This window comes from Lithobates pipiens, unplaced genomic scaffold, assembly GCF_037356315.1.
Source record: "Lithobates pipiens isolate NorthernLeopardFrog02 unplaced genomic scaffold, aLitPip1_a1.2 Scaffold_28, whole genome shotgun sequence".
Taxonomy (NCBI): Eukaryota; Metazoa; Chordata; class Amphibia; order Anura; family Ranidae; genus Lithobates; species Lithobates pipiens.
In genome coordinates, this window is record NW_027507789.1 from 201,190,252 (window position 1) to 201,241,663 (window position 51,412).

Consider the following 51,412-nt stretch of genomic DNA (forward strand, 5'->3'; position numbering starts at 1 on the left):
TAAATGTATTACAAAAATATACTTCCTATTCCGTTTCCTTATATAACCCCATCCCCCCCCCCCCCGATCCCTCACCCCCTCCCTCCCCTCTCTCTCTCCCGCTCCCCCCCTCACCTCCCCTCGGATCCACTCATTCTGAGATATTCCCTTGTTTTCTTGAACTCCAACCATTTTCCCCATTTACTATAATAAGTTTCCACTTGGTCCCCTCTTCTAAATATTGATACCTCCATTGATCTTAACCACTCTATTTTACCTAACCATTCCCTCGTAGATGAGGGTTCGGCAGTACCCCATCTCTTTGGGATCAGGCTTTTTGCGGCAATCAATAAGTGAGGAATCAATGAGTTTTTGTATTCCCCTAATGTTTTGTCAGTATCATGGAACAGACATGTCCACGGATCCTTCTTTACCTGTTCCCCTGTTATCCGGAAGATGTTTTCTATTATTTTCTCCCCAATATGGATGCATGCACCCATACATTAAAAGTAAAACTATAGGTAAAATTATTTTTCCCATTTTGAACAGAGTAAGGGCCGGTTCACACTGGGGGCGATGCGAGGCGACACGACTTGCCTCGCCGCGACCTGACAAGTCGCCCCCGTTCTGTACAATGGAACCGTTCTGAGAGGAGCGACTCGAGTCGCTCCGACTCAGAAAAAAGGTTCCTGTACTACTTTTGGGCGACCTCGGGGCGACTTGCATTGACTTCTATACAGAAGTCATTTGCAAGTCGCCGCTGAGGTCGCGGCAGGTCGCGGCGAGGCAAGTCGATGTCGCCTCGCATCGCCCCCTGTGTGAACCGGCCCTAAGGGAGGATTATTTTTTCCATGTGTAAAATTATATATTAAAGGCAAATAAACAAATAACAAAATAATAACAAACGTCGTGCTAAAAGCGGAGTTCCACCCAAAAGTGGAACATCCGCTTATCTGCCCCCCCCCCCCCCCCTTGCCACATTTGGCACCGTTCAGGGGGAGGGGGGAACGTGTACCTGTTTTTGACAGGTACCCTTCCCCACTTCTGGGAGACCATGTTGCAGCACCATCCCTCTGAAGTTTGGCCTCCTCCTCCCTCCACCACCAGGCCAGTTAGAAAGCGCAGCGCACTTCGTTTCCCTCACTATGAATGGCGGCGGCAGCACCCGAGAGCCGATCCAAAAAGCGTCTGGGGTGCCGACATAGCGGGATCCCTGGAAAGGTAAGTGTCCTAATGTTAAAAGTCTTCAGTGTTTGTGGCTGCTTTTCATTTTTTCGTGGGGGGGCCGAACTCCTCTTTAACTGCTCTGTGCAGTGGTTTTGCACAGAGCAGCCCTGATCCTCCTCTTCACTAGTGCTCTTGGTTCCACCCTCCTGCCAAGTGCAAACAACTTGCTGTGGGGGCAACAAAGCGGGGGTTTCTCCAGAGCCTGTGCTCTGTGTATCCATTCAGACAGAGAGCCCCAGCTCAACCCTGCCCCTCTCTTCTCAGTGGTTCACTGGCTGTGATTGTCAGCTATGGGCTCCTGCTGCTGTCTCAGCCAATGAGGCAGGAAAGTCCTCAGTGGGCTGAGGCTCTCATGCACATTGCTGGATCGAGAGGGGGCTCAGGTAAGTATGGGGGCGGGGGGGCTGCTACCTTCACTTCCTGTCCCATAGCTAAAACAGGAAGTGAGAGGGAATCCCTGCAAATGAATGGAATCTATTGGAACCCTCAGAACTAGTGTCCTCTTTGGAAGATTCCTGGTCTATTACTGCTCTGGGGGCAACTCAAAATTTGGGATTTTTACTTTTGATGATAATGGTAAACAGGACAAATAGAGAGGGTGGATCTCCCACATGGGGCACAAATAGCAATAAAAAGTGACAGGGGTTCTAATCACTCTCCACTCTATCCAAAACCATAAAAGTTTTGCTTTTAGTTTTAATTTACAGCGGTATTAAACCCATAAAAAAGCATTTATTATATTGCAGGTCAGCAATTCTCAGATGTGGTGGCTGCACTAGCTTCCTTTTTTTAGGCTTTATTCTATTTTCATCTGGTGATCCAGCAAGTATGTCTGTTTTTTCAAAAGCACAAGCTCTCCAGCAGAATGTATAAGTTTTTGTGAATGAGACAAATCACTTAAAGCAGGGGTCCGCGTTTTTTTTTTTTTTTAAAAGCCAGCAGCTACAAATACTGCAGCTGCTGACTTTTAAAATAGTGACACTTACCTGTCCAGCGCGCCCGCGATGTCGGCACCCGAAGCCGATCTCTCGATCGTCTCTCGGGTGCTGCCGCCGCCATCTTGGGTATGGGAATCAGGAAGTGGAGCCTTTCGGCTTCATTTCCCGGTTCCCTACTGCGCAATGCGCGAGTCGCGCTGCACAATAAGGATGGACCCGCTGCCTCTGGGATCTGTGTGTTTCCCAGCAGGCAGCAGGGGACTTTCAGAAAGGGGCGTAATCTACGCCCCTTTCCGCAGAGAGCCATCCGGGAAGTGGGGGCAGATACCTGTACTGTACAGGTACCTGCACCCCCCTCCCCCCTGAAAGGTGCCAATTGTGGCGCCGGAGGGGGGGAGGATTCCAATGAGCGGAAGGTCCACTTTAGGGTGGACCTCCGCTTTAACACTGGCAGGGTGATAAAATTGATTATTCATGGCAAAACTTTATCCAAAAAGGAAAAACAAAAAAAAAACGGTTTGCGGTTAACTTTATAAAGTGTGAGCTGGAGTGTGGCTTCAATTTGTGATTGTATCTAAATCCCCCCGGACTGACAATGCTGCTTTCTCTGCTCATTCCTCTGTGTCTCACTATTAGTAGACGTGTGTTACTGGCCACACCACCAGGTGAAAAAACCCATAGAAAAAAAAAAAGAATGCAGCCACCCCATCTAATGATTGGTAATGTTTTTGGGTTTAATACTGCTTTAGGGGCTCATTTGCACATGGTTTGGGGGGGGGGGGGGGGGTTTGAAGCACAGTAAAACCATGGCTGAACCACAAGGTTTTATGGGCCTTTCCCCCCAACCTTGTGTGTGAATGAGCCCCTAAAGTGGTATTAAATCCAAAAAATGTATTATATTGCAGCTTACCAATCATCAACCACTCCTCCCTTTAGCTGCAAAGGTAGTGGCCGGGGGTGCACACTAGGAATGGGCTCGGGCGTGTTCAGGATCCCACATGCCCCAGCCCACCAGCAAACCAACACGGCACACGGATAATCATAGGCACTGAAACATGTCCTGATCTGTGCAGCTGTGAACCGGGAAATGTCTCATTGCCTGCGATTAGCGGTGTGCAGTGTCGGCTTCCTGGTGGGATCCCGAACACGACTGATCTCATCTCTAGCATACACATACCACAGCAGCAACTTTAGCCCATTACGCTTTTGGTGGGCGTAGGATGAGGACATCGCGGGCACCCTGGACAGATTAAATGTCTTATTTTAAAAGTCAGCAGCTGCAGTATTTGTATTTGTTGACTTAAAAAAAAAAATTTCAGGTGGAACTCCGCTTTAAATAGTTTATTTTTTATTTTTTTTATTACATTTATTTTAATAAAATGCTTTTAGAGTAAAAATCTAAAGATAGTTTTCTTTTTAAGATACATTAATAATTTAGTTTATTCAGCATGAAATGCAGCTTAGTTATGTAGCATGAGGCTGTATATTCTGCAATATTTACATATTTGGTAAACTCATTCAACAAATCCAAGCTCCGCAAGCTGAGATATCATGTACTGCATTGATGCATTCAAACAATTTCACAGTAACCAGGAGATAAAACAAAGTTCAGGAATATTCCTTTATCTCATTGTTTTGCAAACCTATGTACACTACAAACTGTTTGATTGAATCGATTCTGATATCGTCGTTTTACTAACCCGACAGCTTATTATTCTAAATAGGAAACCTTCATTTTGTTTGCAAATATTAAAGATTCTAACTACCAGCAAGAATAAGTCCTTACATTTAAAGAGCACCTGTCATTTCAGACCCATCATGACAGCGCCTGTTAGTGGACGTCCACTCACCTGCTGCCGCCACGTCCCACACCTTGTTGTGTCACCGCCGCATCACCAGCCGCCCCATTAAAGTGAATGGGACCGTCGGTGAGTCAACAGCGGGTCCGAGGAGGAGCCGCTGCAGGATAAAAATGGCAGTTGCTCTTTAAAAACGACTATTTAAATCGAGTTGATTTAAATTGAGCCTTTTTACTAGTGATTTAAATCAACTTGAATTAAATCAAATCCACCCTAAACTAAAACCATCATTTCAAAAAACATAAATAAAAATAAAATTACATTGCTAGTATGCTGGGAATGTAGCGGTCACATTGGCTGTGCTCTTAACCAAACCATCGAACGGCTGGTTGTCATAAACAATCGCATGTGCGGTCACCATGGTGACTGCAGATCAAACAGAGGCTAAGATGGCAGCCTCCTTGGCTGAAAACAACAGGAAGGTTTAGTTCCGCTTTCATTCACGGAAGCAGCCAATCGGTGCCATTTTCTAGTTCAAAACAGAGCGGAGAAAGACAAGTTTTCCCAGCCAAAACATCTTTATTTTTCCATATGCAAGCAAAGTCTTTTAGTCTGCGATGTATAGATGGAGAAATATACACGCCTATCACAATCAGTCCCGCTATCTCTTTAATCCCGAGGGTCTCCAGGGCTCCTCTCGTACTTTGGGCTTCCGGACGGCCTGTGGATTGAACTGCGAGTTGTACCGTCTCTTTCGGTCGTCCATTTCCTCCTCTGGAGCAGAAGGGTTTTTCTTCCCGGACAACAACGCATCGGCCCGCGCCTTCTCCGCCGCTTCCCTCTTAAGGCGTTCCTGCCGCAGCTGCTCTATGGACGGTTTTGCCTCCTTCTCCTCTTTTGTTTTTTTGTGCTTTTTCGTTTTTTTCTCGGAGCGTTTCCTTTTCTCCCCGGTCTTTTTGTGGAGGTATTTCTCCATTTCACACAGCGGGTCAAGCTTTCCTTTCAGCTTCTCATCCTTGGTCGAGTCCTCACCATCTTTAGATCGGGTCGGGGCCTCCTGGTACCAGGGTGGGCGGGTTTGGGCCTCTGACGCGCTTTGCCCCAGGTAGGTCAGGATGCCCAGGGCTTTCTCTTGCCGCTCCTTTTCTTTTTGTTTCTCCTCTTCGTACTCCTTGTTTCCTCTGTTGGTCCCTTTGCCGCCTTCCTCCACATCCTGGAAGAAGTTGACGTGAGCCGGCTCTCCGCTCGCCACAACCGCGTCGCTGCACGAGGGACCCGCCAACGACTGCCTGGCCTTCTTACGCAGGAAGTCTGTCCTGGCCTCTTGTTCCGCGAGCTCCGCTCTCTTCCTGCGCTTGCGCTCCTCCTCCGCGGCCTCCGCTTCATCCTTCCGCACTCGCGCAACGTTGTCCTTATTGCGCACGTGCCAGCTTTTCTTGGGCAGAATATTCATATTTTCTTTTTTAGAGCAAGGGATAGGCTTGTTTTTCAAAGCAAGCAATAGCGCTGGTTTTTAGAGGCACTTCCTAACACACCTCCAAGCCGATATCTGCACTACGGCAGCCTAGATGGCTCCCACGCGGGACGTTACAAGCCTGTACAATGCTTGGAGTTTATGTCTCCAAAAAAGCAACGCTTTGGCTGCACGTCGGCGGCCATTTTCCTGGAGACCGAACGCCGTAGACTTACACGAGCCCGGCTCCGGCAAGATGGCTCCGGTATTGAGGACACTTATGCATGCTGTGTGAAGGAGGAAATGTAGAGCATGAGAACTACTGGAAGGTGAGCTGTGGGGAACGACTGGTGTGTGTTAGTTTATATACATGGTGACAGACTGGAGATTGAAGTTCTTTCGTTTCGTGGTGGTCTGGCTGGGACTGTTAGTTCCACAGCAGCTGAACAATGTTGAGATACTTCCCCGTGAGGTACCATAGACCGGACAGCATAGCCAACAGATCCCAACTGTCCCTGATTTCGAGGGACTGCCCCTCATTCAGAACAAAGTCCCTCTGCCCTCCTCATTTTGGTCTGATCTATAGAGTTGTATATAAAATGCACTATTTATCTGACAAAAAGTGTTTCCCAGTGCTAAACCTTTCTTCTGATCTCCAAATTGCTGCATTTGTAAATTCCAAAAGCCAATATAACCACTTAAAGCAGTGTTCCACCCAAAAGTGGAAGGTCAACTTATCAGTCTCTCTCCTCCATATCTGGTGCCACATTTACCACCTTTTGCCGCAGTGAGGTCCGTCAGAAGTTCGGCCCCTCTTTCCCCACCGCCGGGCCATTCAGAAAGTGCATGCACAGTAGGGAATCGACTGTGAAGCCGCAAGCCTTCACGGCTGGTTTCCCTTACAACAGGGGTAGGCAACCTTAAGGGTCCTTTCACACGGGGCGGATCAGTGCTGATCCACCCCCGTGGATATCCGCTTGCTCAGCGGGGATCGCCGGAGCGATTTCCGCTGAGCAGGAAGATGACAGGTCTGTCTCTGCACGCTGCGCAGGGACGGACCTGTCACAGCGCGCGCTCTCCCCTATGGGAGATCGGGTGGTGACGGACTGCAGTGTCCGTCGTCACCCAATCCGATCCGATGACGGATGGAAAAATAGCTTTTTCCTCCGTCACACTTTTTCAGGTCGGATGTCAGCGGACTTGTCACAGCTGACATTCGACGCTCCATAGAGCTCTATGGAGCATCCGTTCAGGTCCGCCTGAAAAACTGACAGGCGGACCTGAATGGATCGTCCTTGTGAAAGGAGCCTAAAGAGGCGGAGATGTGCCTGAACAACATGGGAGAAGTCAAAGATCGCCGGGCACAGTGTTGCCCAGTGTCGCTTCTAACACCAGATTTGAACTTCTAATTGCTGTACTACCATGTCGCAATTGTGTGCATTGCACGGCAATCCTAGGTTTAACCACTTGTCGATCAGCCGCCGTCATTATACGGGGCGGCAGGTCTGCTCTCTGTACGGCGGCTCTCATAGTTGCAGGCGGGCGCAAGACGCTGCACGCTGCGGGAGCATGCCCGTGGGTCAGGCGGACTTGATGTCCGCTGGTGACCCGCGATTGCCTAGTACAGAGGCAGAACGGGGATCTGCCAGTGTAAACAAGCGGATCCCCATTCTGACAAGAAACATGAGGGATCTTCTGTTCCCAGTAAGGATGAGCTCAGACGTGTTCGTAAACTGCACGTGCAGAGCCCGCCAGGAAGCCGTCACTGCACGTCTCTGCAGCCGTGGATTGGGAAAATCTCTCACTGCTTGTAATAAGCACTGTGCAGTGACGACCTGAGCCCATCCTTAGTTCCCAATTATCGGGAACAGTGATCTCTATCATGTCCCTGTCAGCCCATCCCCCCTACAGTTAGAACACACCCAGGGATCACAGTTAACCCCTTGTTCGTTCCCTAGTGTTAACCCCTTCCTTGCCAGTTTCATTTTTACATTGATCAGTGCATTTTTATAACACTGATCAATTAAATAATGTCACTGGTCCCCAAAGAGTGTCATTTGGGGGTCAGATTTGTCCACCACAATGTCGCAGTCCTGCTAAAAATAGCAGATTGCCGCCATTACTAGTAAAATCAATAAAGAAAATATAAAAGTCCCTAAATCTATCCCGTAGTTTGTAGACGCAATAAATTTTGCGCAAACCAATCAATATACGCCTATTGCGATTTTTTTTTTATTTTTTTTTTACCAAAAATATGTAGAATATATATCGGCCTAAACTGATGAATAAATGTGTTTTTTTTTTTTATCTTTTTTTGGATATGTATTATAGTAAAAAGTTAAAAAAGTTTTTTTTTTTTTTTCTAAATTTACACTTTTTGTTTGTTCATAGCGAAAAAATAAAAACTGTGAAGGTGATCAAATGCCACCAAAGAAAGCTCTATTTGTGGGGAAAAAAAGGATGTCAGTTTTGTTTTACAAGCAAACAAAAAAAAAAAGTAGTTTTACATTGACTCCCTCTAAGGCCGTTAGGCGGATATGACGTCAGACGACACTACGGTCCTCCAAGAGCATAGAGTTGAGTGGGGGCCATCGCTCCAGGGGATCGGCTTGTTTCCCCCTTTACCAACGGCTCCGGTAAGCTGGGAAGCGACCTGCTGTATATAAAACTGACCCTGTGGCGAATCCACCCGCAGTGCGAACTGTCAAATGGTGCAGTGATCAGATCGCATAGGTGTTAACACCCATGCAATCCAATTCCAGTGCGGACCAAAAAAAGGTGGCTAAGTTTGCATGGCACAGACATCGCATGTGATCTACACAGCAATGACATCGCACAAGTGTGAACCCAGCTTGAACCTGTTATAGACCACCCCACGCACATGTAATGCAGCAGGGCGGCTGCTCTGTGCAGAATCACGTAGAGGAATGTGACTGCACTTCCAGGTCTGGGACGCGCACACATGCCACCGGCATCCCCCTCCTGTTGTGATTAGGCACAGCAGGACTTAATCAGCAGACTCGATGTCCCAGCCGATCAATTGAGGAACAGGCAGAACGGCGATCTGTCTATGTAAACAAGGCAGATCGCCGTTCTGTGACAAGGGAAGGCATTGATCTTCTGTTTCTGCTAAGCAAGAACATAGATCTCTGTCTGCGCATAGTACAAGCACCCCCCACGCACTTAGGAAGCACCCCTTAAGAACACATCTAACCCTTTGATCGCCCCTGATGTTAACCCCTTCCCAGCCAGTGTCGTTAGTACAGTGACAGTGTATATTTTTAGCACTGATCACTGTATTGGTGTCACTGGTCCCCAAAAACTGTCAGGTGTTTCCGATTTGTCCTCCGCAATATTGCAGTCCCGCTATAAGTCGCTGATGGCCGCCATTACTAGTAAAAAATAAATAATTCCAAAAATATATCCCATAGCTTTTAGACGCTATAACTTTTGTGCAAACCAATCGATATACACTTATTGGGATTTTGTTACCAAAAATCTGTAGCAAAATACATATTGGCCTAAATTGATGAAGAAATAAGATTTTTTTCTATTTTTTTTTATTGGATATGTATTATAGCAGAAAGTAAAACATATTTACAAAATTTTCACTCTTTTTTTGTTTATAGCGCAAAAAATAAAAACACTCACAGGTGATCAAATACCACCAAAAGAAATCTCTATTTGTGGGGGGAAAAAAGGACATCAATTTTATTTGGGTGTAGCGTCGCACGACTGCGCAATTGTGAGTTAAAATAACTCAGAGCCGTATCGCAAAACATGGCCTGGTCATGAGGGGGGGGGGGGGGGGGGGAGTAAACCTTCTGGAGCTATGAACCCTGGCCCTAGAATTATTGCTTTTACTCCGATGTGTGCAGCAATATCTTACATGTGTCGTTCAAGGAAAGTTGACGTTTGTGTGCGTGGTACCAATTTCTTTTGGGGGGGGGGGGGGTTTAAAGTGCTTGGGTGTAACCTTTTTTTTTCCTACTAAAACGTAATTTATGTCACATAGGGGGGCAAAACGTCCCCCATGTGACATAAACTCTTTATGACAGGTTATCTTTGATGAGATATGAAGGGTATTTTAGGGGTCACAGAAAGCAGGTAATAGTTGGGTGGGAGGAACGTCTTAAAAACAAAAGACCACCCTAGGTTACACCCACATATAATGCTGGGCCTCCACGATTGAATGAGCTGAAATCCAATGAATGAAAAGGACAGTCAGGCTGGGGAGGAAAGGGCTGGATTTCCTCCAGCTTAGAAATGAGGCTGGCTCGTTACCTGGCTAGAGGAAGCTCACAGTGTGCAGTGAAATCAGAGTGTGCCATTTCAGTACAGGAGGGGAGGCTGTACTACTGTGCAAGACTGAGGTGACGGCTTTAAACTAGCAGCAACTAGTAATCTTCAGCACTATTTGAATTCTATTGAAACCCCGCTATCAGCGTGATTCTTTTTTCTTTTTACAGGTAGGGATGTTGGCAGTGCAGCTATTGTCTCGTCTTCGTGCCTTGTCCGACCAGGTTCGATGGTGTCAAGCTGTCATTTGCCAAGGTATTCATTTTCCATCCTCATTGCCGGCCCAGCTTGTGTCGCATCACCGCCCCCTGTCCACTGACATCCCACTATATGCCAAGAAAGAAATCTACACCAAGAGGAAGAGAGACATAAGTGAGAAGAAGCTGGTAAGGAACTCCAGAGAATTGTCATCTTTCTCTTATTTCTCTATATAATCACACTAAAAACTGACATAAAAATAGAGGTAGTCCTTCCTAACAGGTGTCATTGTTCTCTAAACTCCAAGTATCAGTGTGTTATTGCTCTAGGAAACCAATGGACAGCATATCGTTATTCTGGGATTCCAAGGGACCACATACTAGTATTATGGGATCCTTACCAGCTGCATTTCAGTATTTTGGGATTTCAAGGGACAACACACCAGTATTTTGGAATTTCAAGGGGCAGAATACCGTTATTTCAGGATCCCAAGGGACACAATACTATTGTTCTGGAATCCCAAGAGACCACATACCAGTATATTGCCATTGCAAGGGGCAGCATAGCATTATTTTGGGATCCCAAGGGACAGCATATGTTTTTTTCTGGGATCTAAAGGGACAACATACTATTATTTTGGGATCCCAAGAGACAACATAATATTATTTTGAGATCCCAAGGGACAGCGCACCATTATTTTGGGTTCCCAAGGGCCAGCGCACCATTATTTTGGGTTCCCAAGGGACAGCGCGCCATTATTTTGGGTTCCCAAGGGACAGCGCGCCATTATTTTGGGTTCCCAAGGGACAGCGCGCCATTATTTTGGATTACCAAGGGACAGCGCGCCATTATTTTGGGTTCCCAAGGGACAGCGCGCCATTGTTTTGGGTTCCCAAGGGACAGTGTACCATTATTTTGGGATCCCAAAGGACAGCATAGCATTATTTTGGGATCCCAAGGTACAGCATATCATCATTCTGGCATCCCAAGGGACAGCATACTTTTATTCTGGGTTTCCCAAGAGACCACATACCCGTATTCTGGCAATGTAAGGGGAAGCATACCATTATTCTGGCATCCCAACCATTATTTGGGGATTTCAAGGGACATTATAAGATCATTTTGGAATCCCAAGGGACAGCATACTGTTATTCTGGCATCCCAAGGGATAGTATACCACTATTTTGGGATCTCAAGGAAGAGCATACCATTATTCTGGAATCCCAAGAAACCACAAACCAGTATTCTGGCATTGCAAGGGGCAGCTCACCATTATGTTGTCATGGTAAGGGGCAGCGTACCATTATTTTGGTATCCCGAAGGACAGCATACCATTATTCTGGGATTCCAACAGGTCAGTTTATCATTTTTCTGCTGCCCAGTTCAGTGTAAGGGCTCTCTGTCAAAGTACACATATCTTACAGAAGACGCAGTATTTTCACATTGCACCTATAAATTGACATAACACACCCAGGGTACCCCCAGTGAAACTGCAGTAGAAAATTGGCCATAAATTGCAACTACTGAAAATTCACAGTTGGCCTAAAAATAAAAGAAGTATTTTCCTGCCCTTTTTGTTTTATTTATTTATTTATTTTTTAACAAGAAATTTTTTTTTTTTTTTTTTTTAGACGCGTTACTTTGTTGATCACCGTAGAGTTAAAGTAGTGGCAGGAGCTGGTGGAGACGGAGCCTGCTGTTTTCACAGTGAGCCTCGGAAGGAATTTGGAGGACCAGATGGAGGGGATGGAGGAAATGGAGGACACGTGATAATTAAAGGTGATTTGCTTTCTGGTGGAAAAAAAGAAGAGGGAGCACAAGCCTTGTGCATTCATTACTGTAAAAAAACTTTTTATTGAAGAAATAAAACAATTATGTATCACAAACAGCACATGGTATAAAGCTCATCAATATCCACAATGACCTTCACACTCTGGTCCACTGTGCCAATACTAGCGTAGGGAAGACACTTCCAGTGCTGACGCGTTTCAAGGTTAGGAACCCTGTTCAGAGCCAAACAAGAAGAGGGTTCCTTCCCTCAAAACGCATCACCCATTGTCTTCCCTACCTTGGGGTTTGGCGAAGTGGACCAGAGTGGGCAGGTCACTGTGGATATTGATGAGCTTTATATTGCTTGCTGTTTGTGAGTACATAATTTATTTTATTTCTTCAATAAAAAAAGTTTTTTTTTTTTTTTTTAGATAATGGGCAAGGATTATGCGTCCTTTGTTTTTTTGTTTCTCCAGTGTTTTCTTTAGGCTTCCCCAGTCCTCAGGGGGCTGCAAAGTCTTGCCTAGCTGTAAGATGTCAAAGATCTAAGGTCCTCCACTACTGGAACATTCGCCTTTAGTGCAGGACATTGTACATTTATTTAATTTGCTTTCTAGTGATTGGATGCTGTCATGGGAACAGGTGTCTCCATTGTAAGACTTCTCTTCTATTCCTGTAAGCCTGACAGTGGTTCTAACACCTCATCGCTGTCTCCAAACAGTCCAAATGATTTGCCCTTAGTTATGCTCTTAAAACCTCTGTATAAGATAGAGGCCAACCACAATCTGTTGCATTAGTGCACGGTGCTTTAGGTGCCTTCTAACCTGCTCTTGCATACAAAATGGCAATACATTTGAAAGTGAATATATAGTAGTTTGATATATTCTTCCTTTTCTTTCTATATTGATTATGGTCAACTTCTTACAACTCTACTTCCTCCTCTGCTCTTGCTTTCTCTGTTGGGGTCCCCCAAGGTTCTGTTCTTGGACCGCTCCTATTTTCAATCTACACTTCCTCCCTGGGTCCACTGATAGCCTCCCATGGCTTCCAATACCACCTTTACACTGACGACACCCAAATCTATTTCTCTACCCCTCAGCTCACTCCCTCTGTCTCCTTACGGATCACTAATTTACTATCAGATATATCAGTCTGGATGTCACACCACTTCCTCAAACTCAATCTATCCAAAACCAAACTTGTAATTTTTCCTCCCCCATATGCCCCTTCCCCTGATCTCACTGTCCAAATTGATGGCACAACCATAAGCCCATCCCCAGATGCCAAGGTTCTAGGTGTAGTCCTGGACTTTGACCTCTCCTTCAAGCAACACATCCAATCACTGTCCAAATCCTGCCGCCTCAACCTCCGCAACATCTCCAAAATACGCCCCTTTCTAACCAATGGCACAACAAAGCTCTTAATTCACTCGCTGGTCATCTCCCGCCTTGACTACTGCAACTTCCTTCTCATTGGCTTACCTCTACATAGTCTATCACCTCTTCAATCCATCATGAATGCTGCTGCCAGACTCATCCACCTTACCAATCGCTCTGTCTCTGCTACTCCTCTCTGTCAATCCCTCCACTGGCTTCCGCTCAGCCAAAGAATTAAATTCAAAATACTAACAACTACGTACAAAGCCATCCACAACTCTGCCCCCAGCTACATCACTAGCTTAGTCTCTAAATACCAACCCACTTGTTCTCTTCGTTCCTCTCAAGACCTCCTGCTCTCTAGCTCCCTCATCACCTCCTCCCATACTCGCCTCCAGGACTTTTCCAAAGCCTCTCCAATCCTATGGAATGCCCTACCCCAATCTGTCCGCCTATCTCCTACTTTATTAGCTTTTAGGCGATCCCTGAAAACCCTTCTCTTCAGAAAAGCCTACCCTACCCACACCTAACAACTGTATTTTCATTTTCTCCATCAGCTCATCCCCCCACAGTTATTACCTTTTTGTTTCAACTTGACCCTCCCTTCTAGATTGTAAGCTCCAACGAGCAGGGCCCTCTGATGCCTCCTGTATTGATTTGTATTGTAAGTGTACTGTCTGTCCTCATGTTGTAAAGCGCTGTGCAAACTGTTGGCGCTATATAAATCCTGAATAATAATAATGGTCAGAATAAAAAAAAAAAAAAACATAAAAAAAAAAAAAAAACATAAAAAAAAAAAATGAAATGTAGCTTATTGATTTTTAGCTTTCTGCTTTCTAAATAGAGTTTATAAGGGTAAAAAATAAAGTATAATAAAACTGACCCAAAAGCAATATAGTCCCCCTTTAATCCCAAGCATAGTACACTATGAGGGGAATTGATCAAAACTAGAGCATAAAATGTGGAGCAGTTGTGCATGGCAACCAATCAGCTTCTGTCTTTCATTTTAAAAAGCTTAAAGTGGAACTAAACCCTCCTATCCTTTGCAGCTTTCATGGTGCTGCTCATGTGATCAGTTCTGACACCAGCCATTTCATGGTTTGACAGTTTGGTTGAGAGCACAACCAAAGTGACAGCATTCCCGGCATGCTGGAAATGTAACTGTTTTATGAACTGTTAAATCTATAGGTTTATTTTCACTTGAACAAGCTGAAAAAATAAAGCTGATGGTTGTCGTGCACAGCCGCTCCACATTTTGTATGCTCCAGTTTTACTAAATTCCCCCCTGAATCTTTTAGGTCTTCATCCCCTGGGGAGTCATTGACAAGTGATATGTTTTCTTTATTTTTAGTCTACTGTGTTTTAAATATTGGCATATATGGGAAACATTGTGATTTATTAACCTGTGAAATAGTTTTCAGGATTGTCTCTATAATGTCTCTGGATTATGTTTACTTCCTAGTGGATCCCTGTGTGAAGTCTTTGGCCTCCATTGTTCCTCAATACCGGGGTAATGATGGACGGCCAGGGCGCAGCAAGAACTGCTATGGAAAAGGTGGAGAAGATATCTTTATTAAGGTAGGTATCCAGTAGCCTGATGCAGTTTTTCAGGGTAATATTGCTGGTGCAAGAAGAAATAGACACCATCAGTCCCCTGGACCTACTATCTCTACTACTAGATCACTGGGCCTACTATCTCTACTAGATCACTGGGCCTACTATCTCTACTAGATCACTGGGCCTACTAGCTCAAAAGAAAAGGTTTAGGGAAATTACATTCAGGCAGAGATGGCCAATCAGTGGCTATATCTTTACTATATCTTTGGCTATATCTTTACTCTGACCCTCCCCATCAGCTGAGATAACATGACCAGTGCCTTGGCATTTGGTCATGTGGCTGCCTGGCAAGGGAGAATTTAGCAGCATTTTCTGCAAGAGAAGTATTATGGTGCATCTTGTAACATCTGTTATGGTAATAACAAAATAATACATTTCCTGGAAACTATATACTATAGATTAGAAGGTTTTCAGGAAGCTTAAGACCCCTTTCATACCGAAGGCAGTTTTCAGGCATTTTATCGCTAAAAATAGCACCTGTGAAGTACCTGAAAACTGCCTCCCAAATGTGAAAGCCCGAGTGATTTCACACTGGGGTGGTGTGTTTGCAGGACGGGAAAAAAAGTCCTGCAAGCAGCATCTTTGGGGCGGTTGGGAGGACTCCTAAATACAGCGCTTCAAAGTTGCCTCTGCCCATTGGAATGAATGGGCAGTGCTTACGAAGCGTCGTGACACGGTGCTTTTAACCCCTAAGTGCCCCACTAGTGGCCGAAAAGCACCGCTAAAATGGCGGTAAAGCGTCGCTAAAACAACCAGTGCTTTACTGCCAATGCAGTCATAGTGTGAAAGTAGCTTTATTGTTCAGAAGATATTGATGTTTGATTTTCCAGCTCTTTTTTTTTTATTAAAATAACTAGTGTGTGGGAGAATCTGCTTTCAATATCACCACCTGATTTTTTTTCTTTAATCCCTTTAGGTGTGCAAGAGATCTAGAATATCAAAAATGTCTATTCATGAAGCAGGGCATGCCTGTAATTTCACTATAAGTTCTGTGCAGACTTCTGGCAAAAGCAGCAAGGCATTATTATCCATGTAGGCTACATAACCAACCACTGGAGCATATACCTAAATGTATTCCCCCAAAGACTATTACAGCTCTGTTTTACAGAATACACATCCTGCGACATTCACTAAGCCCCGATGATCCCCTGAAATTTGCTGGATGTTTTAATTCTGTATGTCTGCTGAAAAATAATTGATTTTGGACTTTCCACACCCCATTTGACACTTAGCTCTTAGGCCAGAATTAGAACATAGTCTGGGAGTTGGAGGTCAGCATATTCCACCCATCAAGGCTCCTGGTAGAGGGGGTTTGCTGCTTGCCACTGAAGACTGTCTAGACAGAAGTTCTTCTTTAAAGCAGATCCTTCAGTCATTTTTTCAACTTTCCATCTATTAAATCTTCTGCTCTTGTTGTTGTTTTAACTTTGGATAGTAAAACATTTTTTTTTCTGCCAGTAAATACCTGATACAGCCCACTTCCTGTTTCTTGTCTGGTAAAAAGCCAAGGCTCATGACATCATGCACAGATCTCTCTCTCTCTCTCTCTCTCTCGAGAGAGAGAGAGAGAGAGAGAGAGAGAGAGAGAGAGAGAGAGAGAGAGATTGCCTGGAAGGGAGAAAGGGTGAGTCATAAGAGAGCCAATGAGAGCTGCAGAGCTGGAGGTGTGCCTCTGTGTGAATCCAGGAAAAGAACAGGCAGCAGCTTCAGCTGCCCACAGTTAAAATGGTTGCAGCCAAACTCAGTGGAGGGAGATTTCTGAAGCATTCGGCAAGTACAGAATCACAGTATACATAAAATAAGATGCAAAGTTGTTGGAGGGAAGCTTCAGAATGGCAAAGATGTTTTTAATACAAATTATGTGAACAGACTGCAGTTACTCTTTAAATAGAAATTAGCAGTGACAAGATGAAACTTTTCTGTACATTTTTAGGTTCCCATCGGAACGCTGGTGAAGGAAGATGGTGTGGTCCTTGTAGATCTCTCCACCCCAGGCGAGGAGTTTGTAGCTGTTCACGGTGGGATGGGTGGGAAAGGAAACCGGTTCTTCCTCAGCAATGAGAACCGAGCCCCAGTAACTACAATACCCGGAGAACTCGGAGAAGAAAAGTCACTCCAGCTGGAACTGAAGACCATGGCACATGTTGGCATGGTACTGTTGTACTCTTAGGTTAAAGCCTGTTTCTGCTCAATTCTTTTTTAATCCCTTCTCTCTCTGCATTCTCTGTATCTCATGAATCTGAAAACTTTGTACTATAAAAATACTACCTGTCACAGCATTCTACCCTGACAACTAAATAACGCCCGAGAATACGTTTTACATTTGCTTTTAGAAGCGGTGTCTGGTGCTGCATTCAGTAGTAGCAGCAGAGATATTAGCCCTGATATCCTGCCTGAAAATCAGCACTTCCGGGCAGACTGCAGCACTCCTGTCACCTTTATTATAAATGTATTCCTATATTTAAAAATCCCAGTAAAGGCTTCTTCTTCAAACAAGAACACTTTTCTCTTCTAGGTTGGTTTTCCTAATGCTGGAAAGTCTTCTCTTTTACGTCTTCTTTCTAATGCCCGACCAGCTGTGGCAGCATACCCTTTTACCACCCTCAACCCCCATGTTGGCGTCATCCATTACCAAGACTATGAACAGATTGCAGGTAAGTCCAGGCTTGTCTCGGGAAGTAATGTTTGACTTCCAGGAATATTTAGGAGTTTAAGTGTACCTTCCATAAAATAATATTTTGTTATGCTTTGACGATCTTTGCAGCCTCTCAATGCTGCTTGCTTCTTTCGGCATATAGAGAACGCAGAATAATTATGGTGGAATGCATTTAGTAGAGGTGCCCTCATGCCCTCATCTCTCCAATCAGCAAGGAGCATGAGCTTAGATGATTGCAGAGCTCAAGGTATGACTCGGCAAAATGTGTATCAGACCTCTGCTTCCACACAGGGAACAAGGGTCCTCTTCTGTAGCTGTGGCTGCTTTCGAAATTAATGGAGCTGTAGGACATTGTTCACCTTTTTGTTTTGATACACCTAGAATGTATTTAGCGCTTTTAAACTTAAAGTTAATTTAGGTATTAACCACTTCCTGCGCAACCTATAGTAATATGACAGCTGGGCAGGAGCTCCCTGGGTCCGGGAGTACATCGTGTGCCTTTCTCCCAGTCACTCTGGCAGCCGTGCTGCGGCTCGATCCCTGTCCATCAGACACAGCAGATCACAGACCGGTGTGCCAGGCTGGCCCCAGTATCATGTGATTGCTGTGACCAATCACAATGATCACATGACCATTGTACACCATGAATAGCCATTCATTGTTTAGTATTGTGATCTCTGGACAGTGAACTCATGGTACAGACAGGGCCAATTACAGCACACTGTACCATGTGTTCGCTGTGGCCAATCACAGCTACCCCAATAGTACATAATGGCTATGAATAGATGCCATAGGGGATTATTTCCTAAACCTGGAGAGTGCAAAATCTGGTGCAGCTGTACATGGTAGCCAATCAGCTTCTTTTAGGAAATCAACCCCATAGTGTTAACAAAATAGAAAAACCTGATTAACTCAAAGTTTCAGCTTCCTCCATAAATTTTCTATAGGATTAAGGTCTGGAGACTGGCTAGGCCACTCCATGACCTTAATGTGCTTCTTTCTGACCAACTTGTTTGTTGCCTTGGCATTGTGTTTTGGGTAATTGTCATGCTGGCTGACCCATCCATGATACCTCTTCAGTGTTCTGGCTGTGGGAAGAAGGTTCTCATCCAAGATTTTACAATACATGGCCCCGTCCATTGGCCCCTCAATGCGGCAAAGTCGGCTTGTACATTTAGCAGAGAAACGCCCCCAAAGCATAATGTTTCCACCTCCGTGCCTGACTGTAAGGATGTTGTTCTTAGGGTCATAGTCAGCATTTTTCTTCCTCCAAACACGGCAAGTCACCCTTCTCAAAAAGGTACATGTACAGTCGTGTCAATGAACATCGTGATTTTGCGAAGGATTGGGAGAAAGTGCTGTGATCAGATGAGACCAAAAATTTAGCTTTTGGCATTAACTCGACTCGCCGTGTTTGAAGGAAAAAAAATGTCAATTATGACCCTAAGAACACAATTCCTACAGTCAAGCACAGAGGTGGAAACATGTTGCTTTGGTTCTGTTTCCCTGCTAAAGGTACAGACAGACTTTGCTGCATTGAGGGGCCAATGAATGGGGCCATGTATTGTAAAATCTTGGATGAGAACCTTCTTCCCTCAGCCAGAACACTGAAGATGGGTCGTGGATGGGTCCTCCAGCATGGCAATGACCCAAAATTTACCACCAAGGCAACAAACAAGTGGCTCAAGAAAAAGCACATATTAAGATCATGGAGTGGCCTAGTCAGTCTCTAGACCAGTGATGGAGAACCTTGGCACTCCAGATGTTTTGGAACTACATTTCCCATGATGCTCAACTGCAATGAAGAGTGCATGAGCATCATGGGAAATGTAGTTCCAAAACATGTGGAGTGCCAAGGTTTGCCATCACTGCTCTAGACCATAATCCTATAGAAAATGTATGGGGGGAGCTAAAACTTTGAGTTGACAAGTGACAGCCAAGAAACCTTAAGGATTTAGAGAGAAGATTTATAAAGAAGATGGACCAAAATCCCTCCCGAGATGTGTGCAAACCTGGTCACCAACTACAAGAAACGTCTTACCTCTGTGCTTGCCAACAAGGGTTTCTCCACCAACTACTAGGTCATGTTTTGCTTGGGGATCAAATACTTATTTTACTAACTGAGCTGCAACTCAATTTATAACATTTGTATCGTGTTTTTTTCTGGATTTTTAGTTGATATTCTGTCTCTATTATTTAAAATACACCTATGATAAGAATTATAGACCCTTCATTTCTTTGTGAGTGGGCAAACTTACAAAATCTGCAGGGGATCAAATAATATTTTTCCTCACTGTATAGTGAAGTGCTAAGACTAAAGACTTTCTAATGCAACTAACTATATAGCATATATAATATGAAGTCCATACCCTCTCTAAATGTGAAAATGTGAATATACAAAAAGGTTGTAATGTATAAAAATGTTATATATATATATATATATAAAATGTGTGTGTGTGTGTGTGTGTGTATGTATGTATGTATGTATGTATATATATATATATATATATATATATATATATACTCGCAAGTGCTCATACGACTTTATTCTTTCAAAGTACAAAAAAAAGCCATGTACTACCTAGTTGCAGCCATGTGGTGGTGCTGAAGGACTATTTTTGTTAAGGTGAATGTAGATCCTAAGAGTGAGCTTCTCTTATGTTCTCCCTTTTGGTCTGCTTAACATACATTGGAAGCATTTTGTCATATTGAATGCAATTGTTGATCTTGTCACAAATTCAGAGCTGTCCTGTGTCCACGGCAGACTTCCTGTCTTATCTCAAAAAACCCACCTAGTCCCTCTTGAGCTGGCCTAATTTCAATCTATGTATGGGCAGGGAGGTTGTACAGATGTCGATCTACCGATTGACCTCTGTACAAACGCCCTGTTGGATTTTCTCCGCTACAGCTGGCAACGCAGATCAGTGTATTCTGCTATCTTGCGATTTATGCGTGACGACCACCGCAGTTGAGCAGAAGATAATCTACCGGCTCTAGCTTACTCATAAGATAACCATAGTAAGAACATTTTGGATATATTTTATATGGATATGTGCACACTTGAGCTCATGAAACACTGGTTTTTAGAGGCATTTAATTTTTATTTTTATTTTTTTTCTGCCTCAAATTGCCCCTCCATGTTAACCTATGCGTTCATGAACACATAAGAGTTTAGAGAAAGTGAGAAAAAAAAACTCTGGTCATCAGCTTCAGCATTTTGTTCTGTATCACTTTTGCTGTGGATCGTGTTATGTGATTTTTATTCTACAATAAAAGGCACAAGAAAATAGATCCATTTTGGAGTGCGGCTGTCCCGAGTTTTTTTCACTTTCTCTCGCCTGTGTATGCATTAGCCACCACGGAGGTGGTGAGGTAGAAAAATAAAAAAAAAACATCAACAGAAGAGCTTTTGAGCATTAAAAAAATGGCCAAAAGGGCCTAAACGTGCATTAGTGTTAGGTGTGTTCCTGCGTTAATGTATTGTAATGGGCAGAATTCTAGCCAATAGAATGTATAAACACAAGACGCGTGAACGCACAGGCAAAAAGACAGCTTTAGACCCCTTTCACACTGCCAGCATTTTTCAGGCGCTACAGCGCTAAAAATAGCGCCTGAAAAAAACGTCTCCTTACACACTGAAGCGGTGCGCTGGCAGGGTGTCAGAAAAAATCCTGCCAGCAGCTTCTTTGGAGCAGTGTACTCACCGCTGCTCCTCATTGAAATCAATGGGGCAGCGCTGCGATACCACCGGCAAAACGCCACTTCGGGAGCATTTTTCCGCCGGACTTATCCCCGCTAGCGGGGGGGTTAAAACCACCCCGCTATCGGCCGAATAGCGCCGCTAAAATGACACTAAAGCAGCGCTAAAAATAGTGCCGCTTTACTGCCGACGCCCGGGGCGGCTTGGTGTGAAAGCCCTCTTATACTGCGTATTTTGCTGCTGATGAACTCCTTTAGGAAAAAAGCATCCATAGGATACAGTGTGCATGAAGCATAAGCCACCTTGCTCTATGGCAGGGGTAGGCAACTTCAGCACTCCTGCTGTTGTGGAACTACAAATCCCACGAGGCTTTGCAAGCCTCTGGCAACCATAATCATGAGTACCAGAGGCAGAGACATAATGGGGGTTGTAGTTTCACCACGTGAAGTTGCCTACACCCAGTATAGAGACTAAATAGAAGGCGATATTTACCTGGCAGCTTAGTGGTTAGAGCTCTTTCCTTCACAATTCTGTATCCTTGGTTTGATTCTCATTATGGAAAATGTGTATTTGAAGTTGCATGTTCTGTTTGTGTTTGAATGTATTGGTGTCCTACAAATCTGAAACATTCAGTCAGGTTACTTGGTTTACAATGAAATCAGTTGTACTGTGTGGGAATGACTATGGTAGGGAGATTAGATTGTGAGCTCCTTCAGGGGCAGGAACTGATGTGAATGCTTCCATGTTCACTGTAAAGCAATACAGAGGAAGTGCCAACCTACTAGAACTGATTACAATAAAATTAAACAGTAACCCCTTCTCTCTTGTTGGCCTCTCAGTGGCGGACGTCCCCGGCATCATAGAAGGAGCTCACCAGAATCGGGGTTTGGGCCTGTCTTTCCTTCGGCACATTGAGAGGTGCCGCATTCTCCTCTATGTGTTGGACCTGGCGCACCCTCAGCCCTGGACCCAGATGCGCTCCCTGCAGTACGAGTTGAGCCAGTTTGATGAGAACCTCACCCAGCGACCCCAAATCATCGTGGCCAATAAAATAGACCTCCCCGAAGCCGGGAAGACGCTAGCCAACCTGCGACAGGAGGTGAGCGGCAAAATCATTGCAGTGTCTGCTCTGACCGGACAGAATGCTGAAGAACTCATCCTCTGTATCCGAGAATTGTATGATGGACAGAGAACTGGAGCAAAGAAGACTGAGAAATATTCTGGTTGGTAGTACAAATGGCAAACCGTGACAGCTGCCAGAAAGGAAAGCATTTGAATGACTCCTACAATGATTCATGGCAAATTTTTCATCTTATAAATATATACTTCTTATAAAAATGTCTGCATACAAATACATACCGACTGCCTGTTACGAGCTAATGGTTGAGTGCCTACTCTTGTAGAGTATTTTCTGCAATACCTAAAAGTACCAGTAGATGGTAGTGTGTGCTTTGTAATATGCATCAGTACCATAACATTGTTTTTTGTTTTTTCTTTAAAGATAGACAAGACTGAAATAGATCTATTGATAACAAAAAGAATGCTAATAATTATAATTGTTCTGTGTTTTTTTTATTTATTTACATGGCATTTTGTTTGATATCCCTTCCATTTTAAAAATGACTGTCAAAAAAGAACAATGAAGTTCAAGGCAGTAATAAACCCAAAAGCAATCATTTATTATATTATTATTGTTATTATCATTCAGGATTTATATAGCGCCAACAGTTTGCGCAGCGCTTTACAATATGAGGGCAGACAGTACACTTACAATACAAATCAATACAGGAAGGATAAGAGGGCCCTGCTCGTTAGAGCTTACAATCTAGAATATTGCAGTTTACCAATTCTTAGATGCGATGGCTGCATTGTTTCCTTTTCTTCTTTCTATTTTCATCTGGCGATCCAGCCAGCAAGTCTGTTGTTTTTCTCAACTCTATGTATTAGTTTACATCAGGGGTCTGAACCTGCAAATCTTCAATTCCCATGAGGCATGGCAAGGCTGACAGTTACAAGAAGGACTCCCATAGGCAGAGGCACAATGGGACTTGTAGTTCCGCAACAGCTGGAGGGCCGCCAGTTTGAGACCCCTGACTTACATGGCTGAGACACACCATTTAACACTGGCAGGGGTGGTTAAAATGATAAGCTTCTATTTATTCATGCAAAACCATTCCAAAAGGAAAAAAAAAAACAGTTTCCTGTAGCAACTGATTGTAAAGTGTGACTTCATTGTGTTAGTGTACCTAAATCTGCAAATACATTTAACACCCCCCCCCCCCCCCCCATACTAATCTGCTTTGCCTTCTGTGCTCATTCTTGAAGAGTTGCATCTCACTAATACGAGAGGTGCGTTACTGGCCAGATCGCCAGGTGAAAACAAAGGGGGGGGAGTGGGAAGCAAAAGAAAAATGCAGCCACCACATCTACTGATTATAATATATTACATTTTTGGTTTTGGAATTAATACTGCTTTCAAGCCTCGTTCAGATGGGCGATACTGCAGCATACACCCGTGCAAGGGCCATGTTTGAGGTGTTTCATGCATCCCCCGTGCAGACAGTTTCACTCATGTAAGTTGGGACATAGCGGCTTCATGGTCACAGCTGCTGTTCTAAATTTGACAGCTGAGCATGCGCATAGCCCCCGAAAGCATACCTTCTGCATTCTGGGCTCTGCACCCACAGGAATGTTAAATTGGGTGCAGCAACTTCATCCCAGTTAATGAGACTTCCTGCACAAGAATTGGAGGAACACCTGCACATCCCCACATGGGGAAACACGGCCCTCGCACAGGCAAACAAGGCCTAATAATAACATAACGCAGTCTTCAAGGTTTTAGTAGAGTGTCATGGTTAGAGTCCACAGTAGTCCTTTGTGCCTCTTTTCTTTTGTTGGCTTGGCAACTCTAATAGGTTATATATGACTAAACTTCAGAACTCCGATGTAATTAAACTTCACCAAGCCATAACTTTAGTTTTCAGTTTTGTTAAACTCAAAAAATTAAGAGAGAAACCTTTATTAAAAAATTACTCCTTTATTAAAGACATAGATGTGCTATGTCACTTCTCCAATAAACGAAACTTACCTGCCAGTTTGCAGTATCCTTTAGAGTGTAGACTGTGCAGCTCAGGTCACTTTCTGTGCACTGTCCCGGGGGATGGGTGAACTCCTGGATATGTGTGGGAGTAACGTCATCCTGCCTCGACCAATCAAGACGGCCGAAGACCTAGCACCCAGAATAAGCCAGGGAGAACATGCCTTCACCAGCAAGGAAACTTACAGACAGTTGATCGTTGGAATGGAGGTAAGAATTGCTGAGTTTAGTTCCATTTTACCAAAACCTTCTAAAACTGATCTAATGGCTAAACAAGCAGTTTTGCTATTTAACAGTATTAACATAGCTTTCCATTTCAGTCTACAGCTGCTATAAATTTGTAAATGTCCAGTTGTTGCATTGTGGGGGTGCATTTGTGTTTTTACAGAACACCCCCAGAATTTTAATGTGTTTGCCTCGCTGCTTAGGGTCTGCTTAGTGCTTCAAGTTAAATTATGGGCATTCCCTTCTTTTAGTAGGATGATGACACATAATAGTGGCTAGCTGAGGTTACTAGTTTTCTTATTACAACAATAAAAAAACAGATTAGGTGGTTATAATGAAGGCAGGTCCCCCACTTGACAGGAGCTTTACTGCAGGGAGATCTAAGAGGTAAGTGTCCGATTATTAAAAGTCAGCAGCTACAGTATGTGCAGCTGCTGGCTTTTAATTTTTGCAGCAGTGGGCGGGCCGCCACTTTAATAGAGCTCTGTATTCATTAATCCATTATTAAAATTTAAAGGGATTGTAAAGTCTCAAGGTTTTTCAGCTTAATGCATTCTATGCATTAAGGTGAAAATCCTTCTTTGCTGCAGCTGCCCCCAGCCCCCCCCCCCCTTTTTTTTTATTTGAGCCCATCTGTTCCAGTGATGTGCACGAGCCCAGCGGCTCCAGCCGCTATGCTTGTCCTCATTGGATTGGCTCCCGCTGCTGTCAATCAAATCCAGTGACATGGAAGAGTGGGGTGGGACTTCTGTGTCAATGGATGCAGCAGCGAGACTCAGTAGCACACCCGCATGGGTGTCTCCATGGAAAGTGGCTCTCTGTGGGGGTATTCGATGAAAGGGAGGAGCGCTGGTGGTGTACCCCAGAAGAGGATGATTTTGGCTGCTCTGTGCAAAACCCTTGCACAGAGCAGGTAAGAATAATATGTTTGTTATTTTTATTTAAAATAATCTGAACCTTTACAGCCCCGTTTAAACAGCACAAGTAGCTGAATTTAATTTGGTTGCAGTCCTTGTACAGCAGAGCTCAGAGTGGAAGACTGAGGAGCAGCACAAAAAGCCAATCAGTTTTTCTTCACTGCTCATGTGCTGACAAGGGACATGCTGATAGGAGGAGAGTAACAGAGAGATGAGCTTGTTAGTCTGCTGCTTCTCCTTTGACTGTCCATTCACAGGCTGTGGGAAGGACAAGACCTGTAAGTGTTACTTAACTGAGAAAGATCCGGTCTCCTGCCCTGCAAGACAGGGCTGTGCTGTGTGGCAGAACTAGGTAAATATCAGAACAGGATTGACAGACATACAAATATTTAAGCAGATAAAATCGCTCCCACGTGTGTATTACATTTCTGTATTTAGTTGTTTACCTTGAGGGCCAATTCACACTATGTGCGGTGACAAACGTTTTATTGCACGGTAAAACATCAGGGGCACACAGAAAACAATTGTTTCCGATGTGCCCCATTCACAGCCTAGCACTGCGGAAAAATGCAGACATGCTGCAATGTAATGCGGCTAATTTAATGCAGATAAAACACCAAGTGAGTTTAATCACCACCTTAATCAGCCACAGAACCTGTGTGATTCATATGCGTTTGGTTTTAAAGGGATGAGGTGGCAACACTAACATCAGTACATATTGTTTTTTGTTCACATATTTACAACATAACTGATTTCTTGTTGATAGATTGACGGACAGAAATTGAGAAATTGGATTATGTAAGCACATGGATAGAGAGAAATCGGTTGATATTTAGTTTGGACGTTCCCATTGCAGGGTCTATAGGCGCTGTAGTATGTACGGGGTTAACATTTCTCCGCTCTCTTATACAGAGCTAATTAACTCTGCCGGACAGCCCGTTGTCTCAATTGAGACTGATGAATTAATCCTGAGCCGCCTCTCGCCTCCCACGAAATTTGTACCAAACAGTTATATGGCACAAATTTTATTTGTCAGCACTTGGATTAAGCTCATTTTGAGAAACATTCATCATAATTAAGAGCCAGAGGGCCAAGTGGAAGGAGAGCAGGCAGCGTGATGGGGCCTCGCCTGGGACTTGACCCACTGGCCTCCTGTTAGCAAATGGCAGACGGCTCCCTGTCTCCGAGTGTGCGATATTGCACAACGCACGTCTTCAGCCTGACGTTCCACATATAGAACAAGAGGATGTCAATCATTTATACGTTCATTTTTAAAACCCCACACCACTGGAAGATCTACGAAAATCGTCTTCCTATTTTTTATATCCTTTGGAAGACTCCAGTAGCAAGATTTCCCTTGTAATTTGTGAGTCCACCCACCCAAAAAAAAAGTGATAATAAATGTGTCACTCAGCTGGATTGCCCAATTATTTGTTCTTTGTTATAAGCAATCCATCTGGGGTTGCGTGACATGAACACCTGGCTTTGTAATAGTGTGCCTGGTGTGCACAACTGGTGATTGTCACGAGAATGTATATCTGCACCAGTTTCTTCAAGAGGAATATAATATCAGCAGGTTGCCGGAAAATGGATGCAGCAGAATTGTCAGTGTTGGCTTCAGGTTCAGACTTTGTGCGTGTTAGGAATTTGGGCAAAATCACAAGCTTTCCCGACACGCACAGAAACTTGCTGCCCTGTGGCAGATACGTGGTGGTGCCATTAATTCTTAACCACCTATTTGGACACTTCTCACATATATGTACCTAGAAAATTACTTAGAACCCCCAAACAATATATATATATATATATATATATATATATATATATATATATATATATATATATATATATATATATATATATATATATATATTATAGGCCCTAGAGAATAAAATGATAGGTGTTGCAATTTTTTACTTAATTCTTCAAATTATAAAAGAGATAATATTACGCCAAGTAAATACAGTGCCATGAAAAAGTATTTATACACCATGAAATTTTCCACAATTTGTAATTTTACAACCAAAAATGTAAATGTATTTTATTGGGATTTTATGTGATAGACCAACACAAAGTGGAACATAATTGTGAACCAAAAGGAAAATGGTAAATGGTTTTCCAAATTTTTTCCAAATATGTGAAAAGTGTGACGTGCATTTGTATTTAGCCTCCTTTACTCCGATACCCCCTAACTAAAATCTACTGTAACCAATTGCCTTCAGAAGCCACCTAATTTAGTAAATAGAGTCCACCTGTGTATAATTTAATCTTAGTATAAAATACAGCTGTTCTGAGAAGCCCTCAGATGTTTTTTTAGAGAAACTTAGTGAACAAACAGCATTATGAAGGCCAAGGAACACACCAGACAGGTCAGGGATAAAGTTGTGGAGAAGTTTAAAGCAGAGTTATGTTATAAAAAAAAATCCCATGCTTTGAACTCATGGAGCACTGTTCAAGCCATCATTCGAAAATGGAAAGAGCATGGCACTCAGGTGGGAGAATCTGTCCACAGGACAACTATTAGTCGTGCTCTCCACAAATCTGACCTTTATGGAAGAGTGGCAAGAAGAAATACATTGTTGAAAGAAGGCCATAAGAAGTCCAGTTTGCAGTTTGCAAGAAGCCATGTGGGGGACACAGCAAACATGTGGAAGAAGGTGCTTTGGTCAGATGAGACCAAAATGTTACTTTTTGGCCTAATAACAAAACACTATGTGTGGCAGAATTCTAACACAGCACATCACCCTGAACAAACCATCTCCACCGTGAAACATGATGGTGGCAGCATCATGTTGTGGGGATGCTTTTCTTCAGCAGGGACAGGGAAACTGGTCGGATTTGATGGGAAGATGGACGGAGCCAAATACAGGGCAATCTTAGAAGAAAACCTGTTAGAGTCTGCAAATGACTTGAGACTGGGGCGGAGGTTCACCTTCCAGCAGGACAACGACCCTAAACATACAGCCAGAGCTACAATGGAATGGGTTCGATCAAAGCATATTCATGTGTTAGAAAGGCCCAGCAAAAGTCCAGACCTAAATCTAATTAAGAATCTGTGGCAAAAATTTGAAAATTGCTGTTCACAGACTCTCTTCATCCAATCTGACAGAGCTTGAGCTATTTTGCAAAGAAGAATGGGCAAAAAATGTCACTTTATAGATGTGCAAAACTGGTAGAGGCATACCCCAAAAGAAAAACTTGCTACTGTGATTGCAGCAAAAAGTGGTTCTACAAAGTATTGACTCAGGTGGGCTGAATGCAAATGTACCCCCCACTTTTCACATATTTATTTGTAAAAAAAATTTGAAAACCATTTATAATTTTCCTTCCACTTCACAATTATGTGCCACTTTGTGTTGGTCTATCACATAAAATCCCAATAAAATACATTCACATTTTTGGTTGTAACATGACAAAATGTGGAAAATTTCAAGGGGTGTGAATACTTTTTCAAGGCACTGTAAGTGTTTTGGTTTTTAGTTCTGCTGTCACTTGCGGTCATTTTGACCACATACTTTACCTGTTCAGCCATCGCGCCTTTAGCCTGCACATGACACTGCTCCTATATCTTTCCATTTCCAATCTTTCTTTTCACTGCCAGGAACATTGTACCAGCCATTAGAATTGTGTGCGTAAACGTGCAGGTTTCTGTGCATAAAAGCCTAGTCAAACGGGCAAATGCGCATGGACATTGGTGCCAAGCCTTTGGAGTCCCGCTTGGCTTGGTGATGAATAGTATTTCAGCTCTCTGACTCAGGTTCTGCCCTTGTCTGCCAATGGTAGCTGACTTTGGCCCAGAGTAGGAATCTGCTTGCTGACTTTGTATGTCCCTGCCCACATGTTGCTGGCCGGACTAATTCTGCTTATGATTTGATGCTTTGCTGCTAATCTGTTACTGGCTCCGGCTTGTGACCAGAATCTGCCAGTATCTACTCTGTGTATCCTCACTTTATTACTAGCTGTACATCTGATCCCAACACTCCTTTCCATCGCCCCATCTTAACTTTCTGGTGTGCTCAGACAGGAATTGTGCAAGAGGCCACCCTTGTCATCTTGGGCTCCTCATATAGGTTACGTGATAGACTTGTTCTACCTAAAGCAGTCTCGATCAAACATAAAACCCACACTATTTTGAGTAAATTGAATTGCTCTATTATATTTATTTTCTTTGTGCTCTAGCTCTAAAAATAAATTGTTTTTTGATGATGTTTCTCCTTTTAAGGAAGTTTATCTGGTGAGCAATTCACTTGCTCACGATGGTGCATTTTGATCATAGGGTGAGAGAAGGGAAAATGTATGAGAAGCTGATTGACTTTTCTGATCCTCATGCTGGATGTTATTGTAGACGGAATCCTGGGCAATTGTTGGAATACTTGAATCGTATAGTGTACTAGATAATATGATTCTATGCAGCGCTATTAACTCTTTGGATGCCAAAGTAATAACAATGGTCTCTAGAGATTTTTGCTCCTCTGGAATTTAATGTATGAAAGATACAGTTTCTTGTTGCCCACGGTAACTGATCTGTATTCTACCCATCACTCTTTCAACCCATTTTTAAAAATGAATCAAAGAAGCTAATTTCTATGGGCAACCAAGTACCTATAGCAATCTCCAGAAACAAAAGAACATTTTTAATTTAGGCCACAGCTCTTTTTAAAAGTAAATTTTAGATGCTTGTCTAAACAGGTCCCAAATGAGATGTACAAACCTCATATAATAAATAAAAAACTGACTTTATAATACCTAAGCCAAATCCTCCTTCATTGTTGTCTCACACACTCCCCCTGCCAGACACTGTAGCTCACATAGGGAGGGTTTTGGCAAAAGAGACAGTGATACCAATCCAGAAAGCAGTGGACATGTGCTGATTGACAAGCTACAGGCTAGTCCCTCAGCACTGAAAATGCTGATAGCCACTCTCCCTACAGCCCCATACACAGTATCAGATTTTCTGCTTTTTTTTTTTCCTTCAGATTTACCAAAACCATATAATATGAGGTCAAAACTTAGGAGTTTCAATTTGCATGCAATCAGGCAGGCCCTTGCACTACATGGTTTTGGTAAATCCGACGACAAAAATCAGCAGAAAATCTGATAGTGCGTATGGGGCTTACAACAACTTCTCATCCCACTGTAGTGCAACAAGGCACCACCTACATGAGAGTGGAAACTGCTCTGAATTCAGGAGCAGTGCAGCATCCTTGTCACACCATCATAGGAAGCTGCCTTAGGTGGACTTCACTGGCAGGGTCAGTGGGTTCTTTTGGGGACTTTACAGGTGGAGTAAAAAAAAAAGTGCAGATGGACTTAGAATTGCTGTAGCACATATTATTTTTAAGTGCTTCCGGACCGACTCACGTACATATACTGCGGCAGGGCGGCCCTATTGCACAAAATCACATACCTGTGATTTTGTGAAAATCACAGTACGTGATTTCGTGCACGTGGTGTAGGGGACGCATGCACACCACCGCAGCACCACTCCCACTGTGATTTGGACACAGCAGGAGCCAATCAGCGGGCTCACCATTCGTTCTGTGGAGAGACAGATCAGTGGTGTGCCTATGTAAACAAGGCAAACCACTGATCTGTCAGGGAGCAAAGGAGCTAAGCTGAAACATGATCCCTCTTTTCCTCCAGTGTAACAGTCCCCCACACAGTTAGAAAGCACCTCCCAGGCACACACTTAAGCCCTTGATTGTCCCTGGTGTTAACCCCTTTTTTTTTTAGCACTGATCATTGTATTGATGTCACTGGTCCCCAAAAAGTGTCACTTAGTGTCCAATTTGTCCACCGCAATGTCACAGTCCCATTAAAATCGCTGATCCCCGCCGTTACTAGTAAAAACAATAAAAAAATAAATAAAACGTCCCTAAATATATCCTATAGTTTTTAGACGCTATAACTGTTGTGCAATCCTATCAATATACGCTTACTGCAGAATACATATTTGCCTAAACTGATGAAGAAATTTGATTTTTTTTATTGGGAATGTTTTATAGCAGAAAGTAAAAAATATTGTTTTTTTATTCAAAATAGTTGATTTTTTTTTTTGTCTATAGCACAAAAAATAAAAACCAAAGAGGTGATCAAATACCACCAAAAAAAAGCTCTATTTGTGGGGAAACAAAGGACATAAATTTTGTTCGAGCACAGTTTCGCGCGACTGTCAGTTAAAATAACGCTGTACCGTATCGAAAAAAATGGCCTGTCAGGAAGTAGGTAAAACCTTCCGGAGCTGAAGTGGTTAATGGTAGGAAATAGTTCAATCTGAGTTTATCGAAATACGTTTTTATAACAATACAAAAAAGTACCATTTGGCACAGTGCAGTTGTATGAGACAAAGAGGTCGATTTTTTTTTTTTTTTTTTTTTTTAAGTATAGTTCTGAGCTAATATACTTGTTCCAACATTCTAAGCTAGGCCAGGGCCAAAAAACAAGAGACTGTATGCAAACATGGTGGACTTGGCAGCCAGGGGGTTGCTGCTTTGAGTGTCAATGGTTGTGCCCTCCAACCTCAGGTGATGGTTACTATTCCCATAAGCTTTAACATTTCTGTCTGTTTAGACTAAAATCAATATGATCAAGCAACAGTCCTATAATGCTTTGTAGGTGGCAAACTGCAGTCTTCGAAGGCTGCTAACCTTGAGTATTTTTAGGAGAGTAAAATGACTGGTCTAAACTCTTGGCACTTGAGATTCAGAGTGATTGGGCAGTCCTGGTGTGGAGGTACCTAACCTGGCACAGAACAAATATGTGCATATCAGTAGTCTAAGATACTTAACTGGCATGTTCTAATCAATGTCTCTATTAGAAGCCTGGATGAGAACTGTTTGTTGTTGGATTAGAAAACACCTACCTCAATAACCTTCTTTTTTTTTTTTTTTTTTACTTAAATGTCTTGCATCTTTATCCATACCTTCTTTAAGATGAAGCTTCTTGTAGAAAACTCACAGTGGTTGTTTAAAGTTGTTCCTGCAGAGTCTAAGTACAAATATTCAGGTGACAAAAAATTGGGATTCACTTTGGTCATTGGCTCAACTGAAACTCACAAAATATGTAACCTTATATTTTATAGAGCGTTGTAATAAAATAAGTTTGCAATATAATTTTTTTTAATGATACAGTTTGTGTCCTTCATAGTCATGATTTCTCTCCCATGCACATCCTATAGTCACTTTGGAAAGTTGGAAATTCCTAGGGATGTGTGCATGCGCCAGCAGTAGTGACTACATTGGAATATGCCTGAGCAATTTTCGCATTGTCATGGCTGTTTGTAGTTCACCCATGGATTGGCACATGGGGTCCAGCAGTAGATTGGCAGATAGCAGCTGGATTTGCTGCCTGTGAGAGGATGTTCTTAGGACAAGCCATGTTGTAGTCACTGTTCAACTGATCATTTTTCACCCCAACTTTTTAAACCAACTTTTGTCGAGCCAGGTGGTGCTGATAGGCCTATACAACAATGATAATTTTCAGCCATCTATGGCTAGCTTAAGCGTTGTCACCCTAGGTCTCTGAATACATGTTGCAAGTATGATTTAATTGAATTTGACGTTACAGGACCATATGTATCGGCAAAACTTGTTTAGGTGTTTGGATTTAGGGACACATTAATAGTTTTGATTTTTGCTACTCAAGCTTATGACACTTAAAGTGGTTGTAAACCCTTACAAACCACTTTGACCTACAGGTAAGCCTAGATTAAGGCTTACCTGTAGGTCCAAGCAATATCTCCTAAACCTATATGGTTTAGGAGATATTTGCCCGAAAACGGGCACCGCTGTCTACGGCGCATGCGCCGTAGACAGCGGCGCGCAGGCGCACTGAGCGTGGCAGTTCCAAGAATGGAGCTGCCGCATTTGTCGACTCCCGTGCGCATGCGCGGGAGTGACGTCATCGCGGCTTCGCCGAATGACAGCGGCGGAGCTGCGAGACGCCACCAGCAAGATGGATGCAGCGGACTACAGGGGACAGCGGCGACTTCACTGGCTCCTGTGTCAGGTAAGTGACACATAATGGGCTACTATGCGATGCATAGTAGTCCATTATGCTTTACCTTTGCAGGGAAAAAAAGAGGAAGTAAACTCATCAGGGTTTACTTCCTCTTTAACATATACTGTATCAGCATCTCACAGCTGTTAAAATGTCTAGAGATTTCAGAGACTATTCACTGGTCTCCTAAGGCAAAAAAATCTAATGTCTGTAGGCTTTCTTCAACCAACACAGTTAAGCATTCCTATGAATCGAGTTACATTGTCTTAGCCAATCTCAAAGCCTTATGCCTTTTTACAGATGGCTTATAGTGTGTAAAGAGGATCTTCTTGTCATCACTTATGCATGTTGCAGGTGTAGGAATTGTCATTTCTTCATCCTGTTAGTGGCATGAGCAATTTATACATGTTCCACAGTGAGAAAAGAGGTGGATTCCATTTTCTTTTTTTGTCTTGATCAGATGTCTCCAAACTTTCTAAGCAAAGGGCCAGTTTACTCTTCTTCGGGCTTTAAAGGGGGTCGGACTGTTGCCAGTGGGAGTAAAAAATGCCCTGGCATCAGTGGGCATAAACAATGCCCCACTGTTGGTATCAACGGCAAGAATAGTGCCATTGATGGTGTCAGTTGATGGAATAGTACCCCAGGGCTGTAATAAGGCAAGCAAAAGGCCACATCCAGCCCCTGGGTCTCCGTTTGGAGATCACTGGTCTAGATGGGGGAGGGTTATGACCACACAGGTTAGGGTATAACTCCAGGGAGCTCCTGGGCTTGTTAGGGGGCCCAGCTCTATCTGCATCAACCTATATCTCTCAGCAATGTGCTCAAATTGTATCCTGTACAGGATAAAGCTGCAGTTGTTGCGTTCATTGTAGGCTTACTCGCAAATTATACATTTGGACATTTTTGGATATTTAGTGAACTAAACAGTACACACTTTTTAAACGTGAATAATACTTTATAAAATACCTTTTTTTTTTGAGTAGCTTTAGTGTGCACCACAATGTTATTTGGTTTTAGGAGGGAGACCCTATGGCTTAGATCTTGCAGAGAAAAAAAATGACTTGTTTGACATTCGGGAAAAAAACACTCCAACCTTGCTTTACTTCATTGTATTCACACCAACATAGTAGTAGTAATATGTGTTGTTCCTCAGGGCAGTGTATGTTATCGATCTGTGCCGTGACTTAATCCCCTGGGAGCAGACCTACACATCCCCATGTATGTTTCCCCCTGTGTCCTTCATGATTAGCTGTTAGGAGACTAGAGAGTTTTGTGCCTCATTATTTCTGAATGCTGATGTAAAATTGATCAGGACTTGCACTTGCTTTTATCAGCAGCTTTTCATCTCTTTCGTTTTCGTCACTTGTACTGTCGCCTAAAAAGCCTGCAATAACATCTTTATATGAAGCGGGAGGAGGGGTGGCATTCCATGTGATGGTTACGCTGCTTTCACCAATAGCTGTACAGAAGCTGGCCAAAAAAAAAAACCTGTCCATTGTCTTCAAAGAATCATAACTGCGAGGCTTTTCTGATCCCAGCGCATCACTATTCCACAAAAACTGCAATATATTACAGCTGAATTTCAGGAAAACATAAAAGGCCATCATTTAATCTAGTTATGTAATTAAAGTGGATGTACCATCATACCAAACACTTTTCATTCACATAATTCCTCCTTTCTGGCAATCAGAAAAGATCATTTTCTTTATCGTACATCATGGAACTCAAAGCTCTAGACGGTATGTGTTTGTGCATATCCCAGGAGGCTTCAGGAGGGGAGGGAAGACTAGGTGAAAATGAAGGGTAATAAAAAAAAAAAAAAAGGTAAAATAAAACAAATAAATAAATAGAATTTTTATAACAGCTTACCTGTAAAATCAGTTTCTTGACGTACATCATGGGACACTAAGCCTTAAGTAATTACTTAATGGCTTATAGGCCACCTTCAGGTGATGGACACTGGTATACCCAATCCAGGAAGTTCACTCCCTATATAACCCCTCCTTCTTCCAGGAGCACATCAGTTTTTTCAACAGTGTCTAAGGTGTTAGTCACGAGTGTAGATGTGCTCTGAGGAGCTGCAGGAGGGATCCATGCTGGATTTAAGCCTCCATAGCCAGATCCATCCAAAGTGCCACTGAGGCCAAAGTGGATGGTACCTGGGCCTTGAATCGGAAGTACAAGGTTTTGCCTGTAGCGCCCCTCTTTGTAGGGCTGAACCCCGGGACTCGGGGCTTATGTCATGCTACATTACCTAAAGCTTTCCTGCTTTTACGGGTCCAAGGGAGTGGAACCCCGTTATTAAGGGACCCGGTCCTTGAAGGTTTACTAAATGCAGCCTGCTGTGATGGGTGAGGGTTGGTGGGTGAGGGTTGGATTGTCTGTTAATTCAGCAAATCCTGCGGCGGGGATAAGGTAAGGGAAGAAACTTAAGAACTAAAAAGTCCACCCATGCTTTCTTCTTTAAGGGAAAAAATGTTATCATGCCTTAATTCTCCACTAGAGGGGGAGTCTATGCACATACCTTAATCTGTTGTCTTCACTGTAAATCTCTGTGGCCGCAGCAGCTTGTGCAGGGGGATTTTTCTCAGGTAAAGAAATCTGCAAATGCTTTCTTTTCTCCCCCCTGAAGGGACCAGAGGGTTAGGGGAACATCAGCGGTGTACGCCCCTTACATTACCCACCCCCGCCATGGGGGGTGTGGAGTTCCGGTGTTTACTGTTACTGTTACTATTACTGTTACTGTTGTTTTTTTTTTCTGTTTGCCTGCTACTGGCAGGGCTCTGCCTCACACCCCCTCATGTTGGGCCTGTAGACCCCAAAGCCACCACGCACGTGGGAACAATCTTAACAAATGAAACAGGAACGGGGCCTAAGCGCAGCGCCGTGCAACGTCCATGAGGAAGCACGGCAGGCAATGATAATGAAAACACAGCTGGGACAGTCTCTCCTCAGCTGACGAGGAGGAAACGAGCAGTCTGCACACAGGAACACAGGAGCTGTGGGGCACGTGAGGGTTGCAACTGGCATTCCTGATACACGAAGGACACTTTTTTTCCGAGCACTAGGCTGAACTTAATAGCAGCTTTACTGTCATGACTATGTTCGGCGATTAAGTGCAATTGTATATTGCCTCTGTTTTTTGTGCTTCTGACTATGCCTGCCAAAAAATACTCCACAATGACCAAAAAGGTAACAAAGGTTTCACCCCCAGGTGCTAGGATCTTGAGTCGCATTGGAACAAGTTGATGGTGCAACTGCTTCTCACATCTCAGCCCCTGTATACGTGACTGAATATGTCCTTTCCTCCACCCTGCAGGGTCCAGAAGGAAGATTAGGGGCTTTAATCGCATCCTCCATTCAAATGGATAGGAAGCGTGCTAGATCCCCCTCCCCCGCTTCATACCCGTTGCAAGGGGAACAGTGGGTACAGGATGTGGTGTTACCCTCAGGCGATCAGGAGGAAAGACAAACCAATGATTCCTCTGCAGAAGAAACAAGAGTAGATGAACCTTTTTCAGCCTCACAATCTGAGAAATTGCTGATACAATCTCTTACAAGGATGGTTCGTTCTCCTTTCATGCTACCCCTAACGGAGTCTCCTGAAAGCTCGGTTTCTTCCTTGGGTTGCTTTAAAACTCACAGCATTTGCATGCGTTTCCTGTGCATGCATTACTACTTCCTGCAAAGAGATTTTCAGTTCTCTATCCCATGGAGGAGAAATTCACCAAGAAATGGAAAGTACCAGCAGTTGACACTGCGATTTCCAGCATGAATAAAAGCCTAACTTGTCCAGTAGACAATGCACAAATGCTTAAGGATCCAACAGATAAAAGGTTGAAACTTACACTTATGTTAATACATATGCGTAGAATCCTGTGGTTAAAAAATTGGTCAGCCGAAACACCATGTAAAAACCTCCTAACTGGTTTCCCTTTTCATGGGGAGCGGCTATTTGGGGAAGATTTGGACAAATATATCCAAATAATTTCTAGTGGGAAAAGTACTCTTTTTGCCAGTCAAAAGAAAGTATAAACACCCTTCATTTAAACGTGCTCTTTCCCCTGCGCCAGGGGCTTCCACCTCTAGGCAGTGGCGATGGCCTCCGCCGTCAGACTCTAGAGGAAGACTCAAAAGAAGTCCTGGGGCCAGAAACCTGCAAAGCAGAATCCTAAAGCTTCATCATGAAGAGGCAACCCCCCTCACCAAGGTGAGGAATTTCAGGACAGCTAGGTCATCTCCACAGTAATACTGGGGTTCAAGCTGGAATTTTCGGGACTTTCCACCATCTTGTTTCCTGAGGTCAAGCGTTCCCAAAGATCCAGAGAAAAGACAATCTTTGTTTCCAGCACTAGACCGATTAATATCTCAAGGGGTGATCATAAGATCCCCTCAAAAGAGCAAGGTTTGGGGTTTTGTTCAAACCTTTTTATGGTACCAAAAGCAAATGGAGATGTCATTCTAGATCTAAAAAATCGAAATCAGTTCCTGAAGATCCGCTCCTTTCGCATGGAGACGATCAGGTCAGTAGTATCTATCCTTCTAGGAGGAGAATTTCTGGCATCTATCGACATCAGGGATGCATATCTGCATTTTCCTATATTTCCCGCTCACCAAAGGTTTCTGCGGTTCAAATTACAATAGCAGCATTTCCAGTTTGTAGCCTTGCCCTTCGGGCTAGCTACAGCACCCCGGGTGTTCTCAAAAGTGCTGGCCCCACCTCTAGCCAGGTTAAGGGCACAGGGCATAACAGTCGTGGCATACCTAGATGATCTATTGCTAATAAACCAGTCGGTGGCTCGCTTGGAGCAAAGCGTACACATTACAACCAGTTACCTGGAAAGTTTGGGTTGGATTCTCAACCTAGAGAAATCTTCCTTAATACTGCTAAAAAGGCTGGACTACTTGGGTCTGATCATAGACACAGCCCAGGAAAAAGTATTCTTGTCTCAGGCAAAGATCCACTCCATAAGAGAGCTGGTGCAGATGGTCAGGTCAAAAGGTGATCCCTCCATTCGCCTTTGCATGAGGTTGCTAGGAACCATGGTGCCTTAATTCGAAACGGTTCCCTATGACCAGTTTGATTCAAGACTGTTGCAAAACAGTATCCTGTCTACTTGGAACAAAACAATTCAAGCTTTAGACTTGCCAATGCGGCTCTCCCCAAGAGTGTCCCAAAGCCTCACTTGGTTACTAACCCAGAATCTGCTGAAAGGAAAATCCTTCAGACCAGTTATCTGGACAGTGGTAACGACAGATGCTAGCCTTTCAGGCTGGGGAGCAGTACTAGAAAAGACAACTGTCCAGGGACAGTGGTCAAGAGCCGAAAGAACCTTGCCCATCAATATCTTAGAGATTTGGGCTGTGCGTCTGGCTCTGAAGGCCTGGACTTCCAGGTAACGGGATTGTCCTGTCAGGATCCAATCCAACAATGCCACAGCTTTGGCCTATATCAATCACCAAGGGGGCACCAAGAGTCTCTCCGTGCAGATTCTAACTTGGGCAGAAAGGAATGTTCCATGCCTATCAGCAGTCTTCATTCCGGGAGTAGAGAATTGGCAGGAGGACTACTTGAGTTGCCAGCAGTTATTCCCAGAGGAATGGTCTCTTCACCCCGACGTATTTCGGGCTGTTTGCCAAAGATGGGATGTAGATCATCTGGTGTCCAGGTTCAACATGAAGTTAGTCATCTTTGTGGTCGGAACAAGGGATCCACTCGCATGCGGAACAGATGCATTGGTGACCCTGTGGGATCGGTTTTCACTGGTTTACCCCCTATCCAGTTGCTGCCTCCAATTCTTTGCAGGATCAAGCTGGAAAGAAAGCTGGTAATTCTGGTAGCACCAGCATGGCCCAGAAGGTCATGGTATGCATAAATCGTAAAGATGGCAGTGGAGGGTCCATGGTCCCTCCCACTAAGGCCAGATCTGCTATCATAGGGACCGATATTCCATCCTACCTTACGGTCTCTAAATTTAACGGCTTGGCTATTGAAACCCACATTCTGAAGAAACGTGTGCAAGGAAGCCAGCTTCCAGAACTATATATTCTAGGGTCTGGAGGGCTTATGTTTTCTGGTGTGAACCAAGGGTTGGCACCCTCAGAGCTTTATCGTAGGCAGAATTCTTGCCTTTCTACAATTAGGGGTAGAGGTGAAATTGGCTTTGTGTACTATTAAAGGCCAAGTCTCAGCTTTATTGGTCTTATTTCAAAGACTGCTTGCTACACATTCTTTAGTCCGGGGTTTTATGCAAGGGGTGATGCAGCCTAATCCACCAGTCAAACCTCACTTGAACCCTTGGGACTTGAACTTAGTTTTGTCTGTGTTACAAAAACAGCCATTTGAACCGATACAGCATATTCCCTTAGTCCTTCTGACAAGGAAGTTGGTATTTTTGGTTGCTAGGAGGGTTTTGGAATTGGCTGCTCTTTCTTGTAAAGAGCCATATTTTATTATTCATGAGGACAGAGTGGTGTTACGCCCTCGTCCAGACTTTTTGCCAAAAGTGGTTTCAGGTTTTCATCTAAACCAAAATATTGTCCTGCCATAGTTTTTTCCAAAATGTTCCAGGGAGGAGAAATTACTACATTGTCTTGATGTGGTGAGAGTAGTGAAAATCTATTTAAAGACAACTGCTCAGATTCCTAAGACTGATGTCCTTATTTATTCTGCCAGAGGGTCCTAAGAAAGGACAGGCAGCGTCAAAATCCACTGTCGCTAAGTGGATTCGGCACGTTATAATTCAAACTTATTTAAAGATTCCCCTTTTCAAGTTAAGGCGTACTCTACCAGGGCGGTTAGTGCTTCTTGGGCAGTGCGTCACCAGGCTTTTATGGCTCAGTTCTTTAAGACCGAAAATTGGTCTTCAGTGCATACATTCACAAAATTTTATTAGGTGGATGTAAGGAGGTAAAAGGATATGGCATTCGGATGCGGTGTGCTTCAGGCAGCAGTATAGGTCCTCAAGTCTGGGGATGCCCTCCAGGTTGTGTCTCCCTCCCCTCAAGTAGCATTGCTATGGGACGTCCCATTAAGTAATTACTTAAGGCTCTGTGTCCCATGATGTACAATAAATAAAATAGGATTTTTATAACAGCTTACCTGTAAAATCCTTTTCTTGGAGTACATCATGGGACACAGAGGTCCCTCCCCTCTTTTGGGATTTAAGTATATTGCTTTGCTACAAAAACTGATGTTCTCCTGGAGAATTAAGGCGTGATAAAAAAAATTTCCCTTAAAGAAGAAAGCATAGGTGGACTTTTTAGTTCTTAAGTTTCTTCCCTTACCTTATCCCCGCCGCATGATTTGCCAAATTAACAGACAATCAAACCTTCACCCATCACGGCGGGCTATTGTTAGCAAACCTTCAAGGACCGGGTCTCTTAACGGGATTCCACTCCCTTGGACCCGTAAAAGCAGGAAAGCTTTAGGTAATGTAGCATGACCTAAGCCCTTGGTCCCGGTGTCCAGCTCTACAAAGGGAGGCGTTACAGGCAAAGCCTTGTGCTTCGGATACAAGGCCCAGATACCATCCACTTTGGCCTCAGTGGCACTTTGGATGGATCTGACTATGGAGGCTATTTAAATCCAGCATGGATCCCTCCTGGAGCTCCTCAGAGCACATCTTCACTTGTGACTAACACCTAAGACACTGGTGAAAAAACTGATGTGCTCCTGGAAGAAGGAGGGGTTATATAGGGAGTGAACTTCCTGGATTGGGTATACCAGTGTCCATCACCTGAAAGTGGCCTATAACCCATTAAGTAATTACTTAAGGCTTAGTGTCCCATGATGTACTCCAAGAAACGGATTTACAGGTAAGCTGTTATAAAAATCCTATTATTTATTTATTTGTTTTATTCTACCTTTCTTTTTTTATTCCCCTTCAACCCACCTTCATTTTCGCCTAGTCTCCCCTCCCCTCCTGAAGCCTCCTGGGATATGCACAAACACATACCTTCTAGATCAGGAGTGTCAAACTCAAATTTCATTGCGGCCACGTTAACATTATGGTTTGCCTCGAAGGGCCATTTGTATCTGTAAGACTAGAGGTTCAGAGCACCCCATCCCCTATTACAGAATATTCGGGAGCCCTCATCATCAGAATGAGTGTCCCCAACCCTCCCTTACATCAGTCTGTGTAGCTTGTGCTGCTGCTGTGAAGAAGATGGGGATGGAGAAGGGTCTGGAGGAGAACCAGAGGAGGGCTGGAGTCAGTGGCCAGAGCTGAATAGTTTGACCAGGGAAGACAGAGATGAGGGGGTCCTGCAGCTGCACAGAATCTGCAGGAGGAGTTCTGTCCTTTCTGCTCCCTACTGCGGACACAAGGGGGCCAGAGACTATCCTCTTTGTGGCTGCATGGAGCAGCGCAGGATCTTTGTCCTCCTCTCTGCTGCCTACTGCTGAGACAAGGTTGAGGTGGAGACGGGGGTGCCGCAGCTGTAGGAGAGGTGGGAGGGCCACATGAAATGGCCTGCCAGTCCAGATTCAGCCCGCAGGCCTTGTGTTTGACACATGATCTAGATTGTAAGCTCTAACGAGCACAGCCCTCTGATTCCTTCTGTATAGAATTGTATTGTAACTGTACTGTCTATCCTCACATTGTAAAGTGCTTCGTAAACAGTTAGCGCTATATTAATCCTGTATAATAATAATAAAAACACATCCTAGATGGGCATCAGCTTCAAAGCTGCGGCTGGAGGTGGACAGGCTAGGTAGCACATTATCAGGAGACATGCTGCATAAACCAAGAAGAGACAGGCAGCTCCTGATAACATCAGAAAGGAAGATAGCAGCGTGGGACCTGGGGTTCAACAGTAGAATGGCACATAGCAGCTGAATTTTCTGCCTGTGAAAGGATGTTCTCAGGACAACTCGGCATAGGTAAGAAAGGAAAAAATGAATAAAAGAAAATAAATTTATTTTCGCCTTAATTCATCCTACGCATTAAGGTAAAAAAACTTCTGAGACTGACCGGCCCCCCAGCCATACCCCCCCTCGTTTTACTCACCTGAGCCCTTTGTTCCCTTGGCAAAGATGCGCTGTACCTCTCTGCCCGGGGGTTCTTGGCTCTTGATTGGATAGATTTATAGCAGCACAGCCATTGGCTCCCGTTGCTGTCAATAAAATCCAATGACGTGGGCGCTGGGGGGCGGGGCTGAGTCCGTCATTGCCATTCTGTGTCTATAGACACAAATGCTGGACTCGGGAGCGTGCCCGCAAGGTAACCCGTGGGAGAGCGCTTCTCCCAGGGGTTTTACGGATGGAAGGAGGAGCCGCTGGAGGACCCCAGAAGACGATGATCGGGTCCACACTGTGCAAAACAAACTGCACAGTGGAGGTAAGTATGACATGTTTATTATAAAAAAAAAAAAAAAAAAGACCCTTACAAACCCTTTAACCTTTTCGCTGCCAGGCCCTGCGCTCTACTTTTGACTCAGCTGGCCAGACCATTTTTGCAATGTTTCCTTTTGCTTTTTTTATTTTTCACTTTATAGCTTTCAGAGTTTGTAAATTTCCCCCCAAACTATATATTTTCTGAAAGCACACAGCCAGTAAAATAAAAAGAAGGTGCTACTGATTTTTAGGGCCCCACGATATTTGCGCAAATGTTTATCAATATTTTTGCTAAAAGTACACTAAAATCATTATTAGCAGATAAAAACAAAGCACATTTTATAAAAGTCCTAATAAATACAAAAGCTTAACCTGTATAGAGTTAATAACAAATACTTGTAACTTTTAAATTGAGCCTTTTTGCGAAATGGTAAATATCAAACAGGCACAAAAGTGTAAATATCCAAATTTTTTCTAAAAATCTGAAGGTTTTAATTTTTCCCTTACAGCTTAATGCCTTGTACACACGGTCTGACATTCTGATAACAAAATCCCTTGGATTTCTTCCGACGGATTTTGGCCGAAACTAGTCTTGCATACACGCGGTCGCACAAAGTTGTTGGAAAATCAGATCGTTCGGATCGAGATGACGTTTGTAACGTACAACGGAACTACGTAGTGGCCAGTAGCCAATAGCTTTCGTCTCCAAATTTTTTCTGAACACACGTGGCACTTTGTGCGTTGGAATTCTCTACACACACTCGGAAAAAGTCCAATTGGATTTTGTTGTCGGAAAATTTTAGATCCTGCTCTCAAACTTTTTCTGACGGAAATTCCGGCAGAAAAAATCCGAGCCCACACAAGATCGGATTTTCCGACAACCTAATCCGATCAGACTTTTTCCGTCGGAATTTCCGACCGTATGTATGGGGCATTTGAATTTGTAAAAGACCCCCCCACTATATATTTTTGTAACAGCACATGACCTGTAGAATAAAAAGAAGTTGCTACTGATTTTTAAGAGTCAAAACATGAATTCCTCAGATTGGGACTTTAAACCGGGCCACAAACAGTTTGATGGTAAAAAAAATATTCAAAATGTATTACACATTGATAATATATAGCAACATGAACATACGGAAAAAAAAACACAAATATTGGGAACAGAAATGGAAACCAGCTGCAAGGAAAAGCCCACAGCTTTGTCAAACAGAACGTCCAACGCGTTTTGAAAAACAAAATGCAGATCTTCAGGGTTAGAGGGGTTGCGGGTTGCAGATCTGTAGTTTATATCTATGACATCAGAATGTATAACATCAGGGATATGCAGAAATACATAATATGCATAAAAACATATACATGTATTTTATATACATTCTAAATATATTTTAAAAATTGAAAACAGTAAAAACACAGCATACTAGCTCAGTATGCCTTTGTCTTACGTAGGGATGAGCCGAACACCCCCTCCGGTACGGTTCGCACCAGAACCTTAGAACGGACCAAAAATTTGTACGAACTTGAAACCCTATTAAAGTCTATGGGACTCAAACGTTCAAAATCAAAAGTGCTAATTTTAAAGGCTAATATGCAAGATATGCAACAGACAACACCAGAAATAAGGGGTATCTTCAGGTGTATACTGTGATGGAGGCACACAACACCCACTTTAACTCCTGCAGATGCCTGTATTATAGAACACCAGCAATAAAGGGTAGATACAGGTGTATACTGTGCTGTGCTGGAGGCACACAACACCCACTAACTCCTGCAGATACCTGTATTAGAGAACAGCAGCAAAAAGGGTAGATACAGGTGTATACTGTGCTGGAGGCACACAACACCCACTTTAACTCCTGCAAATGCCTGAGAAAAGAACACTGTCCCTGCCTATCTTGTTCTTTCCCTGCACGACGGAACATACCACACAAGGCCGCCGTGCTGGCGGCCTTATATAGCGTGGGGCGTGTACTAAACCCCTGAGCTATAATTGGCCACAGGCATCCTGCCTGTGGCCAATTATGGCTCTCCTCGCTGCCGGCGCTGGGATTGGCCAAGCGTGCGGGGTCACAGTGCATGCTTGGCCAATCATGAGCCAGCAAATGCACTGCGATGGCGTAGCGCATTGTGGGCCGTTTGTGCCACACAAATTTTGGTTTGAACGGTCCACAAAGTTCTGAATTCGCCGAACAGACGAACGGCCGATGTTTGAGTCGAACACCGAGCTCATCCCTAGTCTTACTTTTTTTTTTTTTTTTGAGGGTTTACAGCCTCTTTAATCCATTCTCGGCATTAAGGTGTAAAACTTTTCAGTATCGGCTCCCCCTAGTACCCCCTAAATAAAAGAGGCAGCTGAAGCTATTAGTTCCTGCTGCTGTCAATCAAATCCAGTGAGACAGAGGGATGTGGCCAATCCACGCTGTGTGTGTCTATGGACATACGTTTACCCCCATAACTACCAGCGTGCTATTGGAGCAGACCTTAAAAAGGAGGATCCATGATCACCAGCAAGGGGACCACGAAAGAGGAATTTTGTAAACCTACACAAGGCTGGAATGGGCTACAAGCCCATCAGCAAGAAAGAAGCTTGGTGAGAAGGAGACAACGATTATTCATTAATGGAAGAAATACAAAATAACCATCAGTCGCTCTGTCTGGAGCTCCATGCAAGATTTGTCCTCATGGAATCAGGATGATCATGAGAAAAATGGAGGATCAGCTCAGAACTACACAGCGAATGATCAAGAACCATGAATCAGACTGAGACAGAAATGCAGTAAAAATTTGCACCTTTTAATATAATGGTAAAAGATCAGTAAACGTGGTCATAAGCCAGGGATCGGTAACCAGAGAGGGTAGTTAGACAGGCCAGTAATCAGGAAACCAGAGAACAGCATAGTCGGGGCAGAAGAACAAGGAAGTTTAAATAGCCAGAAGGGGCTGGCTGTAGGCGGGACTGACAAGCAGATGATGATAACCAGGTGAGCCACTGAGGGGTCAATGATTGCTGAGAATTATCCGACAGCTGAGCAGCCTGAGCGCAGAGAAAGAAGCTGCTAAGAGCCCATCCCTGACATGATCTCAAGGCAGCTGGGACCAGAGTCACCAAACAAACCATTGGTAACACAATACATAGATTGAAATCCTGCCTCGCACGCAAGTTCCCCCTCCTCAAGAAGTCACATGTACAAGCCTGTCTGAAGTTTGCAAATGAACATCTAAATGATTCAGAGAAGGATTTGGAGAAAGTGCTGTGGTCAGGTGAGACCAAAATTTAGCTGTTTGGCATTAATTAGATCGCGTTTGGAGGAAGAAAAATGGGGACTATGACTCTAAGTACACCATCCCTACAGTCAAGCTCAGAGGTGGAAACATTATGCTTTGAGGCTGTTTCTCTGCTAAAGGTACAGGCCAACTTTGCCGTAGTGAGGGGCCAATGGACGGGGCCATGTATTGTAAAATCTAGGATGAGAATCTTCTTCCATTAGCCAGAACACTGAAGATGGATCGTGGATGGGTCTTCCAGTATAACAATGACCCAAAACATATCGCCAAGGCAACAAAGGAGTGGCTCAAGAAGAAGCACATTAAGGTCATGGTGTGGCCTAACTAGTCTCCAGACCTTAATCCCTTTGGAAAATTTATGGAGGGAGCCAAGCGACAGCCAAGAAACCTTAAGGATTTAGAGAAGATCTATAAAGAAGAGTGGACCAAAATCCCTCCTGAGATGTGTGTAAACCTGGCAACCAACTACAAGAAACGTCTTACCTTTGTGCTTGCCAGCAAGGGTTTCTCCACCAAGTACTAAGTCATGTTTTGCTTAGGGATCAAATACTACATTCTTTCCAATGGCCACAAGTGCAAGGAGCATTCCTCCCACTGACATTCACACTAATGTATCATAAGTAGTAGATCTAGTCATTTTTAGCAGGGGTTCCCTGAGACTGGAAAGTTAATTCAAGGGTTCCTCTGTGTGTAAAAGGTTGAGAAAGACTGATTGATACATATAATTTTTGAATCTGTATTGGCACAAAAAACAAAACAATCATCAATTGTGTTTTGCGCTTTTTATGGATCAGTTGCCATGTATATATGTTCTATTGTAATCCTGAGCTGGATGCTTCCTCTGGGAGTGCATTTACAAAGAGCATCTTCTATCTACTTTTACTACCCTCAATGTCCCAAACACTTGGCTGTCCTTGTCACAGTTGCCGGGTCCAGGGTCTATCCGTGTTGCACCCCAAACTTCTTGAGTATCCACCAGACACTGAGAACAAAACGCTCCTGCTGCCATCAGTCAAACTGCTGGGAGAAGGGGTCAGGAGCATGGCTTGCCAACGTTGTGTGTCTAAGGACGCAAACAGTTTGGATCAGGGAAGGAGCACGCCAAGATGTCCTTAGTAATTGGCAAGCTAAGGAGACATCGATAGACAGGGAGCCAGGGACAGCAGCCCTGGAACCACCAGATCTAGGAGGCAAAGGACATTTCAGAAGAAGACTACACATAATAGAAGGTTTTTGTATTAGTTTAAGGGAAATGTTAGGAACTTCATTACCTGACCACAGTCTGATGGCATACCCCTACATGACAGATCTGTAGCTGCTGGAGTTATCTGTCCTTCAGTAACAAAGCAATTTGGAAAGGACCGCACAATGTTCCAGTCCACAGAGCGTGGATCATTTCCCACTTATTAAAACATCTGAGGCTTCTGGCTAATATCCTCAACTGTATTAAAACAACCTAATGAAATTACTGACATTTTATTAAATCAACATATTCTTCCGTTTTATCTGGAATTTACAAATCTTAAAGGTCATCTCCACAGGCTTAGTATTTATAAAGGATTTTGCAGTCACATCACACCTCAATGTCTGTGTTCAGAACACTGATATATTTTCAACTAATCAAAAACACGAAACTGTACAATGGAGTCTTTGATAGCCTATAAAAAAAATCCTGTATTATCTTATACTGCAGGTTTGCAGTCTATTGCCTTCCATCAGTTGAAGAACCAAAAGAATCCCAACATGTGTGGCTGGTGGGCATTCTGAGACTTAGTTATTCAACCACTAGAGGACCAAAACATCAAAGGTAAGAAACCTAAAGTACACAGACACACAACTTCATGTGCCCTTTTTTTGAGGGGATAATAGCTTCCCGTAGTGTGAACAAAGAACAGCACCAGGCAAATACATCAAAGCATCCTTTAATTCAGTGATCCCCAACCTCAGTGTCCCCAACAGCTCATGTTTTTGGGATTTCCTTCATCTTGCCCAAGTGATCAATGGCATGGTATCAATGACAGCTGTTACAGCTAGGGAAAATTCCCAAATCATGGCTTGTTAAGGGTACTTGAGGAAGTAGTAGATGTGCAGACCCCTAGAGGTGCTTGTGTATGCCATAATGCCTGTAGCAGGTTTCATCGACCACGCTACACCCAAATACCAAGACATTCTAAATAGGCAAAGCGACAACTTTTCCAGTTAGATTTAGAACTTCCACACTTTTCGCAGATAACATTATACTATTTATGACAAATCCAAACGATGATATTGCTAAATTATATGAGTTAATAACGGATATGGCTCATTTTTAATTTTCAAATTAATGCGGCCAAATGTGAAGTCTTATGGTTAACCTCTAGAGTGGGACTAAAATGGCATTTATAAGGTCGGCTTTGCAGTGGCTAATACAGTTACATATTTAGGAATTAAAATAGGGAAGACTCCAGCATCTTTATATTTGTTACTTTTTCCAGCAAAGATTCATAAAATTTGTAGAGAACTGACATATTGGACATCATTACCTTTAATTTTGGTTGAATCCATTTAATAAAGATGTCAAGTTTTGCTAAATTACTTTATCCAGTGCAGACACTCCCATTTCTTCTTAAGCATGAAGACGTGAATGTGTTGAATTTGGCATTCTGCAAATTCATCTGGCAGGGTAAGAAACCTCGGATTGCATTAAAAAAACTAGCTAAGAAAGAAGGGGGAATGGCTTATCCAATATACAATTATATCATCTATTGTGTCTTTCGAGACATGCCATAGATTGGATAGTGGGTAAATATAGGTTTTCAGATATGGAGCTGGAATCAAATATGACAGCACCCTGGAATCTAATGGCCCTTTTGCATTGCCCACCTGCAAAATTGCCTTTAATGAATCGGAAAAACATCTTGATTAGAGATATGGTGGTTGCGTGGAGAGAAATGGGAAAATATATTTATAAATCTCCATATTGCACAAAATACCTCTCTATTAGAAGTAATCATGCGTTTCCTGCCAATGAGCAACTTATAGCTTTTCGCATATGGCAAACCAGGGTTTAACACATTTGCATCAATTGTTTGATAGGGATACAGGAAACCATGCATTTTTCAGGCTTTAAGCCAGAAATTTCATATTCCCCCATCAGTTTATTTTTATTTTTTGCAAGTGTCCTCTTACTGGACGAGTATTATGTTGCATCCTATATGGGACATATCTGCCTCCTGTTTGGACACTTTAGTAGAAATAGCAGATTTATCTATATCTGTAATTTATCCATACTTGACTAGGCTTAGAGCTTTTGATCTTGGTAGGAAGATGGACTTTTCAGGCACGTATATAAAAAAGTAATAATTTCTTTATTTATACACATCAAAGACACACTGGTTGCAAAAACAGAGACAAGTTAAAAAATATCCAACAGGCCCATGAGTTAGCCCTAACAGAAAAAGAAAAATCACCAAATAGTACTTCCTGTGGGGTATTGGTATAAATGCAAACTCCCACTGGGGTGTGATGTCAATTGCTGGGATGTATTCATGGGTTCTGGTGGTTTTATATAAAAAACACAGGTGGATGCTCAACATGTTTCGCAATGATATCGCTTCCTCAGGAGCGTCACATTGAGTACTGATACAGACTCAAACTTGCCCAGCACAGGCTGTCATGCCGCTGTTACACCAGAGGCCCTCCAGATGGACTCACAAGGGAGAGGCTCTCCTACAGGGTCCCCAAAAAAAGTTTCAGAAAAAGGCACCAATGTGCAGACTGCACTAGCGGGGATGCATCCAATAGCTTAGTCCTCTAGTATTCCCACATTAACAGCACTGGAAATCCTCTGCTGACAATAGATACATTCCAGAAGGAGTATGCCAGGAGTCACCACACGTGATTTCAGTTTTTTGGTTTTTTTTCAAAGTTCACAACACGTTTGTGGACTCATATACACTAAGCCCACACACCATTGTGCACTATTGGCTAGTTATGTAGGGATTAGGGGTTATGCATTGTTACAATGCATCCCACTGTTTTCTATTTTTTTTTTTTTACTTTATTGAAGTGTCACAAAATGACCCTTCAACCCAATGCACTGCAGCATGCCATGGTGCAGTGAGATGTGCCTCTCAAAAACTGTAAACATGCTACTTTTTTTTAAAGGAGAAGTACAGCCAAAGTTTGTTTGGCTGTACTTCTCATGTGGATCACAGGAATGCAGTTCCTTCTACACTCCCGTGACCAATTTTCAGCAAACAGTGGGTTGAAGCCTGCAGTCAGCTGACATCACAGAGCTGGTCCAGGCTCTGGAAAGATTAGAACCATATGGTCGGGATCCACCCACATGCCAGGACCAGCACCTGGCCCAGCCTGTCAGTGAGCTGCTAAGAGCCTGAACTGGCTCCTTCCACCCCCTCCACAGCCAAGTGCTCCAGTGAGTGCTGGAGGAGCAGAGTAGAGAGTGGTAACTGGCAGTCTGAGAACCAAGTGATTGACTGTGTTTGATCGCTTGATTCTCAGCCTTAGAGCTGAAAGGGGGTGGAACAGATGCAGCATCGGACTGATGCTGCATCCACCTAGGTAAATATGATTCTAAAATAAAAAAAAAAATTCCCATACTTCTCTGTTAGCAGCGCCAACCACTGACAATTTCATTTTATGTGCCCTTGAGTCTGCATTAATCTTTGCTGATCAACATGGCTCAAAGGACATGGTGTGAAGGAGCCCTTATCTTAGCTCTTTTCGTCTTACTTTCTGTTGCACCAGAATCTTTGCAGTCTGCCAGCACAAATATAAATGCACGGCATAGGTTTCTAAGTTGTTAGAGACTCAAGCCTGGCTCTGGAGTTTTTGTGACCTTTTGCCCCTTCCTGCCTGCTGGAAGCATATATGTAGCAGCACGCAGGAGGGCTTGATTTTGTGCTGCCTCATATGCTTGGCTGTCTTGTGCTGGGAGCATGATCGATCATACTATGGCCACACTGTAATCTACATCTCCCAATCACACAGTAATGCCCGTCAACCACGAACAGTTAGGACGGGCTCCCTATCGTGATCGCTGTGACAGCCAATCACAGTGGTCACATAACTGGGAGGGGTGACTTGTTTTTAAAGCTTTTTTTTTATGGCTTGTTAACGCCCGTAGAGCCGGCGCCTGATGGCCCTTTAAGGGATTTAAAATGCTGGGGGGTGGGCTTATGGTCATGTGACCCCTATGATTGGCTGTCACAGTATTCACATGATCAGAAAGCTCCCAATCGCAAGCAGCGAACTGGAGCTTTCCGTTAGGCTCCAGTAACTGTGCCGGGGTCGCGTATTCTCAGCACAGCTGTCGGCGCTATTGCATGCAAATATGTGGCTGCTCAGCACCAAGGCCTGGCCGCCGAGAGGCCGCATATTTGCATGCGCTCGGCGCAAAGAGTTTGAGAATATGTTAATAGTTTAGTGTCCATAGTCTGGGCACAGATGTGCTCTGTGTAACATGGACAACTGTTCAAGATGGAAGCAAACAGAATTTTATAACTCAAAAAATCAAAGCTAAATGTGGGTCACATTTAA

At 43.5% G+C, this 51,412-nt stretch overlaps 2 protein-coding genes across 2 annotated transcripts; one reads left to right on the forward strand and one right to left on the reverse strand.

Annotated features, from left to right (window-relative positions):
• Positions 1 to 3,751: 3,751 nt before the first annotated feature.
• On the reverse strand, positions 3,752 to 5,524 carry LENG1 (leukocyte receptor cluster member 1). Its single transcript, XM_077460280.1, has one exon. It carries the CDS (start codon positions 5,394 to 5,396, stop codon positions 4,605 to 4,607), a length of 792 nt encoding a protein of 263 aa, XP_077316406.1. The 5' UTR covers positions 5,397 to 5,524; the 3' UTR covers positions 3,752 to 4,604.
• A 63-nt stretch (positions 5,525 to 5,587) lies between these two features.
• MTG2 (mitochondrial ribosome associated GTPase 2) lies at positions 5,588 to 22,690 on the forward strand. The gene is made up of 7 exons (XM_077460279.1): positions 5,588 to 5,725; positions 9,866 to 10,081; positions 11,525 to 11,672; positions 14,502 to 14,617; positions 16,590 to 16,808; positions 17,172 to 17,310; positions 21,852 to 22,690. Exons 1-7 carry the CDS (start codon positions 5,681 to 5,683, stop codon positions 22,241 to 22,243), a joined length of 1,275 nt encoding a protein of 424 aa, XP_077316405.1. The 5' UTR covers positions 5,588 to 5,680; the 3' UTR covers positions 22,244 to 22,690.
• Positions 22,691 to 51,412: the final 28,722 nt, after the last annotated feature.

Coding starts and splice junctions, on each gene's coding strand:
- LENG1 (XM_077460280.1), bottom strand. CDS start 5,396: ATGAATATTCTGCCCAAGAAAAGCTGGCACGTGCGCAATAAGGACAAC.
- MTG2 (XM_077460279.1), top strand. CDS start 5,681: ATGCTGTGTGAAGGAGGAAATGTAGAGCATGAGAACTACTGGAAG. Junction 11,673..14,501: donor AGGACACGTGATAATTAAAG/GTGATTTGCTTT, acceptor TTTACTTCCTAG/TGGATCCCTGTGTGAAGTCT. Junction 16,809..17,171: donor CCATGGCACATGTTGGCATG/GTACTGTTGTAC, acceptor TTTCTCTTCTAG/GTTGGTTTTCCTAATGCTGG.